Genomic DNA, 72,089 nt, shown 5'->3' with positions numbered 1-72,089 from the left:
CATTGGTCCTAGCTGACTTAATCTCTTCATACATATCCCATAACTTGGCCAATGCCTTCTCCATCGAGTCTGGCCATTCAAAATCAATCCATTGAACTACTCCATAGTTTATGCCTTCCTGTAAAATAAACAATAAAACAATAAAGAATTATCTAAGTGAGTAGGATGAAGACCACTGTTAAGTGCCATACTCCATAGTATTTTCAAGACCATCAAACCAACAGGTTCAGAGTTCTAATATGTGCCGCAAACGTATCACGCAACAAACAAATAAACAATGACCATTGTTAAACAAGTCATTAAGCACTGACCATAATAAACAATGACTACCATCCACTGATGACAACACACCCCAACACAGTGGATAAAACAAGTTAAACAAAGACTAAGCACTTAACCAAGCTTAACAACTTGATAAACAAAGAAGTAATCACTGACCACAATAAACAATGTGTACCATCTGATGACAAGGCATGTCAGAACTAGCTAAACAAAGACCAAACTAAACAAAGCTTAACAACTAGATAAACAAAACATTAAGTAATGAACACCTTCCTCTACACAAGATCATACCTTCTTAGCGCATCCAAGAAACCTCCTGCCGGTGTGCATCCCTTCAAATGCAACAAAGCACTCGGCCGGCTCGCCGTGTTCGCACAAAACATTCACATCTGCGTCAGTGCCATTGAAATTCGGATCGTGCATCATAGCTGGAAGATGCGGGAGCAATCAAAGAGAAACCTAGGTTCAGATCAAGTTCATTCATAAAATCCCCAATTCACTAACCCTAACCCTAACCCTAGCTCTAGCAAACTGACCTTGATGATGCCATCGCAGGAGGAGGAGATGTTCATGACTGAATCCTCACTGGTCTCGTCGCTCCACGACACCATGGCCACGGGGGAGCAGCAGAACGGCGGCCAGCGGTGTGGCGGCGTCGGGGGAGAAGAACAGAGTGAGGTGAGGAGAGGAGAGGGTGAGGCGGAGGAGAGAGCTGGATCGAGCCGGTTACTATCGGCGGAGCAGGAGCGGCCGTCACGCCATTACATGGTGTCAGCTCGCGGCCATGACGCCACGTCGACAAGACAGGCCCCCACCTGTCATAATAGTGCTTAAACTGCCCGAACATAAGGTTTGGTGGTTTTTGCAAAAGATTAGAAAGAAAATCAGTGTTTTCTGCAGCAAAAACGTAGAAGAGTGTTTTCTGCAAACCTAGGCTGAAATGTGGTGGTTTTCTGCAATTCACTGCGGGCAAGCGGGCCTTCTGTTCCTCAACTCTTGCAGGAATAGCATTTTTCCCTCGTCTCCCTGTGGTCCATATACACCGGTGAGCCACCACATGTTCCAATCCTTGGTGCAAACATGTCCCGAGATGGAGTGCATGTCCAAAGCCACATTGTCCACCTCCACCATTGTGGTATCCCAAGCTAGTAGGATTCCACCACGAGTATCCAATGCCGGTAAGTAGGCAAAACCATCAAAAGATGGTCCAATACATTGCATGACATCGAATTGATCAATTACATGTAGCTTAGTCTCTTGCAAACACACCAAGTTGACTTTGATGGTTTGCACAAACTCCCTAACCGCCTTCCTTTTAGTCGGGTTATTAAGACCCCGCACGTACCAGCAAATCATCTCCGGGTTGTGATCCATGGATAAGGTTGGACACTACCACTCCTCCTGCCAAGTGGGCAGCACTTAGCGAGTAAGCACCACCATCGTGTTGGCCCTCTCCAACTCATGCCTCATTGGCAGTGCCTTCCTAAAGATTGCCGCAAAGACCCAGATGTGCTGCTCACGGAGAGGCGAGTGAAACATGTCCCTGAGGTCTTTGACCGTCTCGTCGTCCACTTGGAGGTCTTCCGCGATGAGTATAATTTTTACTAAATGACCCCTGGGCTGCCTTATTTTGTCCACTGCCCCCCCCCCCCCAAAACTTATTTTCTCACCTGGCCCCCCACATTCATGCCGGACCGCAAGGCGCCACACTTGCACGTCGCCGCGCCGCCCGCCGAGGTGCCATTGACCGATGATGACCACCGGCCGCCAGCGTGGCAGATGTCAAACGCGCCTGGCCCGAAGGCGCGACCAGGCTGGATGGGCCGGACTTGTGAGCATGACCATGTTATCGCTGGCTCAGACTATCTGATATGTCCGATTACCGGTAGGTGTAGCTGCATCCGGCTAACACATCGGATAGTCTAAGGTGCTCCCACGACACGCTCGGCCATTCGGCGCGGTACAGAGGCAGATAATCCGGCATGTTAGGTGGGCCATAGGTGCATGCTGTGGCGCCTAGTAAGTAGGCGTTTATGCCTAAATTTAAAAATACCTTGGTAGGCGCTTAAAAAGCCACACACTTCGGCCCTTCATTAATGTTTGACTGCTGTGTGGGTCCGCTGTGCTGTGGCATTGGAAGCGTCCTATTTAGCCACCCAACCTCCGGTGAAACCATCTGCCATTTCTCCCCCGCCGCCGTCGGCCTTCCTCTTCCCAGCTGTCGCTCGTCCTTATCTTCGCCGGCGTCGGCCCCGACACCTGCATGCGCCTCCGCCATGCAGGATTTGTTCTCGATGGCTGATAAGCCAAAGAAGCCGATGGTTGATCAGTACGTGGAAGAACTAGAGCGGCAAGTTCGTGCGAAGATCGCTGGAAAGAAGCCTGTTCAGGGAGGATCCAGCAATCCTTCATCTCATGTAAGTCATCCAGTGGCAACGTTTGTACCGTTGGTTGATTTAAAAATTATAGGATATATCGTTTGTGAGTGGTTACAAAATTTTATTTATGCATGTAGCATTACTGATTGAATCCTAGGTTTGTGGCACAGTCTAGATTGAATCCTAGGTTTGTGGCACGGTCTAGATTGAATCCTAGGTTTTTGGGACAGTCTAGATTGGTATAAAACGTCCGGATCCGTAAATACTTAATTTAGTATTAGGGTTTTCTAATGCGCACAAGGCATCCTAAATCTGTGATTATTGTTTGGATTTGATACATCCCAATTGCAGTTTGGTTCAGTTCTGTATATCTGCGAAAGCATTATGGTTCAATTTTGTATATCTGCCAAAGCACTATGGTTCATGTGTTATTTGATTTATTATTCCCACAAGCAGTTAGCATATTCATCTATTCGTTTGGATAGCATACATGGGTTATCCACACTGTTTTGCATATCGTTCTGTAGGTTTCTTATTGACCAATTTTATGGCACATCCAGTTTTGAATTGTATTAGTTAATTGGTCCTTAGATTGGTCATTCAGCAAACGGCACTCGTGCCATGGCGAATTTTGTTGTAGTTGCCGACAAGGTCCCGGAGGATAATACTGTCCATGCTCTACGCACGCACATCTTTGTGAAGCGCCAAGCAAGAATGGCAGGTGAACTGGCACGCGAGCAAACTCTAGCAGTTCGTTCGCTCGCCGGCCTTCCTCCCAGAGAGGAGGATTTGGAGGATGCCGAGGATGACTCCAACAGCTCTGGCAGTGAGCAGATAATGCTCGACCCATATTGCATTTTCGACCAGTATGGCGGCAGAGAAAATGGCAAGTTGAAGAAGCGAAAGCGAAAGCGGAAGAAAGGGAAGCGAAAGGGGAAGGCCTTCTCTGAATTTCCTATGATAGCCATGACTTAGCTATTACAATGTTGCAAATTCTTTGTTTATGTAGATGAATTATGTACTCTATTTTATCATTTTGTTGGCATCTTTTTGTATGGTGGTTTATTGACTTAGTTAATGCAATTCAGGCACTGCAGTCAACCAGTGGACCGTCCTGCTTACCACCGGCTGTGGATGTTGAACTAAGGCTTCTTGCTGTAAAAAGAGCAATATGTTATGTTTTATGGTGTTGTTGTATCTCATTCAACCCCCTACCCTGAAGCAACTTTGACGCTTATCTAAACTTGCTAAATGCAGTCTATAGTGCCAGCAGTTAGTACAGTCTCAGCGCCTGCATGTGGTTCTGTATCCTCTACTGACATAGCCTCTAAGGTATGTTCATCTTGTTTTTAGAATGACACCTTTCATTTACGGAAGGATATAAGATGTACGCCGTTGTCATTGATAGGGGAAGTCGGCGTCTGAACTGAAAAAGCATTATGCTAGAATCGGTCACTTCCACTATGAAAAGAGGCCAAACTGTTTTCTCAGAATCATGCAGGACAAGCGGTGCGAAACCCATTTGGTATTACCCGACGGTGCGGCCTCTCTTTTAAAGACCAGCATTCTGAGCTTGCCCAGGTTTATCAATCTAGAGACTAGCACGGGCTGTGGTTGGTGAAGGAAATATGCCCTAGAAGCAATAATAAAGTTATTATTTTATTTCCTTATATCAAGATAAATGTTTATTATTCATGCTAGAATTGTATTAACCGGAAACTTGATACATGTGTGAATACATAGACAAAACAAAGTGTCCCTAGTATGCCTCTACTAGACTAGCTCGTTAATCAAAGATGGTTAAGTTTCCTGACCATAGACATGTGTTGTCATTTGATGAACGGGATCGCATCATTAGAGAATGATGTGATGGACAAGACCCATCTGTTAGCTTAGCATTATGATCGTTAAGTTTTATTACTATTGCTTTCTTCATGACTTATACATGTTCCTCTGACTATGAGATTATGCAACTCCTATAGTGGTTTCATGATAAGTGTGACTACGCCCGGTCCTTGTTGAAGGTTAAAACAACAAACTTGATGAAAAATCGTTGTGGTTTTGATGCGTAGGTAAGAGCGGTTCTTGCTAAGCCCGTAGCAGCCACGTAAAACTTGCAACAACAAAGTAGAGGACGTCTAACTTGTTTTTGCAGGGCATGTTGTGATGTGATGTGATATGGTCAAGACGTGATTATATAAATTGTTGTATGAGATGATCATATTTTTGTAACACAATTATCGGCAACTGGCAGGAGCCATATGGTTGTCGCTTTATTGTATGCAATGCAATCACCATGTAATTGCTTTACTTTATCACTAAGCGGTAGCGATAGTCGTGGAAGCAATAGTTGGCGAGACGACAACGATGCTATGATGGAGATCAAGGTGTCAAGCCGGTGATGATGGTGATCATGACGGTGCTTTGGAGATGGAGATCAAAGGCACAAGATGATGATGGCCATATCATATCACTTATATTGATTGCATGTGATGTTTATCCTTTATGCATCTTATTTTGCTTAGTACGGAGGTAGCATTATAAGATGATCTCTCACTAAAATTCAAGGTATAAGTGTTCTCCCTGAGTATGCACCGTTGCGACAGTTCTTCGTGCTAAGACACCACGTGATGATCGGGTGTGATAAGCTCTACGTTCACATACAACGGGTGCAAGCCAGTTTTGCACACGCAGAATACTCGGGTTAAACTTGATGAGCCTAGCATATGCGGATATGGCCTCGGAACACTGAGACCAAAAGGTCGAGCGTGAATCATATAGTAGATATGATCAACATAATGATGTTCACCATTGAAAACTACTCCATCTCACGTGATGATCGGACATGGTTTAGTTGATATGGATCACGTGATCACTTAGATGATTAGAGGGATGTCTATCTAAGTGGGAGTTCTTAAGTAATATGATTAATTGAACTTTAATTTATCATGAACTTAGTCCTGATAGTATTTGCATAACTATGTTGTAGATCAATAGCTCGCGTTGTAGCTCCCCGTTTATTTTTGATATGTTCCTAGATAAAAAGTATGTTGAAAGATGATAGTAGCAATGATGCAGACTAGGTCCGTGATCTGAGGATTATCCTCATTGCTACACAGAAGAATTATTTCCTTGATGCACCGCTAGGTGACAGACCTATTCCAGGAGCAGATGCAGATGTTATGAACGTTTGGCAAGCTCAGTATGATAACTACTTGATAGTTTAGTGTGCCATGCTTTACGGATTAGAACCGGGACTTCAAAAATGTTTTGAACACCACAGAGCATATAAGATGTTCCAAGAGCTGAAATTGGTATTTCAGACTCATACCCGAGTCAAGAGGTATGAGACCTCTGACAAGTACTTTGCCTACAAGATGGAGGAGAATAGCTCAACCAGTGAGCATGTGCTCAGATTGTTTGAGTACTACAATTGCTTGAATCAAGTGGGAGTTAATATTCAGATAAACTAGTGATTGACAGAGTTCTCTAGTCACTATCACCAAGTTACTGGAACTTTGTGATGAACTATAATATGCAAGGGATGACGAAAATGATTCCCGAGCTCTTCGTGATGCTGAAATCGACGAAGGTAGAAATCAAGAAAAGCATCAAATGTTGATGGTTGACAAGACCACTAGTTTCAAGTAAAAGGGCAAGGGAAAGAAAGGGAACTTCAAGAAGAATGGCAAGCAAGTTGTCACTCCCATGAAGAAGCCCAAAGCTAGACCCAAGCCTGAAACTAAGTGCTTCTACTACGAAGGAAATGGTCACTGGAAGCGGAATTGCCCCAAATACTTGGCGGATAAGAAGGATGGCAAAGTGAACAAAAGTATATATGATATACATGTTATTGATGTGTACTTTGCTAGTGTTCATAGTAGCCCCTGAGTATTTGATACTAGTTCAGTTGCTATGATGAGTAACTCGAAACAGGAGTTACAAAATGAACAAAGATTAGTTGAGGGCAAGGTGACGATGTGTGTTGGAAGTGATTCCAAGGTTGATAAGATCACCATCGCACACTCCCTTTACCTTCGGGATTAGTGTTGAACCTAAAATAAATGTTTTTTTGGTGTTTGCGTTGAGCATAATATGATTGGATCATGTTTATTGCAATACGGTTATTCATTTAAGTCAAGGAATAATTGTTATTCTGTTTACATGAATAAAACCTTCTGTGGTCATACACCCAAGGTGAATGGTTTATTGAATCTCGATCGTAGTGATACACATATTCATAATATTGATGCCAAAAGATGCAAAGTTGATAATGATAGTGCAACATATTTGTGGCACTACCGTTTAGGTCATATTGGTGTAAAGCGCATGAAGAAACTCCATGCTATTGGACTTTTGGAATCACTTGATTATGAATCACTTGATGCTTGCGAACCATGCCTCATGGGCAAGATGACTAAGACTCCTTTCTCCGGAACAATGGAGCGAGCAACTGAATTATTGGAAATAATACATACTGATGTATGTGATCCGATGAATGTTGAGGCTCGCGGCGGTATCGTTATTTTCTGACCTTCACAGACGATTTGAGCAGATACGGGTATATCTACTTGATGAAACATAAGTCTGAAACATTTGAAAAATTCAATGAATTTCAGAGTGAAGTGGAAAATCATCGTAACAAGAAAATAAAGTTTCTACGATCTGATCGCAGACGAATATTTGAGTTACGAGTTTGGCCTTCATTTGAAAGAATGTGGAATAGTTTCGCAACTCACGCCACCTGGAACACCACAGTGTAATGGTGTCCGAACGTCATAACCGTACTTTATTAGATATGGTGCAATCTATGATGTCTCTTACCGAATTACCACTATCGTTTTGGGGTTATGCATTAGAGACAGTTGCATTCACGTTAAATAGGGCACCGTCTAAAAATCCATTGAGACGACACCGTATAAACTGTGGTTTAACAAGAAACCTAAGATGTCGTTTCTTAAAGTTTGGGGTTGCGATGCTTATGTGAAAAAGTTTCAACCTGATAAGCTCAAACCCAAATTGGAGAAGTGCGTCTTCATAGGATACCCAAAAGAAACTGTTGGGTACACCTTCTATCACAGATCCGAAGGCAAGATATTCGTTCCTAAGAATGGGTCCTTTCTAGAGAAGGAGTTACTCTCGAAAGAAGTGAGTGGGAGGAAAGTAGAACTTGATGAGGTAATTGTACCTGCTCCCTTATTGGAAAGTAGTTCATCACAGAAATCAGTTCTAGTGATTCCTACACCAATTAGTGAGGAAGCTAATGATGATGATCATGAAACTTCTGATCAAGTTACTACCGAACCTCGTAGGTCAACCAGAGTAAGATCCACACCAGAGTGGTACGGTAATCCTGTTCTGAAGGTCATGTTACTTGACCATGATGAATCTACGAACTATGAGGAAGCGATGATGAGCCCAGATTCCGCGAAATGGCTTGAGGCCATGAAATCTGAGAAGGGATCCATGTATGAGAACAAAGTGTGGACTTTGGTTGACTTACCTGATGATCAGCAAGCCATAGAGAATAAATGGATCTTCAAGAAGAAGACTGACGCTGACGGTAATGTTACTGTCTACAAAGCTCAACTTGTTGCGAAAGGTTTTCGACAAGTTCAAGGAGTTGACTACGATGAGACCTTCTCACAAGTACCGATGCTTAAGTCCGTCCGAATCATGTTAGCAATTGCCGCATTTTATGATTATGAAATTTGGCAAATGGATGTCAAAACTGCATTCCTTAATGGATATCTCAAAGAAGAGTTGTATATGATGCAACCAGAAGGTTTTGTCGATCCAAAAGGTGCTAACAAAGTGTGCAAGCTCCAGCGATCCATCTATGGACTGGTGCAAGCATCTCGCAGTTGGAATATACGATTTGATGAGTTGATCAAAGCATATATAGTTTTATACAGACTTGCGGTGAAGCCTGTATTTACAAGAAAGTGAGTGGGAGCACTACAACATTTCTGATAAGTATATGTGAATGACATATTGTTGATCGGAAATAATGTAGAATTTTCTAGAAAGCATAAAGGATTGTTTGAAAGGAGTTTTTCAAAGAAAGACCTCGGTGAAGCTGCTTACATATTGAGCATCAAGATCTATAGAGATAGATCAAGACGCTTGATAAATTTTTTCAATGAGTACATACCTTGACAAGTTTTTGAAGAAGTTCAAAATGGAACAGTCAAAGAAGGAGTTCTTGCCTGTGTTGAAAGGTGTGAAGTTGAGTAAAGACTCGAAACCCGACCACGGCAGAAAATAGAAAGAGAATGAAAATTCATTCCCTATGCCTCGATCATAGGTTCTATAAAGTATGCTATGATGTGTACCAGACCTATTGTGTACCTCACCATGAGTTTGACAAGAGGGTACAATAGTGATCCAGGAGTGGATCACTGAACAACGGTCAAAATTATCCTTAGTGGAATAAGGAAATGTTTCTCGGTTATGGAGGTGATAAAGAGTTCGTCGTAAAGAGTTACGCTGATGCAAGCTTTTACACCGATCCGGATGACTCTGAGTCTCAATCTGGATACATATTGAAAGTGGGAGCAATTAGCTAGAGTAGCGCCATGCAGAGCATTGTAGACATAAAAAATTTGCAAAATACATACGGCTCTGAATGTGACAGACCCATTGACTAACCTTCTCTCACAAGCAAAACATGATCACACCTTAGTACTCTTTGGGTGATTATCACATAGCTATGTGAACTAGATTATTGACTCTAGTAAAACCCTTTGGGTATTAGTCACATGGCGATGTGCACTAATCACATGGTAATGTGAACTATTGGTGTTAAATCACATGGCGATGTGAACTAGATTATTGACTCTAGTGCAAGTGGGAGACTGAAGGAAATATGCCCTAGAGGAAATAATAAAGTTGTTATTTATATTTCCTTATACCATGATAAATGTTTATTATTCATGCTAGAATTGTATTAACCGAAAACTTAGTACATGTGTGAATACATAGACAAACAGAGTGTCCCTAGTACGCCTCTACTTGACTAGCTCGTTAATCAAAGATGGTTAAGTTTCCTAGCCATAGACATGTGTTGTCATTTGATGAACGGGATCACATCATTAGAGAATGATGTGATGGACAAGACCCATCCGTTAGCTTAGCATTATGATCGTTGAGTTTTATTGCTATTGCTTTCTTCATGACTTATACATGTTCCTCTGACTATGAGATTATGCAACTCCCGAATACTGGCGGAACACCTTGTGTGCTATCGAACATCACAATGCAACTAGGTGATTATAAAGATGCTCTATAGGTGTCTCCGATGGTGTTTGTTGAGATGGCATAGATCGCGATTAGGACTTGTCACTCCAATTGTCGCAGAGGTATCTCTGGGCCCTCTCGGTAATGCACATCACTATAAGCCTTGCAAGCAATGTGACTAATGTGTTAGTTACGGGATGATGCATTAAGAACGAGTAAAGAGACTTGCCGGTAACGAGATTGAACTAGGTATGATGACACCAACGATCGAATCTCGGGCAAGTAACATACCGATGACAAAGGGAACAACGTATGTTGTTATGCGGTTTGACCGATAAAGATCTTTGTAGAATATGTAGGAACCAATCTGAGCATCTAGGTTCCGCTATTGGTTATTGACCAAAAGTGAGTCTCGGTCATGTCTACATAGTTCTTGAACCCGTAGGGTCCGCACGCTTAACGTTCGATGACGATCGGTATTATGAGTTTATGTGTATTGATGTACTGAAGGTAGTTCAGAGTCCCGGATGTGATCACGGACATGACGAGGAGTCTCGAAATGGTCGAGACATGAAGATTGATATATTGGAAGGTTATGTTTGGACACCGGAATGGTTTCTGATGAGTTCGGGCATTTACCGGAGTACTGGGGGGTTACCGGAACCCCCCGGGGGCTTAATGGGCCTACATGGGCTTTAGTGGAAGAGAGAGGAGGCGGCCAAGAGGTGGGGCGCCCCCCCCCCCAAGCCCAATCTGAATTGGGAGGGGGTCCGGCCCCCCTTTCCTTCCTCTCCCTCTTCCCTTCCTTCCCCCTCCTAGTAGGACTAGGAAAGGGGGGAACCTACTCCTAGTAGGAGTAGGATTCCCCCCTTGGGGCGCGTCCTAGGAGGCCGGCCGGCCCCCTCCTCCACTCCTTTGTATACGGGGGAGGGGGGCACCCCATAGACACACAAGTTGATTGTTTAGCCATGTGCGGTGCCCCCCTCCACATATTTCCACCTCGGTCATATCGTTGTAGTGCTTAGGCGAAGCCCTGTGTCGGTAACTTCATCATCACCGTCATCACGCCATCGTGCTGACGAAACTCTCCCTCAGCCTCAGCTGGATCAAGAGTTCGAGGGACGCCACCGAGCTGAACGTGTGCAGATTGTGGAGGTGTCGTCCGTTCGGTACTTGATCGGTTGGATCGCGAAGACGTTCGACTACATCAACCGCGTTACTTAATGCTTCCGCTTTCGGTCTACGAGGGTACGTGGACACACTCTCCCCGCTCGTTGCTATGCTTCTCCTAGATAGATCTTGTGTGATCGTAGTAAAAAATTTAAATACTACGTTCCCCAATAGTGGCATCCGAGCCAGGTCCATGCGTAGATGTTATATGCACGAGTAGAACACAAAGAGTTGTGGGCAATAATAGTCATACTGCTTACCAACATGTCATACTTTGATTCGGCGGTATTGTTGGATGAAGCGGCCCAGACCGACATTACATGACCACGTTCATGAGACTGGTTCTACCGCCGTGCTTCGCACACAGGTGGCTAGTGGGTGTCTGCTTCTCCAACTTTAGTTGAATCAAGTGTGACTACGCTCGGTCCTTGTTGAAGGTTAAAACGGCACACTTGACGAAAAATCGTTGTGGTTTTGATGCGTAGGTAAGAACGGTTCCTGCTAGAAGCCCGTAGCAGCCACGTAAAACTTGCAACAGCAAAGTAGAGGACGTCTAACTTGTTTTTGCAGGGCTTGCTGTGATGTGATATGGTCAAGACGTGATGAGATATAAATTGTTGTATGAGATGATCATGTTTTGTTAAAGTTATCGGCAGCTGGCAGGAGCCTTATGGTTGTCTGTTTATTGCATAAGATGCAAGCGCCATATAATTGCTTTACTTTATCGCTATGTGATAGCAATAGTTGCAAAAGCAATAGTTGGCGACACGACCATGTGACGACACGTTGATAAAGATCAAGATGATGGAGATCATGGTGTCATGCCGGTGACGATTGAGATCATGACGGTACTTTGGAGATCGAGATCAAAGGCACAAGATGATGATGGCCATATCATGTCACATATTTTTGATTGCATGTGATGTTTAACTTTTATGCATCTTATTTTGCTTAGTACGACGGTAGCATTATGAGATGATCCCTTACTAAAATTTCAAGGTGCAAGTGTTCTCCCTAAGTATGCACAGTTGCGACAGTTCTTCGTGCTGAGACACCACATGATGATCGGGTGTGATAAGCTCTACGTTCACATACAATGGTGCAAGCCAGTTTTGCACACGCAGAATACTCGGGTTAAACTTGACGAGCCTAGCATATGCAGATATGGCCTCGGAACACTGAAACCGAAAGGTCGAGCATGAATCATATAGCAGATATGATCAACATAGTGACGTTCACCATTGAAAACTACTCCATCTCACGTGATGATCGGATATGGTTTAGTAGATGTGGATCACGTGATCACTTAGATGATTATAGGGATGTCTATCTAAGTGGGAGTTCTTAAGTAATATGATTAATTGAACTTCAATTTATCATGAACTTAGTCCTGATAGTATTTGCATAACTATGTTGTAGATAAATAGCTCGCGATGTAGCGCCCCGTTTATTTTGGATATGTTCCTAGAGAAAAACTATGTTGAAAGATGATAGTAGCAATGATGCGGACTAGGTCCATGATCTGAGGATTATCATCATTGCTGCACAGAAGAATTATGTCCTTGATGCACCGCTAGGTGACAGACCTATTGCAGGAGCATATGCAAACGTTATGAACGTTTGGCAAGCTCGGTATGATAACTACTTGATAGTTTAGTGCGCCATGCTTTACGGCTTAGAACCGGGACTTCAAAAAACGTTTTGAACGCCACGGAGCATATAAGATGTTCCAAGAGCTGAAATTGGTATTTCAGACTCATGCCCGAGTCAAGAGGTATGAGACCTCTGACAAGTACTTTGCCTACAAGATGGAGGAGAATAGCTCAACCAGTGAGCATGTGCTCAGATTGTCTGAGTACTACAATCGCTTGAATCAAGTGGGAGTTAATCTTCCAGATAAAATAGTGATTGACATAGTTCTCTAGTCACTATCACCAAGTTACTGGAACTTCGTGATGAACTATAATATGCAAGGGATGACGAAAACGATTCTCGAGCTCTTCGTGGTGATGAAATCGATGAAGGTAGAAATCAAGAAAAGAATCAAATGTTGATGGTTGACAAGACCACTAGTTTCAAGTAAAAGGGCAAGGGAAAGAAAGGGAACTTCAAGAAGAATGGCAAGCAAGTTGTCACTCCCATGAAGAAGCCCAAAGCTAGACCCAAGCCTAAAACTAAATGCTTCTACTACGAAGGAAATGGTCACTGGAAGCGGAATTTCCCCAAATACTTGGCGGATAAGAAGGATGGCAAAGTGAACAAAAGTATATATGATATACATGTTATTGATGTGTACTTTGCTAGTGTTCATAGTAGCCCCTGGGTATTTGATACTAGTTCAGCTGCTATGATGAGTAACTCGAAACATGAGTTACAAAATGAACAAAGACTAGTTGAGGGCAAGGTGACGATGTGCGTTGGAAGTGATTCCAAGGTTGATAAGATCACCATCACACACTCCCTTTACCTTCGGGATTAGTGTTGAACCTAAAATAAATGTTATTTGGTGTTTGCGTTCAGCATAATATGATTGGATCATGTTTATTGCAAAACGTTATTCATTTAAGTCAAAGAATAATTGTTATTCTATTTACATGAATAAAAGCTTCTGTGGTCATACACCCAAGGTGAATGGTTTATTGAATCTCGATCGTAGTGATACACATATTCATAATATTGACGCCAAAAGATGCAAAGTTGATAATGATAGTGCACCATATTTGTGGCACGGCCGTTTAGGTCATATTGGTGTAAAGCGCATGAAGAAACTCCATGCTGATGGACTTTTAGAATCACTTGATGCTTGCGAACCATGCCTCATGGGCAAGATGACTAAGACTCCGTTCTTCGGAACAATTGAGCGAGCAACTGACTTATTGGAAATAATACATACTGATGTATGCGATCCGATGAGTGTTGAGGCTCGCGGCGGGTATCGTTATTTTCTGACCTTCACAGATGATTTGAGTAGATATGGGTATATCTACTTGATGAAACATAAGTCTGAAACATTTGAAAAGTTCAAAGAATTTCAGAGTGAAGTGGAAAATCATCGTAAACAAGAAAATAAAGTTTCTGCGATCTGATCCCGGAGACGAATATTTGAGTTACGAGTTTGGCCTTCATTTGAAACAATGTGGAATAGTTCCGCAACTCACGCCACCTGGAACACCACAGAGTAATGGTGTGTCCGAACGTCATAACCGTACTTTATTAGATATGGTGCAATCTATGATGTCTCTTACCGAATTACCACTATCGTTTTGGGGTTATGCATTAGATACAGCTGCATTCACGTTAAATAGGGCACCGTCTAAAAATCCGTTGAGACGACACCGTATGAACTGTGGTTTAGCAAGAAACCTAAGTTGTCGTTTCTTAAAGTTTGGGGTTGCGATGCTTATGTGAAAAAAAAAGTTTCAACCTGATAAGCTCAAACCCAAATTGGAGAAGTGCGTCTTCATAGGATACCCAAAAGAAACTGTTGGGTACACCTTCTATCACAAATCTGAAGGCAAGATATCCGTTGCTAAGAATGGTTCCTTTCTAGATAAGGAGTTTCTCTCAAAAGAAGTGAGTGGGAGGAAAGTAGAACTTGATGAGGTAATTGTACCTGCTCCCTTATTGGAAAGTAGTTCATCACAGAAATCAGTTCCAGTGATTCCTACACCAATTAGTGAGGAAGCTAATGATGATGATCATGAAACTTCTAATCAAGTTACTACCGAACCTCGTAGGTCAACCAGAGTAAGATCCGCACCAGAGTGGTACGGTAATCCTATTCTGGAAGTCATGTTACTAGACCATGATGAACCTACGAACTATGAGGAAGCGATGATGAGCCCAGATTCCGACAGATGGCTTGAAGCCATGAAATCTGAGATAGAATCCATGTATGAGAACAAAGTGTGGACTTTGGTGGACTTGCCCGATGATCGGCAAGCCATTGAGAATAAATGGATCTTCAAGAGGAAGACGGATGCTGATAGTAGTGTTACTATCTACAAAGCTCGACTTGTCGAAAAGGGTTTTTGACAAGCTCATGATGTTGACTACGATGAGATTTTCTCACTCGTATCAATGCTTAAAGTCTGTCTGAATCATGTTAGCAATTGTCACATTTTTGAAATCTGACAAATGGATATCAAAACCGCATTCCTTAATGGATTTATTAAAGAAGAGTTGTATATGATACAACCAGAAGGTTTTGTCAATCCTAAAGGTGCTAACAAAATGGGCAAGCTCCAGCGATCCATCTATGGAGTGGTGCAAGCATCTCGGAGTTGGAATATACGCTTTGATAAGTTGATCAAAGCATATAGTTTTATACAGACTTGCGGTGAAGCCTGTATTTACAAGAAAGTGAGTGGGAGCACTACAGCCTTTCTGATAAGTATATGTGAATGACATATTGTTGATCGGAAATGATGTAGAATTTTCTGGAAAGCATAAAGGAGTGTTTGAAAGGAGTTTTTCAAAGAAAGACCTCGGTGAAGCTGCTTACATATTAAGCATCAAGATCTATAGAGATAGAACAAGACGCTTGATAAGTTTTTTCAATGAGTACATACCTTGACAAGATTTTGAAGTAGTTAAAAATGGAACAATCAAAGAAGGAGTTTTCCTGTGTTGCAAGGTGTGAAATTGAGTAAGGACTCAAAACCCGACCACGATAGAAAATAGAAAGAGAATGAAAAATTCATTCCCTATGCCTCAGTCATAGGTTCTATGAAGTATGCTATGTTGTGTACCAAATCTATTGTGAACCTCACCATGAGTTTGGCAAGAGGGTACAATAGTGATCCAGGAGTGGATCACTGGACAACGGTCAAAATTATCCTTAGTGGAATAAGGAAATATTTTTCGGTTATGGAGGTGATAAAGAGTTCGTCGTAGAGAGTTACGTCGATGCACGCTTTGACACCGATCTGGATGACTCTAAGTCTCGATCTGGATACATATTGAAAGTGGGAGCATTTAGCTAGAGTAGCTCCGTGCAGAGCATTGTAGACATAGAAATTTGCAAAATACATACGGATCTGAATGTGGCAGATCCATTGATTAAACCTCTCTCACAAGCAAAACATGATCACACCTTAGTACTCTTTGGGTGTTAACCACATGGCGATGTGAACTAGATTGTTGAATCTAGTAAACCCTTTGGGGATTGGTCACATGGCTATGTGAACTATAGAGTGTTAAATCACATGACGATGTGAACTACTGGTGTTAAATCACATGGCGATGTGAACTAGATTATTGACTCTAGTGCAAGTGGGAGACTGAAGGAAATATGCCCTAGAGGCAATAATAAAGTTATTATTTTATTTCCTTATATCACGATAAATGTTTATTATTCATGCTAGAATTGTATTAACCGGAACTTGATACATGTGTGAATACATAGACAAAACAAAGTGTCCCTAGTATGCCTCTACTTGACTAGCTCGTTAATCAAAGATGGTTAAGTTTCCTGACCATAGACATGTGTTGTCATTTGATGAACGGGATCACATCATTAGAGAATGATGTGATGGACAAGACCCATCGGTTAGCTTAGCATTATGATCGTTAAGTTTTATTGCTATTGCTTTCTTCATGACTTATACATGTTCCTCTGACTATGAGATTATGCAACTCCCGTTTATCGGAGGAACACCTTGTGTGCTATCAAACGTCACAACGTAACTGGGTGATTATAAAGATGCTCTACAGGTGTCTCCGAAGGTGTTTGTTGGGTTGGCATAGATCGAGATTAGGATTTGTCACTCCGTGTATCGGAAAGGTATCTCTGGGCCCTCTCGGTAATGCACATCACTATAAGCCTTGCAAGCAATGTGACTAATGTGTTAGTTACGGGATGATGCATTACGGAACGAGTAAAGAGACTTGTCGGTAACGATATTGAACTAGGTATGATGATACCGACGATCGAATCTCGGGCAAGTAACATACCGATGACAAAGGGAACAACGTATGTTGTTATGCGGTTTGACCGATAAAGATCTTCGTAGAATATGTAGGAACCAATATGAGCATCCAGGTTCCGCTATTGGTTATTGACCGGAAGTGAGTCTCGGTCATATCTACATAGTTCTGGAACCCATTGGGTCCGCACGCTTAATGTTCGATGACGATCGGTATTATGAGTTTATGTGTTTTGATATACCGAAGGTAGTTCAGAGTCCTGGATGTGATCACGGACATGACGAGGAGTCTCGAAATGGTCGAGACACGAAGATTCATATATTGGAAAGTTATGTTTGGACACGGGAATGGTTTCGGATGAGTTCGGGCATTTACCAGAGTACCGGGGGGTTACCGGAACCCCCCCGGGGGCTTAATGGGCCTACATGGGCTTTAGTGGAAGAGAGAGGAGGCGGCCAAGAGGTGGGGCGCGCCCCCAAGCCCAATCCGAATTGGGAGGGGGCCGGCCCCCTTTCCTTCCTCTCCCTCTTCCCTTCCTTCCCCCTCCTAGTAGGACTAGGAAAGGGGGGAACCTACTCCTAGTAGGAGTAGGATTCCCCCTTTGGGGCGCGCCCTAGGAGGCCGGCCGGCCCCCTCCTCCACTCCTTTATATACGGGGGAGGGGGGCACCCCATAGACAAACAAGTTGATTGTTTAGCCGTGTGCGGTGCCCCCTTCACATATTTCCACCTCGGTCATATCGTTGTAGTGCTTAGGCGAAGCCGTGCATCGATAACTTCATCATCACCATCATCACGCCATCGTGCTGACGAAACTCTCCCTCGGCCTCAGCTAGATCAAGAGTTCGAGGGACGTCATCGAGCTGAACGTGTGCAGATCGCGGAGGTGTCGTGCGTTCGGTACTTGATCGGTTGGATCGCGAACACGTTCGACTACATCAACCGTGTTACTTAACGCTTCCGCTTTCGGTCTATGAGGGTACATGGACACACTCTCCCCGCTCGTTGCTATGCTTCTCCTGGATAGATCTTGCGTGATCGTATAAAAATTTTGAAATACTACGTTCCCCAACAGTTGGCGTGTTCAGTTGAAGCAAGGAGAAGATGGAATGCTGGAGTTGGGTGCGTTGTGGTGTGCCTTTCCCAAGTTCCATGGACTGAGGGTTGGATGCGTGGCTGAATTTGAGGTTGTAAACCCTGATCTCATGAAGGTGAACATCTACAACCAGGCAGGAATTGAGGTGGCATACACGCTGTGTGGCGATGTGAATTTCTTTACGTCGGATAAGTGAGCCTTCGTCATGTTAACTTAGGCTGGTAGTACTTGTGTCGTGCTCGCGATAAGGTTTGCCTTGTCAATGCGTAGAACAAGATGATTTTAGTTGTGTGTCTTTCGTGAACTCCTTATGGTTCATTTAAGGTGTCTGTCTGCAGAAACTAAGTAATGTGACTGCTTATGGTTGATTTAAGGTCTGTTTCTACAGAATTTAAGCTTAATCGTGTGGTTGTGCCCTGTAATAATTATTTTCCTACTCATCTTATTACTGAAAGGAGGGCTGGCCAGCCCGTGCCCTATGTCATCCATGTTGAATCGGCCCTTGTGTAAAAAAAATAGTGAATTTGTCATGGTGTCAATTGTTATCTGAATCTTTCATGTGCCCACTGAAGTTGAAAGGTAATTGGATTTTTTTGGGTAACCTAAAATTGTCCTGGTGTCAATTGATACTAAATGTTTCGGGCTGGCCCAAATTGTCTGGGTGTCAATTTGTCTTGGTGTTGAGATAACTGGATTTGCACTTGTGGGAATTGTTAACGGAATGTTGTACGCGCCTACTCGGTTGGCGCTTTAGGAGGTGCACGGTAATATTGGACAGGTCCGTGGCTATGAGCCGTCTAATCAGTTGGCGTGTCATCCTTATCTGCTGGTCTGGCTGGGTAGGCGTGCTGCCATGCCTTTGTGCCAGGCGCTACAAGTACAGTAAAATAAAAGCCGGATGACCAGGGCCAACTTTTTCACCATGCAGAGCGTGCATGTTTCCGATACCCGCCTCTTAATTTGTCATTTTAATGGGCGCTTTGGAAAGTTGGACGGGCCAACTACTCTCCATAGTCCTGACTATGTGGGCCACACTGCCCTTCTCTCATTATTTATGCGGTTCCGCTCTCCACTCTCCACTCATCCGAAACCCCTTTCTCATCATCACTCTCCTCCTCTCCACCGCTCCCACACCCACCTCCGTCCCGTCGGCCATGGACTCGGCAAAGATCAAAGAAGAAGAAGATTTGGGGAGTTCTATCAGAAGCTTCTGGGATGGGTAGTACGCACGGAGTGAGAGATTGGCGGCGGAGATAGCCGGCGGCAGTCGGCAGCGAGATGTTCAGTCCAGTAGCACCAATGTGCCTCGTACTATAAGTAATCCGCCCCGTCATTGTTGGTACAACTGATTTGCATGCTAGGTTTTCTCAAATCTTCCGTCATTGCCGTATTCAAATAGGTAGATTTAAGGTGGCTGTTCCAATCTAGGCTGATTTGCATGCGAGGTTTTTTATGCAGTTGTTCCTTTCAAAACCGCATGGAATTGGTCACAGTAGATTAATTTTAAAGCTACGCTTAATCCTCATCAACAATTGATACGGATCTTCTTACCTTTGGAACGGAACCTTTAGATTCGCCCCCAAGCACATAGAACCGCCAAATTCTTAGCCACTGCACTCTGATGTACTATTTGAAATGAGGCATAATCCCCAATAAGGAACTACCGTAACCACAGAAATGCATGATTACGATATTATAATGGGGATTTCTAATAGCCAGTCACTGCCTAAAGATTCGATCATAATGTACTAAGTTGTATGGTTTGTACTCTAACTAGTCCCATGTTCTTGCGGATTGCTAAATGAATACAGGAGGTTAAAATGGAAATGGAAGAACCAAACCATGTGTTGGCAGCACCGCGCGTTTCAACGCTGGCGAAGACGACTGTACAGGGATCGTTGCTAGCAGCTGAATGTGAGAAGAAAAGACAGAGAGATGTTTTGGCAGGTTGTACCAAGCAAGCAAGTGCCGCTACGCCCGCTGTTGTAAGTAGCTCGCACCGCGTTAAGTACAGATGCAGCTTATTTGTCGCTTCAACCTACATTCAAAGCTTAATTTCCTCCTTGAAGGATTCATCTCTCCATGGACTTGCACGTTCTCCTGCTGCTCATGTTGCTCCTGCTGCAGTGCTTCATCATTCTGCTTCAGCTCGTCCTGCTTCACCAGAACTCCCAGAACGACCTCACAACAAGCTGCTGAAGAACCTATATTCAGACAAGACAGTGATTGTGGATATTCTCGGGGCACGCAAGAGTGAGTACAGGGGTAGGGCCTTCCCCTGAAAACTTGGCATGTTCCTGATGTTCATACTCCTAGCCGTTTTACGGTTCAGATAGATTTAGATCAGAATCTTCAATTGTTCGTGTTGCCGAAAGGAGTCGAGAAATTCTTCAAGGGCATAGTCCATCGGTGCATAAATTTGCGCACAAGCCATCATTGCCACTGGAACGTACATTTGAGCCGCTATGAGGAGAAACTAGTCTTCAATGATGTCAAAGCTGGTTGGCGGAAGTTTGCAGATCACCATGATCTCAGGAATGGTGACATCCTCACCTTCACCGTGGTTGATGCGAACAAGCTAGATGTGAAGATCTACAGCACAGCGGACTCGATGCAGAAGAATATGGAGTATCGTGAGCACAAATAGTTTGCTATCTCGCCTCGTACATGGTGAAGTGAAGTTTACTGTCAGCAGTGATAAAATGGTCTTTTGCGTTCACCACCTGCAGTGATTCAGTGATCTTTAGAACTATGTTTGTTTGTTACCATACCTTTAGGTTTTATCATGAACTATGTTGGTCTGCTACCTTACCTTTTGTTTGTATCATGAGCCTGTCCCTAAATCTATTTAAGAGTCTAACTATATGTTCTCATCTTTGGTCAAATCTTTAAGCCTACATCTTGTTTCATACTACCTGCTAATCATTTTCCATAGCACAACCTGTTCCTTCAAACATGCTTAGTTAGAAAGAAGGCATGACAATTTTGCACGGACGAAAATATTTTGGTGTTCAACTTTGCCCATCACACACGCTAGCTGTGTAGGCAGTATAGCACCATCCCGTCCCATCGGCATCTGTTAGTGCCTACCTTTTTGGCGCTACACACACAGAGGCGTGTGTTGCCTGCCATGTCACGCCTACCTGTTTGGCGCAACATACACCATCGCTACAGTGCAGACCGAGCGTCCTGCAGTATACCGGCTTGTATGTCACGCCTACCTGTTTGGAGGTACATACATGCAGTATACAAGGCTCGAAAAAACCTGGATGTTCTGATTTACGTAAGGGATTTTTACATATGTGCCCCTGGTTCCTTAGTTTTACTCATTCATCCCCGCGCTCTTAACTTTTGCTCAATTTTCCCCACTCCGTTGCCAGAAACGCTCATAACTGCGCACAACGGACGTTGCCGTCGGGTCAAAGGCTTGACCGTTAACTCTGACTAGTGGGGCCACGCTAGACGGTGTCGTCCGTTTGACCTGACAAGTGGGGCCGCGTTGGGTGGTGTCGCTGTTCGACCGTTGGGCCATGGTTTCGTTGGGCCATCCCTTGCATTAAACGTCTGCACGCGCCGCCAAGACAAAAGCCTGCTATGCATGCACCCAGCAAAGCCTGCCTGCATGCATCGATCGAGCCTGCATGCACCGATGCCACGATCCCACGATGCGCCGACCGAGCCTGCATGCGTCGATGTGTCTGCCATGATGCACTGACCGAGCAGCTTTCTTGCACGCCAGCCGCCACGGATGCAGCGACGGTCACTGCCGCTGGTTCCTCTCTTCTAGCTAGGTGGCTACATATTTGTGGCTTGTGTAAAAAAAAAGAGCCACTCCCTTGCTTAGCTCTACTCATTCATCCCTACTAACAAAGCTTGCTTGCATGCACTAGGTGGTTACTAACATGGGAACCCTACTAACAAGCCGAGCTCTCTAAGAAAACAATCAACAAATATGTAGTCCCAATATGTAGATAGGGCCAACAAGCCCATAGCACGATCACATAGTTCAAACTAGGAAGAACTTAATAATATAATAGATAGAAAACTTAAGCCAACAAGCCCATGGCAACTCCAACATAGTTCAATTACAACTTAACATAACATGGACTAAAAAATGATAGAGGGTTTAGAACCCTAGCCGCCGCCTTCTCCACCTCGCTCCTCCTCCGGGCGCCCTTTTCACTGCTCCTCCGGGGCGTTGTCGATGGGGTACGGAAGAGTGTGCATGCGCGTCGCGGTGGGGAAGATGTTGGTGTACTCCGTGAACCTGTTGTGGGTGGTGAAAGCGATGAACTCAGAGCCACACCAAAACACCCGGCCGAGGAGGTAGAAGGCATCAAATGTGTTGGTGAAGTGGGCAAGGAGAGGAACCACCACCCGGTTTTGGATGACCTCCTCGACGCGGAACATCGTTGGAGATCCCCTCGGGAGGTGGTGGTAGCCGGACGCGAGGAAGAACTCGGTGAAGTTCCTTGCGGTCCTCAGCCTTGATATCGCCCACACATGTAGTGTGCGATCAGCGTACATGCCGGTATGGTAGAGCCTCTTCGGCACGGTGGGTGGGAAGCGGTAGGTTGTTCTGGTGTACTGCATGGCTGAGGGATGTGTAGAAGAAGGAGAAGGGGTCGAAGAGCAAGAAGGGCAGATGGATGAGGGATGGCAGAGGCAGAGGGTGGAGATGGCAGAGGCAGAGTGTGGCTTAAATAGCCGTAGTGCTATGTGTTATTTGGCCGTGGCAATAATGGGGTCAAATGTGAAGTTAGTACTGAAGGAAATATGCCCTAAAGGCAATAATAAAGTTGTTATTTATATTTCCTTATATCATGATAAATGTTTATTATTCATGCTAGAATTGTATTAACCGGAAACTTAGTACATGTGTGAATACATAGACAAACAGAGTGTCCCTAGTATGCCTCTACTAGACTAGCTCGTTAATCAAAGATGGTTAAGTTTCCTAGCCATAGACATGTGTTGTCATTTGATGAACGGGATCACATCATTAGAGAATGATGTGATGGACAAGACCCATCCATTAGCTTAGCACTATGATCGTTTAGTTTATTGCTATTGCTTTCTTCATGACTTATACATGTTCCTATGACTATGAGATTATGCAACTCCCGAATACCGGAGGAACACTTAGTGTGCTATCAAACGTCACAACGTAACTGGGTGATTATAAAGATGCTCTACAGGTGTCTCCGATGGTGTTTGTTGAGTTGGCATAGATCAAGATTAATTCAGAAAAAAATATGAAGAAAAATATTAAAGCTTATTTTTCAAAAGAAAATGTAAAAATATGAAGATTAATTCAAAAAAAGTGAGACTCCAAATCTACACTATATAGATTGAATAGGTGTTAATAAAAAACATTTGGCCCATTTAGAGTAGGTCCAAAAAAACTTGATTACAAATGGGTTGTTTACCCTAGCCTGGGAGCTAATTTGGAGCACATTTCTCAAATTCAAATTTCTTTGACCTCCTCTAAATCACCTCAAATTTTGCACACATGATCTCCCACACAAACATAGATAGTTTGCCAAGGTTTTAATTTTTTTTGCATTTTCTTGAATTTACACAAACATACATAGATAATTTGCTGGTGGGAAAAAGCATGCATTTGATTTGATTAATAAACATGAGACCAATAACATGTGTGATCAGTGATGCAACAATGAAACAACATGTGTGATCAGTGAAGCAACACTGAAACAACATGTCTGATCAGTGAAGCAACACTAAAACAACATGTTTGATCATTGCAGCACCTAAACTCATAGTTCACAACATCTAAACAGAACTAACCATACACCACAGGCAAATATAAGGACAGACAAATATAGATAGAATAATACGTTACTAGCATCACCATAGATTAAGTTCACACCATAAACAACCACATTAAGTTTACCATAAGTAACCGGACCCCAAGTACCCAAAAGATTAAGATTCAGTTCACAGCATCACATCATCACATCACTTCACGCCGGAGTCAGGGCCTTCGCGAGCGCAACATGTTGCCCCCTGATCATGTAGTCCTCCCTACGGATCGCTACATCCTCTGCATGAGACAGAAGGTGATCGAAGCGGCAATCCTTGGGCTTTGGCTTGGTGGTGCAGTAGGGGCAGTGCCACTTCTTGAACTTGCGGTTGTAGAAGGAAGCAACTCCCTTAGCCTTGATCTTCTCCACCTCCTTGGCTGTGAAGGACGCGACGTTGCCCTTGTACACATCATCTCCAGAATCATACTGCACACATGAATGAATTGCATTAATACATTATAGATTCATATACACCATGTCAAAGGAACTAAATGAACAAGGGATAGTCTTACCTCATATTCAGAATCGTCACTAAACGTCCCCTCGTACGGGTCATCGTCGGCCAGCTTCCTCCCCCCCCCCCCAACCATCATCCTCCTGAATATACAATTACATCCATCACTAGTAGCCAATTGAAAATTTAGATATGAACACATGACACATTGATCATAGGGCTAATATACTCCCAATATCAGAACTGTTTTAGAAGTGGGGTTTTTTTATTTCTGTGCCCCTTAGCTCTATGCATTCAAAAACCACATCCATCACTAGTATATCAATGTATTAGATTTGTACACACATTGATCAAAAGCTCCAATATGACATTCAAATAACACATTGATCATTGGTCATGCACACACATTGGAGAACAGAGCTAATATAACTACATATTGTGGACGAATTTATATACTAATGATAACCCACAAGTATAGGGGATCGCAACGGTTTTCGAGGGTAGAGTATTCACCTCAAATTTATTGATTCGACACAACGGGAGCCAAAGAATATTCTCAAGTATTAGCAGTTGAGTTGTCAATTCAACCACACTGAAAGACTTAATATCTGCAGCAAAGTATTTAGTAGCAAAGTAGTATGGAAGTAACGGTAACGGTGGCAAAAGTAACAGTAGCAGTTTTTGTAGCAATCGTAACAGTGGCAACAGAAAAGTAACTAAGCAAATATCAATATGTGAAAAGGTCGTATGCAATGGATCAACGATGGATAATTATGTCGGATGCGATTCCTCATGCAACAGTTATAACATATGGTGACACAGAACTAGCTCCAGTTCATCAATGTAATGTAGGCATGTATTCTGAATATAGTCATACATGCTTATGGAAAAGAACTTGCATGACATCTTTTGTCCTACCCTCTCGTGGCAGCGGGGTCCTATTGGAAACTAAGGGATATTAATGCCTCCTTTTAATAGAGTACTGGACCAAAGCATTAACACTTAGTGAATACATGAACTCCTCAAACTACGGTCATCACCGGGAGTGGTCCCGATTATTGTCACTTCGGGGTTGCCGGATCATAACACATAGTAGGTGACTATTGACTTGCAAGATAGGATCAAGAACTCACATATATTCATGAAAACATAATAGGTTCAGATCTGAAATCATGGCACTTGGGCCCTAGTGACAAGCATTAAGCATAGCAAAGTCATAACAACATCAATCTTAGAACATAATCGATATCAGGGATCAAACCCTAACAAAACTAACTCGATTACATGGTAAATCTCATCCAACCCATCACCGTCTAGCAAGCCTACGATGTAATTACTCATGCACGGCGGTGAGCATCATGAAATTGGGGATGGAGGATGGTTGATGATGACGATGGCGATGGATTCCCCTCTCCGGAGCCCCGAACGGACTCCAGATCAGCCCTCCCGAGGAAGATTAGGGCTTGGCGGCGGCTCCGTATCATAAAACGTGATGAATCCTTCTCTATGATTTTTTTCTCCCCGAAAGTGAATATATGGAGTCGGGGTTGAGGTCGGTGGAGTCCCAGGGGGCCCACGAGGCAGGGGGCGCGGGCGCGCCCTGCACCCTCGTGGACAGGGTGTGGGCCCCCTGATGTTGATTCTTTCGCCAGTATTTTTATTTATTCCAAAAATATTCTCCATGAAGTTTCAGGTCATTCCGAGAACTTTTATTTCTGCACAAAAATAACACCATGGCAGTTTTGCTGAAAATAGCATCAGTCTGGGTTAGTTCCATTCAAATCATGCAAGTTAGAGTCCAAAACAAGGGCAAAAGTGTTTGGAAAAGTAGATACGTTTGAGACGTATCAACTCCCCCAAGCTTAAACCTTTGCTTGTCCTCAAGCAATTCAGTTGACAAACTGAAAGTGATAAAGAAAAACTTTTACAAACTCTGTTTGATCTTGTTGTTGAAAATATGTAAAGCCAGCATTCAAGTTTTCAGCAAAGATTATGAACTAACCATATTCACAATAACATTTAGGTCTCATGTTTACTCATATCAATGGCATAACCAACTAGTGAGCAATAATAATAAATCTCGGATGACAACACTTTCTCAAAACAACCATAACATGATATAACAAGATGGTATCTCGCTAGCCCTTTCTGAGACTGCAAAACATAAATGCAGAGCACCCCTGAAGATCAAGGACTGACTAGACATTGTAATTCATGGTAAAAGAGATCCAGTCACAGTCATACTCAATGTAAATTAATAGCAATGCATGCGAATGACAGCAGTGCTCTCCAACTAGTGCTTTTTAATAAGAGAATGATGACTCAACATAAAAGTAAATAGATAGGCCCTTCGCAGAGGGAAGCAGGGATTTGCAGAGGTGCTAGAGCTCGAGTTTTGAAATAGAGATAAATAATATTTTGGGTGGCATAGTTTCATTGTCAACATAACAACCAAGAGATCTCGATATCTTCCATGCTACACACATTATAGGCGGTTCCCAAACAGAATGGTAAAGTTTATACTCCCCCACCACCAACAAACATCAATCCATGGCTTGTCCAAAACAACGGGTGCCTCCAACTAACAACAATCCTGGGGGAGTTTGGTTTGCAATTATTTTGATTTGAGCATGGGACTGGGCATCTAGGTTACCAGCCATTTTCTCGTGAGTGATGAGCGGAGTCCACTCATCGTGAGAATAACCCACCTAGCATGGAAGATATAGACAACCCTAGTTGATACATGAGCTATTCGAGCATACAAAACAGAACTTCATTTGAAGGTTTAGAGTTTGGCACATACAAATTTACTTGGGACGGCAGGTAAATACCGCATATAGGAAGGTATGGTGGACTCATATGGAATAACTTTGGGGTTTATGGAAGTGGATGCACAAGCAGTATTCCCGCTTAGTACAAGTGAAGGCTAGAAAGAGACTGGGAAGCGACCAACTAGAGAGCGACAACAGTCATGAACATGCATTAAGATTAATCAACAATGAGTGCAAGCATGAGTAGGATATAAATCACCATGAACATAAATATCGTGGAGGTTATGTTGATTTTGTTTCAACTACATGCGTGAACATGTGCCAAGTCAAGCCACTCGAATCGTTCAAAGGAGGATACCACCCTATCATACCACATCACAACCATTTTAATAGCATGTCGGCACGCAAGGTAAACCATTATAAACTCCTAGCAAATTAAGCATGGCATGAGCAACTATAATCTCTAATTGTCATTGCAAACATGTTTCATTCATAATAGGCTGAATCAGGAACGATGAACTAAACATAGTTATAAAAACAAGATAGGTCGAGTTCATACCAGCTTCTCTCATCTCAATCAGTCCATCATATATCGTCATTATTGCCTTTCACTCGCACGACCGAACGGTGTGGATAATAATAATAGTGCACGTGCATTGGACTAAGCTGGAATCTGCAAGCATTTAATACAAGGGAGAAGACAAGGTAATATGGGCTCTTGGTTAAATCAACAATAATGCATATGAGAGCCACTCAACATTTTCATCAAGGTCTTCTCCTCTCGACCCCCAAAGAAAAGAAAAGAAATAAAACTATTTACACAGGAAAGCTCCCAACAAGCAAAAGAAGAACAAGAAATCTTTTTGGGTTTTCTTTTAATTATTACTACTACAGGCATGGAAAGTAAACTAGCTAAAAGCTACAACTAATTTTTTTGGGTTTTTCTTAAGGTTTTTCAGACACACAAGAAGAAGGCTTAGAAAAGAAAATAAACTAGCATGGATAGTACAATGAAAAAGTATGAGCACCGACAACTGCCATGAGTGTGTGAACATGAATGTAGTGTCGGTGAGAAATATGTACTCCCCCAAGCTTAGGCTTTTGGCCTAAGTTGGTCCATGGCCACTGCTCGCCTGGTGGATATCCAAAGTCGTAGCTGGGGTCGTACTAAGATGCAGCAGCTACTACTTGAATAGTAGCAGCTTGGAGGCGAGCTGCCTCCGTCCTCCTCTCGTACTCGTTCGCCTCCTCCCTGGTTATAACATATCTCCTTTTTGCCTGAAAGTTAAAGAAAGTAGGAGCAGGGAGGGCAACATGGATAGTGCGCTGTCTGTCAAAGATTAGTCGGTACTGGAGGAACTGTTCATTCCTCTCAAGAAACTGATGGCGAACCATAGCACTATAATCTAGATAAGCAGGAGGTAACTCCATATCATTTCCATGTATGGGTACACCAAGATAATTAGCTACACGAATTGCATAAATTCCACCCAAAAAATCTCCACTTATACCGTTAAGATGCAACCTTCGTGCCACAATGGCCCCCAAGTTATATTGTTTATTGCCTAATACCGCACTCTTGAGGACACAAAGATCTAGAACGCACATGTGACCAGCCTCATCTTTACCGTTAATGCATCTACCTATAAAGAGAGAGAAATAGTGTATGGAAGGGAAATGAATGCTCACTATGGTAGCTTGTGTGATTTCTCTATATTCCCCCACAGTGATACTAGCAAGAAAGTCTTTATATTCAGATTTGCGAGGTTCACTAACATTGACCCACTGCGGGAGTTTACAAGCAGTATTAAAATCTTCTAAGTTCATGGTATATGATTTATCATAAAGATCAAATAAAACCGTGTGAGAATTGCGCGAGGATGTAAATTTAAACCTCCTCACAAAGGAATCAATTAGGTAGCGGTGCTGTAGGCACTTATCTGACACGAAGTCCTCAAGATCAGCATTACGCACATACGCGTCAAATTCATCCTTGATGCCTGCCTAGGCCATAAACTCCTCTGACGGCCATTCACAAGGCCGCACTTGAGCTTCCCTTGGTGGTTCATCGTCCGGCTCACGTATCGCGAGCCTTGGTCCTTGCTTCCTTGAGGAACCACCTTGGTACATTTTCCTATGCATTTTTCTTTCTCCAAAATTTTAGTGACTCAAAATAGAAGTGAACCAAACTCAACAAGATTGATAGCAACTACTCCCACAAGTGTCTAGAGGCTATATCATGCATTAAAACTACTTTGGACCATATAAATTTGAAATGCAAGCTCAAGAATAGGGTCACCTTAGCAGCAAAAATTTGCAATAAATAAAGCACTAGAACAAAAACTAATTGGACCATTGGAGGAGTCGCATACCGAAGAACAATCTCCCCCAAACAGTTTTGTGAATGGAGCTTTGAGCAAAGAGATCGAAAATGGCAGCAAGATGAGCTAGAACACGGGTTTGAGCTATGGGAGGATTTTTTCTGGAGGAAGACGAAGTGAGTGGGTGCTGGAATAAGTGGAGGGGGTCCACGTGGGGCCCATGAGGCAGGGGGGTGGGCACGCTCTGTGCCCTCGTGGCCAAATGGTGGGCCTCCCTGGTGTGTTCTCAGTGCCAGAAATTCTTAAATATTCTACAAAAAATCATATTTCATTTTCAGGACGTTTGGAGAACTTTTATTTTTGGGGTATTTTTATTGCAAGGATAATTCAGAAAACAGACAGAAAATACTATTTTTTTCTTTATTTAATCTAAATAACAGAAAGTAAAAGGAGGGTACAGAGAGTTGTGCTTTCTAACTTCATCCATCTCGTGCTCATCAAAAGGAATCCACTAACAAGGTTGATCAAGTCTTGTTAACAAACTCTTTCCGAATAGCATGAAACCGGAGAATTTTCGAATAACACTAGGTTACCTCAAAGGGGATATGTATGTCCCCAAAAATAAGAATAACATATTTCTTCTTGACAGTAGGAAGAGAAAATTCAAAACCTCCAATAGTAATCGTTGAAAATTTTCCAATAGAATTGATATTGTGGACTTGAGGTTGTTTCCTCGTAAAGTGTACCATATGCTCATTACCATTAACATGAAAAGTGGCATTGCCTTTGTTGCAATCAATAACAGCCCCTGCAGTATTCAAAAAGGGTCTACCAAGGATAATAGACATACTATCGTCCTCGGGAATATCAAGAATAACAAAGTCCGTTAAAATAGTAACGTTTGCAACCACAACAAGCACATCCTCACAAATACCTACAGGTATAGCAGTTGATTTATCGGCCATTTGCAAAGATATTTCAGTAGGCGTCAACTTATTCAAATCAAGTCTACGATATAAAGAGAGAGGCATAACACTAATACCGGCTTCAAGATCACATAAAACAGTTTTAACATAGTTTATTTTAATGGAGCATGGTATAGTTGGTACTCCTGGATCTCCTAGTTTCTTAGGTATTCCACCTTTAAAAGTATAATTGGCAAGCATGGTGGAGATTTCAGCTTCCGGTATCTTTCTCTTATTTGTTACAATATCTTTCATATACTTAGCATAAGGATTCATTTTAAGCATATTAGTCAAATGCATACGCAAAAGATAGGTCTAATCATTTCAGCAAAGCGCTCAAAATCCTCATCATCCTTTATCTTGGATGGTTTAGGAGGAAATGGCATGGGTTTCTGAACCAATGGTTCTCTTTCTTTACCGTGCTTCCTAGCAATGAAGTCTCTCTTATCATAACGTTGATTCTTTGATTGTGGGTTATCAAGATCAACAGTAGGTTCAATCTCTACATCATTGTTATTGCTACGTTGAGCATCAACATGAACATCATCATTAACATTATCACTAGGTTCATGTTCCTTACCATATTGTGTTTTAGCATCAGAAATAGAAATGTCATTGGGATTCTTAGGTGTGTCAACAACAGGTTCACTAGAAGCATGCAAAGTCCTATCATTTTTATTTTTCTTATTCTTAGAAGGACTAGGTGTGTCAACATTAGTTTTCTGAGAATCTTGCTCAACTCTCTTAGGGTGGCCCTCAGGATACAAAGGTTCCTGAGTCATTCTACCCCCTCTAGTCATAACTCTAACAACATTATCATTATTCTTATTATTTAATTCATTGAGCAAATCATCTTGAGCTTTAAGCACTTGCTCTACCTGAGTGGTAACCATAGAAGCATGTTTACTAATAAGTTTAAGGTCACCTTTAACTCTAGACATATAATCACTCAAGTGTTCAACCATATAAGCATTATGTTTCAATTGTCTACCAACATAAGCATTGAAGTTTTCTTGTTTAACAATAAAATTATCAAACTCATCCAAACATTGGCTAGCAGACTTATTACGAGGAATATCACCTTCATCAAATCTATAGAGAGAATTTACCTTTACTACCTGTGTCGGGTTATTAAGACCATATATTTCTTCAATAGGTGGTAAATTCTTAACATCTTCAGCTTTAATACCCTTTTCTTTCATAGATTTCTTTGCCTCTTGCATATCTTCAGGACTGAGAAATAGAATACCCCTTTTCTTCGGAGTTGGCTTAGGAGTTGGTTGCAATCATTATCATTACTCAATATATTATTCAATAGCAATTCAGCTTGCTCAACAGTTCTTTCCCTCAAAACACAACCAGCACAACTATCCAGGTGGTCTCTGGAAGCATCGGTTAGTCCATTATAAAAGATATCAAGTATTTCATTTTTTTGAGAGGATGATCAGGCAAAGCATTAAGTAATCGGAGAAGCCTCCCCCAAGCTTGTGGGAGACTCTCCTCTTTAATTTGCACAAAATTATATATTTCCCTTAAGGCAGCTTGTTTCTTATGAGCGGGGAAATATTTAGCAGAGAAGTAATAAATCATATCCTGGGGACTACGCACACAACCAGGAGTAAGAGAATTAAACCATGTTTTAGCATCAACCTTTAATGAGAACGCAAATAACTTAAGGATATAGTAGTAACGAATTTTTTCCTCATGAGTGAACAGGGTGGCTATATCATTCAATTTAGTAAGATGTGCCACAACAGTTTCAGATTCATAGCCATAAAAAGGATCAGATTCAACCAAAGTAATTAACTCAGGATCGATAGAGAAATCATAATCCTTATCAGAAATACAGATAGGTGAAGTGGCAAAAGCAGGGTCATATTTAGTTCTAGCATTCAAAGACTTTTCTTTCAGCTTAGCTAACAGTTTCTTAAGATCATATCTATCTTTGCAAGCAGAAAGGTCTCTAGCAGTTTCTTCATCCATAACATAACCCTCAGGCACATCAGGCAATTCATATCTAGGGGGAGAATCTTCATCATCACTTTCATCAATATTATCTGTTTCAATATTTTCATTCTCTCTAACCCTAGCGAGTTGTTCATCAAGAAATTCACGTAATGGCACAGTATTATCAATCATAGAAGTAGTTTCATCATAAGCATCATACATAGCAGAAGTGGCATCATCAATAACATGCGACATATCAGAATCAATAACAGGTGTAGGTGTCGCAAATTTACTCATAACAGAAGGTGAATCAAGTGCAGAGCTAGATGGCAGATTTTTACCTCCCCTCGTAGTTGAGGGAAAAATCTTTGTTCTTTCATCTTTCAAGTTCCTCATAGTGATCAACAGATATAAATCCCAAGTGACTCAAAGAATAGAGCTATGCTCCCCGGCAACAGCGCCAGAAAATAGTCTTGATAACCCACAAGTATAGGGGATCGCAACAGTTTTCGAGGGTAGACTATTCAACCCAAATTTATTGATTCGGCACAAGGGGAGCCAAAGAATATTCTCAAGTATTAGCAGTTGAGTTGTCAATTCAACCACACCTGAAAGACTTAATATCTGCAGCAAAGTAGTATGGAAGTAACGGTAATGGTGGCAAAAGTAACAGTAGCAGTTCTTGTAGCAACCGTAACAGTGGCAACGAAAAACTAACTAAGCAAAGATCAATATGTGAAAAGCTCGTAGGCAATGGAACAATGATGGATAATTATGTCGAATGCGATTCCTCATGCAATAGTTATAACATAGGGTGACACAGAACTAGCTCCAGTTCATCAATGTAATGTAGGCATGTACTCCGAATATAGTCATACGTGCTTATGGAAAAGAACTTGCATGACATCTTTTGTCCTACCCTCCCGTGGTAGCGGGGTCCTATTGGAAACTAAGGGATATTAAGGCCTCCTTTTAATAGAGTACCGTACCAAAGCATTAATACTTAGTAAATACATGAACTCCTCAAACTACGGTCATCACCGGGAGTGGTCTCGATTATTGTCACTTCGGGGTTGCCGGATCATAACACATAGTAGGTGACTATTGACTTGCAAGATAGGATCAAGAACTCACATATATTCATGAAAACATAATAGGTTCAGATCTGAAATCATGGTACTCGGGCCCTAGTGACAAGCATTAAGCATAGCAAAGTCATAGCAACATCAATCTCAGAACATAATGGATACTAGGGATCAAACCCTAACAAAACTAACTCGATTACATGGTAAATCTCATCCAACCCATCACCGTCCAGCAAGCCTACGATGGAATTACTCACGCACGACGGTGAGCGTCATGAAATTGGTGACGGAGGATGGTTGATGATGACGATGGCGACGGATTCTCCTCTCCGGAGCCCCGAACGGACTCCAGATCAGCCCTCCCGGGGAAGATTAGGGCTTGGCGGCGGCTCTGTATCGTAAAATGCGATGAATCCTTCTCTATGATTTTTTCTCCCCGAAAGTGAATATATGGAGTCGCGGTTGAGGTCGGTGGAGTCCCAGGGGGCCCACGAGGCAGGGGTGCGCGCCCCGCACCCTTGTGGACAGGGTGTGGGCCTCCTGATGCTGATTCTTTCGCCAGTATTTTTTATTTATTCCAAAAATATTCTCCGTGAAGTTTCAGTTCATTCCGAGAACTTTTATTTCTGCACAAAAACAACACCATGGCAATTCTACTGAAAACAACGTCAGTCCGGGTCCATTCAAAACATGCAAGTTAGAGTCCAAAACAAGGGCAAAAGTGTTTGGAAAAGGAGATACGTTGGAGACGTATCAACTAATGTATCAAATAACTTCTTAATCAATGGATTCCATTTGGGCATATGACATTCAAAACCCCAATCTGAGTAGCATTCAAAAACAACTAATAGGGACCCAATCTCCCAATCTAATAAGCATACATGTATGTAGCATTAAAAACCCCAATCTGTGAGCATTAAAAACAAATCTAATAAGCATACATCTGTGTAGCATTGAAGCACATCTAATAAACAGATCTATCTAGCATTTTTGCAACGAATTTTTGTGACAAACCCTAGTACAAAAACCCCCATCCCCCCAATACAGAAACCCCCGGCCCATGCGTCAAACCAACTACTCTAACCATCTGAACTACGGTATGAATCCACAATCTAACCAATCCAACTAACTCTACAAGCTAATATCCTAAAGCAAAGCAAGTGCAAATACCTCCTGCTCCTCGCCAGGCTGCGCATGGGGGGTATCGGGATTGACTGCGCCGCTCGACGCCGTCACCTTCTGCAGTGCTGAGGCGGAGCCCGCCACCTACTTCTCCACATCTGCAGCGATTGCGAGTTTCCCCGCACCACCGTGGACACCACCGACATCCGCGGTCACCGCGCCCTGCAGCTCGACCACATCTCTGGCCGCTGCGCCGGCGTCACCACGGGCTTCGGCCATCTCCGGGTGAAGGCGATGAAGGTGAGGAAGAGATGCGGTGGGGGAGAGGAAGACGATGCGGCAGGGAGGGGATTTGGGGGAAAATGGTAGGGGCAATGGAGGTGGTTGCCCCTCTTTATACGATGGGACATTTCAGGCATATCCCATGGACACGTGCTACCCCACGACTGCGGTCCGTTGCATGCGCCCATGTATACGAATACATGTGCGGTCAGCATACGAAACAACTATACGGGTAACGGTCAAAGGTGTACTCGGCCCTACGCGGCCCCACTCGTCAGAGTTAACGGTCAAAGGCATTGACCCGACGGCAACGTCCATTGTAACCTGTTCTGAGGGTTTTGGGCAAGGGAGTGGGGAAAAATGAGCAAAAGTTAACAGAGTGGGGAAGAATGAGTAGAGCTAAGGAACCAGGGGCACAGAAATAAAAAACCCTTTACGTAAAATGCAATGATTCCCCTAAATTTGTACTCCCATGCATATTTGAGATTACTCAAAAAATCGGTTATGTTTGTAGAACAAATTGAGTTAACATGGATAGCAGTTCAAATTAGTAAACTGCAACGATCCACCTCAATTTGAACTCCACAAAAACTTCAGTGAGCTAAAAAAATAAGTTTACTTTACAAAAGAAAGTCAGTAAGGTCACAAATTAAGAAAACTGGAAAATGTGTGGTTCAGTTAACGTTTCACAGGATAACAAATTCAGTTAGGTTTGAACAATTCAGTAAGACACTTGGAGAAATTCAGTAACGTTACAACACTTGGAGAAATTCAGTTAAGGACAGACTTTATTTTAGACACCCGTGCATACTTCAGTTAACTGACTAATTCAGTCAACTTGGAGAGCATATTAAAATCAGTTATGTTACAACACGTGGAGAAATTCAGTTAAGGTTGGACAGGATCATAAATTCAGTTAAGGATAGAGTTTATTTTAGACACCCGTACATACTTCAGTTAACTGACAAATTCATTCAACGTTGGACAGCATAATAAATTCGGTTATGTCACACCACTTTCTAAAATTCAGTTAAGGTTGGACAGGATAACAAATTCAGTTAACGATACAGTTTATTTTAGAAACGTGTGCATACTTCAGTTAACTCACAAATTCAGTTAACGTTGTACAGGATAATAAATTCAGTTGTGTTAGAACACCCGGAGAATTTCAGTTAGCTGAAAAGTACAGTTAACTTTGGACAGCACGACAAATTTATCGCAGAGAGAACATTTGGTGTGTTTACGATTGCAAATTAGTGGTTCGGAACTGAAGAAACATGCATAAGAGAACTACGTACAGAAAAGAAACGAATTACGACCAAAAGCTTACTAGGACTACGGTGCTGAGGTCGGACAGGTAGCACTAACAGAAAAGATATCAAGGAGTGTTGGACGAGCTCATCGATGCCTTCGGCGCGTGTACGTCTTCATCGTAACCGGCATTATCGCATCCACGTTGGGGCCGCTGGAGTCTCGGACACCGGGAGTGCACGCCGATATACGGTGCTTAGCGTTGAACTCGGCCTCGTCTGCTACGTGCGCAGCCTCTTGGACGCACACGACGCAGTTCCAGACCCTCCTCCTGGTGACGGCAGAGCTCGACGATGCATGCTGACAGGCGCCTGACCTCATCGGCCAGGTGTCTCAGCTGATCGTCTTGTGCCTGGATCATCTCTGCCTCTAGCATCGCCCGGTCCCTCATGGAAGCAAGAACTGACGCCGCTTCGTGCACGGATAGGCAATACTTGACGCGGCGGTACCTCCTTTTTGTCCTGGGTCTCCTTGGAGTAGGGGCTGCCAAGGTGTCTGTGGGAGGGGATGTAGTTTCTGCGGTGCATTGAGATTCGTCGGAGGAGGTGGGAGGAGTTCAAGACGGTGCTGGCTGAGGCAAGTGTACCGGCTGGCTTTCGCGGACGTGCTTTCGGGGACGTGCCATACGGATATGGTAGGAATCAACTGAGAGGAGGATGCCATGGACAGTGGGGAGATGTGGGCTGGAGGTAGGGGAAACGCATAAATATACCCACCGTACTCGCCTTTTGATTTGGTGTGTCAAGGTCATGGAAATGTCAGCCTTTTTCCGAGACGTTGGATGGTCTAACATAACAGCAGGCACCCTTGACACCTCCACCCGCTTTCGTCCCCCCCCCCCCCCCCCCCCCCCACCCCGTATTCCTAGGCGACATGGTGCTTATGGATGCAGTGAATGAGGCTACTACCGCGGCTGATTTGATTTTGTAAGTATTCCACCCACGCAGATCTGCTTTCTTGTGGACGTTGTTAGATGGAATAACTTACTTCAAATGTTGTATCATTGGATGTACTGATGAGGATTGTTGTCCCGTGTGGCTTTTTTGAACCTGGAAACGCTGTGGTCGTTGCTGCCGGCCGGGTTCAGGTTCGATCCCTCAGACCGTGAAATCATGTAGCATCTCCAGGCCATGTGTGATGACGACGGCGTCGGATCTCACCCTCTTATTCATCACTTCATCCCCACCTTGAATGAGGGCGTATGCTCGACCCATCCCGACAAGCTCCCAGGTGATGCGGTCCTCCTTCACGGGCATGTCAATTCTGCCGATGAGATGAGCTGCCTTTGATTGTAAATTTACCAAGTTTGAGAATGGACGGTGTGAGCAAACATTTCTTCTACCGTCCCTCCAATGCGTACATCAAGGGATCGAGGAAGCGTCGGATGATACAGAGTGAGTGCCTGGAAGGAACTACGTGGCACAAGACTGGCAGAAGTTTGGGGATTAAGGTCAACGGCCGGTACGCAGGCTGGAAGAAGGTGTTGGTGCTTCATACCAGGTACGGCGACACCAGGTACAACACCAACTGGGTCATGCACCAATACCACCTCGGAGAGCAACCCGAAGAGAAGACGGGAGTGCTGGACGCCTGCAAGATCTTCTACAAGACGGAGAAAAGGACAAAGTCAAGGACAGTGCGTTAGGCTCTAAGGGAGTGTGCTTGCTTATGCTCTGGACCTTTTGTGATGTTACATGTTGTACGAACGAAGGTTTTCGGTTTGCTTAACATTAGTGTGGCGCGATCTTTTGGTATGGTCTGTAGTACGAACGAAGTAACGTCTTCATGCATGATTGAATGGATGGGTTTAGGGTACTCAATTTGCTGCTTGTGTCCTGATGTATCAATTTATGGTTGTGCAGCATGTCTTGTGCAATTTACTCATTAGCAGTAAGCTTATGTATTTGAGCGGGTCACGTCACACAGTTTGGCATGCTTCAAAACCGCGGATGTTCTGGGTGGGAGGGTTTAAGCAGCTGCGGATGTAGGATTTACTACGCCACACCTTTTGGCGGGTTTAGATACCGATGATGTTCTTGCTCGCAAGGGTTGGAGTGGCTGGGAGCCACTGCCCGCAGAGCCTGCTCCCGGTCCAGGGGAGCCAGCTCGTCGAATGACACGAATGGAATGCGGTGATGAAGTCCGCACAGGATTCGACCGCCAACGGCAACGGCATCACGAACCCCCTCCTTGTCCAGCGCCTCACCCACCGCCGCACGGGGACGGTTCACCTCCTTGGGGAGATAACTGAAGAAGGAGACCAGGTCAGGAAGCCGGAGCTCATGGAAGTCGATGGGGTGACCGAACGGGTTTAGCTCGACGGCCGGCATGGTCGCGGTCGCACGACGATATGTGCCGTGAAGCCTCACCACCTGCGTGGTGACATGATCCAGCAAGCGGTCCAGGCGACCCTGGAGATCCTCACGATCGGAGCGCTCGCGCACCAGCGCAGCTGCCGCTTCCTGCAACAACGTCGACAACACCACAAGCATCTTAGTCTTTGACTCCTGACGCTCATGAAGCTCCGTCAGCTGACGCTCATGACGGAGGAGCAAGTCACTCTTCTCCTCTCGGAGCTGACGGAGCTCCACATCCTTGGCAAGGAGCTGCGCATCCTTGGCCACGAGCTCCTCTCTGAGGCGCCTCACCTCTGACACCGTGATATCATGGGCACCCATGGAAACCGGTACAAGGAATGGGGGGCAAGCAAGAGGAGGGGGCGGAAAGGATGAAGATGGAGGAGGTGGCGGAAAGGATGAAGGGAACGGATGAAGATGGAGGTCTGCAGCAGCGAAGATCGATCTAAATCTTTTGTTTTCCCCAATCCATGCCCTTTCACATCAGCGGGTTTCCCAGACCGACCGCCCTAAAGACGCAGCGGTGATATTTTCATTTTACATGGCAGTCAAAAGCGACAAACGCATGGGCGGTATAACGACGGAACACGCCTGACGCCTAGGCGTCTCACCTGTGGTTGGATACACGCAACACAAAAACACGTGACCACCGTTACCATGTGCACGCCATATTGATAGGCGTTTCTCCAATTGTGGTTACACGACGTACTTGACAGGCGCGTCTCCATGCAAGTGTTTGACGTCTGCCTGCAAGTGAGAGAAGCGGCGACGCCTTCGGGCCAGGCGCGTTTGACGTCTGCCATGCTAGCGGCCGATGGCCGTCGTCGGTCAACGGCGCCTCGGCGACGTGCAAGTGTGACACCTTGAGGTCCGGCGCGAATGGGGGTGGTGGTGTCAGACGACGAAATAAGTTTTTTTTGGGAGGGGGGGGGGGGGTTCAATGGGCAATATAAGGCGGCCCAGAGGTCATTTAGTAAAAGTTATACCCGCAACGATACCCAACGCTTGGAGGAGAACATTCTCAGCTGGCGTGGCCTTCGAAGGGTTTTGCGCCGAGCGCTTGGCCGCCCGCGCTTTGGGGTGAACGGCTCGGCCTCCGGACGTAGCTTGGTCGCCTGTACCTGGGGGGGGGTGTCAATGGGCAATATAAGGCGGCCCAGAGGTCATTTAGTAAAAGTTATACCCGCGACGATACCCAACACTTGGAGGAGAACATTCTCAGCTGGCGTGGCCTTCGAAGGGTTTTGCGCCGAGCGCTTGGCCGCCCACGCTTTGGGGTGAACGGCTCGGCCTCCGAACGTAGCTTGGTCGCCTATACCTGGGGTGGGGGGTGGGGGGGGGTCAATGGGCAATATAAGGCGGCCCAGAGGTCATTTAGTAAAAGTTATACCCGCGACGATACCCAACGCTTGGGGAGAGAACATTCTCAGCTGGCGTGGCCTTCAAAGGGTTTTGCGTCGAGCACTTGGCCGCCCGCGCTTTGGGGTGAACGGCTCGGCCTCCGGACGTAGCTGGGTCGCCTGTACCTCGCGTGTGCCAGAGTGCATGCGTTCTCGGCTCAAATCTGAATGTAATCCACCCCTAGAGTAATCGTGGCCATTACTCTTGTTCTAAAAAAAAATCATTAAAAAGAAGAGCTAGCCCCGAAGTTGATAAAAAAAAAGGTTTCTGGGTCTCAAGAGACTAATGGCACAACCACGTGCCGCTTACTTTCCCACTCAGAAGATGAGCTTCATGTACAATGTATGATTTCGTAACTACAGGATACTGGCATCTAATACATACAGATAAATTCTATTGGGAGAGGAAGTTGCTCGCCCTAACTTGTAAGAACACCGCACGAGATTATGTTACACTCGCATGCACTAGCTATGCAACTAGCAGTCCAGCACCACGGTATCCGAGCTCATCTCGAAAATCAAAAGGAGAAACTACTGTGGTATTAGTTACCACGTATCCATTTTGCAGTTAGAAGAATTATCTGCTTGTGGACCTTGATCAGCTCAGGCATCCTGTAGAATCCTAACTCCTCAATCTAAAGCTGTATGTACAGAAGAGCAACAAACTGTTCTCTTTTACATTTACTGCCGGTGACCTGCAGAGTTCAAAATAGAAACATCAATATTCCTGGAAAAAAAATACGGTAGGCATGCAATTTGTAAAACCAGAGAAAAAACATAACAGTAGGCCAACTACAATTTAAAAATAGTCTTCTTCCTTGAAGCATGGACAGGTCAAAGTAAGTAGCATCCTACCCTAAAAATATCCTGAAGAACACAGAAAGTGCACTAGAATGTTTAATTATTAGCCAATGCATGCAACTGGAAACCTAGAAAGGTATGCAGGCTAACTAAAACAAAATCTAATCCCTCCATTCCTAAATATAAGGCTTTTTAGATATTTCAATATGGACTACATACGGAGCAAAATGAGTGAATCTACACTCTAAAATATGTCTATATACATCTGTATGTAATCCGTATTGAAATCTCTAAAAAGGCTTATATTTAGAAACGGAGGGAGTATTCCTCTTCCATCAATCCTATGATAAGTAAAAACCTAGTAGCGTGTCTAACTACAGTGAATATTGTAGGTACAATGAGAAGCATAAATGACTAGGTACAGTAAAATACCCCCATTGACGAGCATCACAACAATCTCCTCCCCTGGAAAGATCCCGAAGGGCAGATTGACTACGCAATTTGAGCATTCTGCAAGCTTGGAGATGAGAACAAACAAAATGGTCCAAGGCATCAGCACAAAGACATTAAGGATGGAGTGATAAAAAAAGGTATAAACAAGAAAACAATGACATGACAAGCGGCATTGACTGTGGCCACTGACTCACCTTTGTTCAGAACTTGCAGCAAGGAGCGCTGCTTAATCACACACCACTAACCTACAGAAGATTTTACTTTGTTTCGTTGTATGCCGCCTTTGCGAAGTAATGGGTTTTCTATTGAAAATACAATCAAGCTGCCATCCTTGGTTCCAGCCAAAAAGCACTCCTCGGGAGTCACAGCTAAAGAAGTTATTGTCTTCCCAGATCCATCATACCTCCAAACAACTCCGAGAGAATCCATAGACCGCAGAACAATTTGTCCATGATCACCAGCACATACCATAAACTCTCCACAACAACTTAGTTCCATGCAATTCAGGCGGCCATTGGATTCTGATGAAGCGATATGTTTTCCATTTATGGAATACATATGCAAGGAGAGATCACTGTCAGAATAAAATACTATCCTACCATGCTGTGATGCCACCAGCTTTGACAGGCCAGCACCTGATGGATGTCGAATGGATCGAACATAAGTCCCCTCACGCAACGTATGAAATATACAAGTTCCATCCTTTGATCCACTGATAACAATATCAAGTTCCTTACTAACAAATAAGCATGTGATAATATCATCATGACCACACAAGATGTGAGAAGGGTTTTCGATGATAACATGGTCCTTAGTTGATAGGTCATTACTTGCATTCTTTGATCTTTTGTCATTTGATCTTCCTCGGAATGCATGCCAAATCATAATAGTCGTGTCATAACTTCCAGTTGCAATTACACTTCCATCAGATGAAACTGCACAAAAAGTGTGCTCCCAAGATGTTAAGGCAAAATTGAATGGAAGAAAGCATCTATGAGGTCTGCTTAGTTGCTAGCACTAACTGATCTCTCCCTCAGGTCAAGATGGCTCAGAACTCAAGTAATACTCCCTCCGTCCCAAAATAAGTGTAGCTGATTTAGTAAAAAGTTGTATTAAATCAACGACACTTATTCTGGGACGTAGGGAGTATTTGATAGAATTACACCATGTTTGACCAAATTAATTAAGACTACAACTAATCAAATTAATTAATGGAAGCAAGCAAGTTAGATTCCATTATACTCCCTCAGTTCCTAAATATAAGTCTTTTTAGAGATTTCAATATGAACTACATACGGATGTATATAGACAGAGTTTAAAGTGTAGATTCACTCATTTTGCTCCGTATGTAGTCCACATTGGAATCTGTAAAAGACTTATATTTAGGAACGGAGGGAGTATATTATTGCAGTTTATTCAACTATAATTGCTTAATGCTGGATCTTAAAGAGTAAATGTAATACCATACACATCAGAAAGGATTAACTACCTGCAACACAGCTGACAACATCTTTATGCTGTCGGATGCTCTGCACAATTCTTCCATCACTAAGGGAAATAATCTGGAAACTGTTCTCCCAATTACCACATAAAATTAAATAATTGTCACCATGAATTTGGACAGCTGCCAGGCATTGTCTTCCGAACTCAACATTTTCAGCCAAGGAAGTGGCAACTTTTCGGGGAGAAATAACATCAGAACCAATTCCAAAGAAAGGCTCCTACAAGAAAAGAACATACATAATAAATAAAAGTACATACACTTATGGACTAATAATTTTACCCTATTAGATATAGTTTTCATCAGGAAGAGACCAGTGATCCAGAAAATGTGAAGTTTCCACCAGACTGTAATTGCGTTGTTAGCCAAAGTTTTACTGACAGTATGAGCTCCTCGCCCATCAAGACAATGTTTGAATCCAACAAGCCAATGAACAATACAGATGATGAAGAGCTGATTGCACTAGGAACAACAGAAGTCACTGTTATCGACTGTGGAGCAAAATATAGTGGGTGCGCAATTGGTATAGGAGGTCCTCTTCTTGGGTGTTTCTTCCGAAAAATTTGAATGGGTGTCTGTCCAAAATTTGCAATCTGGTCTTCGATAGCAGACTTCTGCAACATATCATCCATGTTTTCCAAATCAACAGCACCCTCATATGTCAAATAGTAGAATATATTTGCTGCCTGCTCCAGATAATTGGTATTTGATTAGTAAAGTCAAATTGTGTGATCTACTAACTCAAGTATGCTGCAAAAGGGTGATAAATCATGTACCTCAACGGCAGGCTTGCCACGCTGCTTATAACCAAATATGAGGTCAATCCAGTGATGAAGATTAGAGCTTACATATTCACTTTCAAGGGCCTCACGATTGATATGAATGAATTCTTCTGGTGAACCCTGCACAAGACATATTTCCTTTGATCATGAATTCTTCTGCCCTCGTGTGCACTAAATATTTTGTACCTTTAACCAATAATAACTCTTCCAAACATTTAGATTGGTAACTCTTTCAAATATTTAGATTGGTCATATGAGTACATTCGCACAAAGTTAATCTAAAAAACTGCAGAAATTATCAATCATTACCTTTGCCCATGGAGGGAGACCTACATGGCCTAAAGGTTCACCGTCCTGCTTTACCCCAAAGTGATATGAATTCAAATTTTCAAGAAACTCAGGCATGTAAAAGAATTCAGGTGTAAGCTCCTTGACATCACTTGTATTTGATAGGCAGTTCCTATATGTGCTTTCAATGCTCTGAAAGAGACGGTCTGCATGGTCAAATTTACCACCCTGCATAAATAAACATATAAAGTAATGTAGTATTAGCTAATTAGCTATAGTACTATTTGCTGTTCAGTGAAAAGATATGCCATGAAAGAATATATACACATCCTAAACAAATTCACTTATTTAGTACTCCCTCCGCTGTTCAGTGAAAAGATATGCCATGAAAGAATATATACACATCCTAAACAAATTCACTTATTTAGGACTCCCTCCGATCCAAAATAAGTGTCACAGGTTTGAACAAAGGTTAGTTCAACCTTGTATAAAACTGCAGCACTTATTATGGATCGCAGGGAGTAAGAGACTAATATTCAAGCTAGTACAGAATTACTCAGATAAAGTACCTGAAGATTGCGGTGCAGAGCAGTAAAAGGCTCGAGCCTTAGAAGGTAGTAAAGAACAATTCCCATGCTAGAGTAGTGCGATCCATAATAAAAGCTGCAGGAGGAAAATACACAATTTTGATGCAATGAGCGTCTAGAGAAAACTTGGGACACAAGAAAAGTTTAGGAATGCAATTCAAAAATATTTAGGTCAAACCTTGGTATATCAGGATCACAGAAATTAAGATATCTATCTTCGAAAACCTGCACATTGTTTATTATTTATCAGAGATGATAACTGGGAGAGACAGTACGCCATACCCCATAGCTACGGGAAATACCTTAAAGCGTTTTGCATCCAATGCACCAACTGGCTTTGACAGGTCCCTGAAAGTAGATGACTTGTTGAAATCAAGTTTTTCTGATGAATAGTCAGCCAATATCCAAGGAAATATAGGGTATTGAGTTAAATCGTTGTAAGATCGTCCAGAAAGAGTATTCAGAATCATTAGATACTCAAAGTTGCTGATCTCCCTTTTTCTCCAACTCTCCCTGGCACTCTCAGCCATTTCAAGGGCAACTTTTCTGTCAACAAACGAAATTACACTATTTTTGTCTTTTGTACTTCCTTTGGGGAACAAAGCATCATTCCTCAAGGAAACTAAAAGAGACCCAACATTTTTAGCATCATTTTGGGAGGAAAAATTAAGAAATATAGGTGCATTTGCATCATCAAAAAATATCTCCGTTGCAGTATATTGTAGTAGGTAACGTGTCCAGTAAACTGCTCTTATCTGTCAACAAAGAAAAGTGGAGTCAGATTTTTGACACACATGCACGAATGCAGACACAATGAGAGAGGGCGGGGAAGGGGGGGGAGGAGGGAGGGACAACATACCCTGGTTATTTTCCACCTTCTATGGTGTTTTATCTTGCTAGACTGACTTTTCATCAGAGCATCACCAGATCCAGCCTCATTGCCTCGTCCTACATCAGAATTACCCTTCAGCTTTTCCACACTTCCCAGCTCACTCTTGGCATCTGATTCTTTATTATCTTGAAACTTGTTGAAAACAGATGAGCCCCCTGTGCCTTCGACCAAAAACTCAAAAGAAAAATGCAGGGCATTTCGAGTGATAGTAAATTGTCCAGCTAGTTTTCTTTTTGGTGTAACAAGAACACAGTGAACAGAAGATAGCACCTGGGAATTGGAAAGGAAAACCAAGGGTCTGAGGATACAACAATAAATCCGCCAAAATGTTAAACGCATATAATGAAGCCTGTTTACCTCAGCATAATCATTATCTCCACCAGTAGATGATTGTTCTTTCCTATTTTGCACACTACTAGTAGGATAATCTGAAGAGTCTGCAGAATTTGCAGCATCACTTGACACCTGATTCTCTGATGGTTTATTTTGGGAAGGCTCACTTGTATCATTGTTATCCTCGCATGATTCAGAACCAACATCCCCTGTGATTCCACGCACTCCTTTCAGAAGGAAGCGCTTCATTTTTTCTGGAATCTTGGCACTAACGAAAGGATCAACAGACGGGGCGGTATTTTCATTAGTAGATTTGGTGGACAGTGGTTGACAAATGCGTTCATCAAACTTATAATTACGCTTCAGCTTCATTCGCCGCCGCCATTTATCCTCTGTCTTGTCATGTTTCCAGTATGTCACCAAATTATTTGGAAAGGGACTAGCAGACCATGGTCCTCTTTCGTCACTCAAAGCGCGGAAAATATGTATCCATTTATCCTGATATAAAACATGTCAGTTTTATATGCAATTCAAACTACTAAACATTGAAATATTTGGTAAAATTTACTGTGACCACAACTTACTGCAACAATTTGCTGATCCTCATCAAATGCAAGCTTGAAAGCTGCTTTCCTATTGTCATCCCCAGAAATTGCGGCAGTCTTTGCAAACTGTATATCATCTTCCAAGCTTTGGAGTTGTTCTATATCTTCAATCAAGCGCTCGTCAAGTTTAGAATTTAGGTCCTGGAGTTGCCTCAGGCGATCAGCCTTTGCGTCCTTCATGTATTTTACTTCATCAGAAGCCTGGCAAGTAACAAACTGTTTATTTCTTGCTGGTGGTGTTTGGAAAAAAAATCATAAGAGCATGGTAAAAAGAAAAAAAAAATGGGAGTGACAATGTAACGCATCTAATTTTTTCATGCCAAAGCACAATACTTTTGAATTAAACTAAAAATGAAGAGAGACAAACCGCAGCAAGAACACGATCCTTCTGTACAAGATTAAGAATGAAGCCGGACTCTTTATTGCTATTTGCTTCAGCAGAATCATCTTTGCCCAAGATGCTAGTGGCTAGCATGGACTTTCCATATATGACAGTCTCAAGAATCAAATGTGAAATAACATGGAAACGTGCACCATCATCAAGTTCCCCGTAGTGGGATCTAACCCTTAGTAAAGACCTGCAGCAAAAAGGAATTTACTAGAACAGCCACGATAATCAAGGGGATATTCCCATGGGTCTTAAGGGTGATAGCCATACCAAATTATGAAATGCAGGCTGTTTTTGCATTGATCTTCTTCGGAAATAAGATTAGGAAGCATTGTTATAAATTGCTGGACACACTTGGATGCATTTTCTAAGCCAGCTTTGCAGAGATACATAATTACAAGGTGGAAGATGATTCTTGGGAACCTTTCTCCTCGTAGCATCATGGCTTTGTCAGTAATTTTGTTCGTCTTTGCACTTAATGCCGTACCAATGCCTCCAGTTACAACTACAGCAGCCATTTCTGCAGCCGGGATATTTAGCGATTCTACCAACCCACGTGCCCTTTGCCCAATAGATGGAACAGAGGCACTTGAACCCTTTGGTGTCAATCTGCTTTGTCCCTTGCCATTCAAGTTCCAAACAAGAGTCCAGATTTTGTCATAAAAGCTCCACCAGTCATCGCTCAGTTTTTCACCATCAGTAAATATGTTGCTACTCCAAGGAAGACTGCAAAAGTGCAAAATGAACATATTTACAGATGGTAAATATAAATTTATCAGAAGTTCTACTCTTACATATCATCAAACAGAAGGTAAGCAAGTGAACAGAAATGGGAACAAGAGTTACTAGAGGAAGTTCGGTGTCAAATTACCGATACTGAATTGCCTAACTACCAGATACCACAAAAATGTAACTTGTAATGCAGCAGCAGTCACTAATCCTAAGGTATGCCACTTAACATTGTCATGAGGGAAGCAACTTGTTCCATTCCCATGGCCCAAGGATCAAATATATACAAATGCATGGGATAGAGTAGGAAATGTACATACAAAAAGGAAATATAAAATACAGAGCAGCAACCTTGTCAGCAGCCAGACATGTGGAGGAAAAAAAAGGTTTGGAAACCTTATTCTATCATACGAGGGAAGCAACTTGTTCTACTCCGTGGCCTTAGGCCCATAATATACAAATACATGTATAAGAAAGAGTAGGAAACGGACATACAACAGGAAATACAAAGAGTTCTACTATAACACAACTATATATCTCTAACAGGCATATAAGAAGAAATGTAATATCAGCAACTTAAGCAGCAAAATCCCAATCATGCTTTATTATAGCATGTTCCCCCAATGAACCAAACAGATCTTTGTTCTTCTCTAAGCTTGTCTCTGTGTCCTGCCTGTGTGTGGTGATTGTGAAACAATCTCTACTAAACTGAGTAAAATATAAATGATTAAATGAGCTGTAAAAAAAGAACCATGATGTGACACATCAGGCACTCACGACATCAGGATAAGGTTCTGCACAGGAATACATGATGGCCTCCAGTGTGCAATTCAGTACAAGTAGTGGATATTTTCAGCACCTTTTGATCTTTAACATGTGCAGCACATTACGTCATTACCTATTAGAGATATTTTTCCATATGGTTGCATTGCGAAAGCATATCTAATCTCATAAATTAGTTTTGATGATTAAACAATCCTATTGTATGAACATTTTCATTGTGATTAATGAAGGAGAAATAATCCCGGATTTGAGTAAAGTGTCTCAAGGCAAAGTTAAAAATAAAGACTGAGGGCATTTTTGTAGCAATGCGTGATCTTTGTCGTTAGGTTGAAGACCAGGTTGCTAAGCTTACTTTTAGTGTTGCCTAGTAGCTTGATACCTATCAAATACCACATTGCTCAATAAGGGTTACAATGCATTTATCATCCCTTGCTAATATATGTTGATTCCGTGGTTTGCATCTAAAGCTCTATACATTCATCGAGGCCATCTGTGGTTTTCTCCTCTTGATCTTATACTTGTGCGTTTACTTTTCTTAGAGAAATACTGATTGCTTGCTCACCCTAAGGATTGCATCTACATCCTGATTTGTGCAAAACCTTATTTCCTCAATTGGCTCAAAACCTGTTTTAGCCAAAGCCACCCCCCCCCCCTCCTCTACAATAGTCAGGATCCTATTGATGGTACACATCATGAGGTACGAGCTTTGTATGGTACTCCCTCCGTCCCATAATACGCGTTTATATTATGGGACGGAGGGAGTATATATTACCTTGCAGATTGGCTATTGCTCTCAGCATTTATAATTTCCACAAATGCAGAGCCAATGTCATCTTTCTGTGAGCCATCGGATGAAGAGGCACACATATCAGGTGGATGAAACTGTGAGAGAAAAGGGACAGAATGAGTGAACGACACACTATACAAAAAGAAAAGTGTAGCATGTTTTTCTGTTCTATAGGACATGTTGCTCAGAGGATACCAGGAGCTTAATTCCAATTTGATCAACAAGCAATTCATCACTCAGCTTCAAAAGGTACAAGATATTATCACGGCATGGCTGTGAAATGAATATGTCCTCATCAGGAGAAGTCTCGAGCAGGCTTCCAATGATATCTTCAAAAATGTCTCGCAGCAGACAGAAATTTGTTAACTGTCCCTGTGGATTAAGCAATACTCAAAGAGTTACTAGGGCATGGAAAAGGCTACTAGATTGCTGTAACACAAACAAACGAGTTAGCATTCCAACCTCCTCAATTTTTAAGAGAAGAAAATTTGTTGTGTCCTCCAGCTGATGCCAGCCACCTTTCACGTAGCACAAAAAATAAGAAAGGACTAATGAATACATGTTCCTCACAAGAATTAGCTCATTGGTCTCCAAACTGGCATAATTAGCTTTCGAAATTGGTCTGTAGTCCCTGAAGACATCAAGCTTCACAGATGTCTCAAGCCAAGAGCTCCAACCATACTCCTGATGAAATTGATTTATGAATTATGATAACATAGAAGTAATTTATATAGGCCTAGAAATACAGCAAGTGGTAATTACCATGATGGCTTCAACATTTGAGGGGTTTGAATCAAGCAAATCAAGAAGATCACTCAAGATCTTTGCACGTGCTGAAGCATCTTGGCAAGAGTGCATATATTTAAAAATGCAGACCAAAATCTGAGGAACATAAAAAGGAGCCAAGCTCACTACTGACGTACTGCTTCTATCATTTAGCTCATTAGATTGGGACCGTTTCTGTAAGACCTGAACAAAAAATATAACGAACAAATCAGATCATTTGTTTACAGAAGTTTAACATCAGAGGATAAACAGCATAGTATCACCATATTCAATGTGAAGTTTGACAAAATTTACCTGCTTAGGGCTGGCTCCACCAAGAAGAACATCAAAAAAAGTAGCACATAAATGATCTGAAAGTGGAAATTTGAAAAGTCTCTCAGATATTGAATAGAAAAACAGTTGGGGTGTTGCTGCGATTCCTTTCCGTATATTTTCGGACATAGATCTAGGTCGTCCTACAGGAAGGCCAAAAAGTTTTGGTCCTTTTTTCTCAGATGGAACTCCAACCAGAAGCTTTCCAAGAAGTTGAAGACCCAGTAGACGAATTGGTTCGAATTCCCTGAACAGCAGGTGATGTTATAAATACACATCCTCAATAATACTGATTGAGAAGTTAAAAGAAACACGGATTGCCAAGTGTAATACAGAATCAGAACAGTCATCTTCCACACTACATAATGCCCATGATTTACACATATAAACAAGGAATGTCAGGAAATGAGGCAAAACTATGGTAGCATAGACCTATCATTCTCAGAAGAATTAGTCCGGAAAAAATGGGCACAGAACCTATTTCAAAGATCAAAATGCAATATGCACAAAAAATAGCATTATCACTGACTAAACGGGTGGCTAAAGCTCAAGCTCCCTGTCAAAGTGGAATTTGATCCATAGTAACTTTACACTCGGAGACTACGGGGCTGTTTGGATGCCGCCAGGGCTAGCCCTGCCAATTTGCGGGTGCGCCAAAAAATTGGCGAAGGAATCGGGCGCCTGCTTCTCGCCAAAATGTTCGCGTGAAATGAACTGAGGAACCAAAGCGAACGTGGGCACGCCAATTTATCGGTGGCCAACCAAACAAGCAACTAACCCCTCAGTCAACGCCTATTTTTTGGCACGGCAGCTCGGGGCTCTAATCCAAACAGCCCCTATCAGTCTATCACTCAGTAAAGTGCACAAAACACAAGCACTGCATGACTTGGGTCCAAAATATGACTCATAAATAACTAGATGTGCATTACCTCTTAAGAAGATTGATGAAAATGTAACAACCTCCAACAGAATTTACTTGCTCCAGAAAAGATGATAGAAGTGAATTCTGTGAAAGAGCACGGATAATCATGTAAAGTACATCCTCGATACATGCAACATCTTGACTTTTCTCGAAAAAGGACACAAGAGCTCTTATATCATGTGAAGAGACCTTCAGCCTACAACAGAAGTTAGTTGAATTGTTAGCATATGAATCCAAGGAATATATCTTTTAGACTTGAGTATATGGCAGCATTGAATGATAATAAAACAATGATAGCAGAACAAAGAAAAATATGGAAGTACGGATTGAGAAAAAAACACAACATTGCATCTCTGAATGTAAAGTTGAAAGTGCTTACTTTAAGCTCATTTCTGCCAGACTCAAGAGGAGAAGACGAATCTTGCGAATTTCTTCTATATGTGGTCTCTCTCCAATCACTTGTTCAGTAATCAAATGCAGCAAAGGCTTAGAAGACCTAGCATCTAACTTTTCTGAATAAAACTGGCGTACAATATCAATGATCCTAGGGAGTCCACATAACATTGGTAACAATTTCCCGTCAGTTTCAAAATACTGTATCAGAAACAGATAAAGTTCTCTTTGTACTTCATAACTTGAATATGCCCAGATATGCGGGTTCAGATATATTTGTTGAAGAGCATCTTTCAATAGAATTTCTGACATACCTGAAAGAACAGATATGTTAGTGATATACATAGTTTCAAGCAGGCAGAAAAATGTGGCCGACTGTGTGGGGAGAGAGACAAAGAGAGAGACAGAGAGAGAGAGAGAGAGACGTCACCACTGTTTGTCAAAATATTAAACAAGTGCTTCAGTGCTGAAAGAGTCTTGAAATTTAGCAGCTGTGGTGAAACAGATTGAAACAAGAAGCCCAAAATAGAGAATCCAGAAAGAAGATGCATCTGTTGCTGATTTGCTACATTTCCATCCAGAACAGATGCAACAAGCTCAATGACTTGACCTGCCAACTGATCACCAGTGGGAGATTCTCCACTATGAGTGATGGCATCATCAAAATGTATCAGAAGAGGAAACAACACAGAGACACCTCCAACGCAATAAATTATGTCCTGCAGCAAGCGCCTCGAGCATAACTTTGTACCACCCATGATGGTTGCCTCAAGCTTGCTCTTGTCAAGACTATCAAGTACAGAAGACACATTGAACAAAGTCCTATTATTGCTAGCCTAGGAGGAAAAAAAGAACAAAATATTCAATTCTCTGGTTCCAGCAATTGATCAAGAAAATATAACATGTTGTTTGGAGGCCAGTTCGTACCTGTGCGTTCAAGCCAAAAATCATCTTCGATGAAATACCATCCCTTGCATCCAAAATTCCCTTGTAAAGTGAGTCATTATTCATAAGCAAGTTTTGATCACCAAGGAAAGAGTACATGTAACTTGGTCCAAGATTGTATATGCCTCTTATTTGTTCGGCAGAGAGAGCATCAGAAAATGCATAAACTGGGCCCATTTGACCAGTAAAAGCAAAAGTGCCCTCAAAACCAAGAGAAGTTGGTTCTTCACCAATGGGCATTAATTCTGTTCCAAGACTGCAGCGAGTCATCACTTCATTGACTTTTGCATACCTGAGAACAGAAAAAAAAAGTGGTATAAAACATCTTAACTAATATACTGCAAATCAAAACAACAGACAAAAAATCCTTGATCTCTTAACCATATATGAGCTCACAGGATCCAATTGCTATCTTTTGCAGTTAGGGCATGTAGATGTCAGTTTTCTATTCGAAGTTTTAGCAAATTTGCACCTGTTAAGGAGTATTAGTATTGGTCTATGAGTCCTTATTAGGCTATGTCTCTTTCCTTGTACCCCAAGTCTTAGAGCAACTCCAACACGCTCCGTTTGTGTCGGCCCCCGCTCGGTGTCCGCCCTCTTTTTTATTTGGGTCAGCAGTGCGCCCAACGCGCCGACCCATATTTGCCGGCATGGCCGGCTGGCCTCCATTTTCAATGAACACTTTGCATATTTCACAAGCAAATATATAGTTTCACAAGGAAGCATAGTTTTCACAACCAAATATAAAGCATAATTTTACAAGCCCGAATATAAATTAAATTGTTCTCACATAGTTTTACAAGCCAAATAAAAAGGATACATCTATTGGTTGCCAACATGAGCCCACATATGCTCGACCAAATCATTTTGCAGCTGCATGTGAGTTTCCCAATCACGCATTTCATGATGAAATTGGGTGAACCGTTCAAACGTTGCCGCTCCTCCATGCTCAGGCACAACATTCTCACCTTGAAACTGAAACCCTTGATCGTATACGTTCCGGACGCTCATCTTCTACGATCATATTGTGCATGATCACACAAGCAGTCGTCACCTCCCACAGCTTCTTTGTGCTCCAAGTCCTAGCAGGATACCGAACGATGCCCCATCAAGATTGCAAAACACCAAAGGCACGCTCGACGTCCTTCCTAGCACTCTCTTGCTCTTGGGCGAATCTTTTCCTCTTCTATCCGACAGGGTTGGGGATTGTCTTCACAATAGTGGTCCACTGAGGATAGATACCGTCACCTAGGTAGTATCCTTTGTCGTAGTTGTGGCCATTGATAGTAACATTCACCGGTGGGCTGTTGCCTTCGGCAAGCCTTGCGAACACCGGCGAGCGTTGAAGCACGTTGATATCATTGTGTGATCCGGCCATGCCGAAGAAAGAGTGCCAGATCCAAAGATCTTGTGATGCCACGGCCTCAAGTATGACAGTGCAAGCCCTGACATGGCCCTTGCCAAGCAGAAGGGCGGTTCTTCCACTCCCGGTGCATGCAGTCTATGCTGCCAAGCATCCCTGGGAAGCCCCTGCTGGCATTCATCGCCAACAAGCGGGCTGTATCTTGAGGAGTCGGCTCTCTCAAGTACTCAGGGCCAAACACAACAATCACAGCCTTGCAGAACTTGTACATGGAGTCTAGGCATGTAGACTCGCTCATACGGACGTACTCGTCAATGAGATCACCGGGCACTCTGTATGCAGGCATCCGAACAGCTGCAGTGCATTTCTGATAAGAGGAGAAGCCAATCTTTCCAAGGGCATCCTCTTTGCACTCGAAATAGTCATCATATCCGACCACCCCCTCTCTAATACGGTTGAAAAGATGCCTACCCATACGGAAACGGCGCCGGAATTTCTGATGTTTGAACAGCGGTTTCGTTGTGTCAAAGTAGTCCTTCCAAAGAAGGAAATGCCCGCTCTCTCGGTTGCGACTCAACGCCGGAAGGTGCCCCGAAATGGAGCCACGAAACAACGGCCGCTGGCTATTGAGGTGGTGATGGACCAACACGGCAGCCAAGATCTCCTCATCATCGGACGAGGAATCGTTGGAGTCGCAAAGGAAATTATGAAAAAAGAACTAGTCGGCGGAGTCCATTTTGTACCTTGGCAAACTGTCGAAAAGCTTGCGGGCATCAACGAAGGAGCCGGCCGGCGAAGGGAGTCACGCCGCCCTCGGACCAGCTAGCTGCCCTGGCGGCGTCTGACGGGCGTGCCATTGTCAGGACGAAGGAGCTGGCGGGGCGGCGAGGCGGCTTCTTGGTCGCGGCTGTGTCGGCGAGGTGGGGGTGGGAAGCTTTCGGAGCCCCGACGGCGATGGCGGCGACGTGGGAGGTGGCGGCGGTGGAGGGGGGTGGGGGGATGTTGCGGCACCAACAGCTGGCAGAGGCACTGGAAAATGGACGGCAGCGGCGTCGACGAAGGAGGCAGGTGAGTGTTTGTTGTTGGAATGGGAGAGGATGGCCAATGTGCCACCGGCTAGCGGGCCAGGGGAAGGAGTAGGCGGGCACCGCACGCGTTCGTCTCATGTCCGCGCCGACACAAATGAGGCTCAAAAATGGGCCAGGAATGGGTCGGCATGCGGACGTAAAGCGGACGCGCGTCCGTTTGGGTCAGCGCGTTGAGCCGACTTTTCTGTCTGCACCGACCCAAACAGACGTGCGCGGACGAAATGGGTCGCCGCGTTGGAGTTGCTCTTACGTACTAATATATATACGCCCCTTGGCTATGCAATAGAGATAAGTTGCATCCATGACATGGCATCATGAGCCCAGGTTTAGGGATTTCTTCCCTGAACGCCACAACTCGTCCTCCTCAATCAATTTTTTTTCGGCCCCCCGCCTCGTTCCATCCCTGCATCGACTAGGGCCCAATTGGATCGGGCCGACACTATCTCCTCCACACCTGCAGATCCCCGCATGGCGGCACCGTTCAGATCGCCACTCCCGCCGGCCTGCTCTCCGCCGCCCATCTCCAGCAGCCCCGTCTGCCCTCCGCCTCCAGGCTGGCTGGCTCTCGCATTGCAGGGCTGCTAGCCTGCTTCCCCGCATGCAGCTCTCCTCTGCTAGCGCGCATGCCTGGCTGTTTGCTGCTTACATGCTGCTGTCCTCCTTGTGCTGCTGCTTGTATGCTACTGTCCTCCTTGTGCTGCTCTCCTACATCTGTTGATCTGCTTCTACCTTAAGTGCCCATACGGGTGTTCCTTCTTCGCAGATTAGATTTTCCAAGTAAAAAAAAGGGAAGGGGGGGGGGGGGGGAGGGGGGTACAATATCATCTAGCATCTCTTCTTTCCCTTGATGTTTGGTGATTCTCGACGATGTTCTTTGTCGACTCCGTCTCGCACATACACCTTTCATCGGCGTTGTGCTCTTCCACTAGTTGCTCTTCTTTTCTGCTTCTCGCCGGCATCTCACCTGCACGGTCTCCTCCGCAACCTCTTCTGACTACATGGCTTTTGCATCTTCGTCTAGTGTATGCTTTCTAGCTTCTAGCTCTATGTTTTCCGCTGTGTCCACCAAGTCCGTTGCTCTTCTTCGTGTTTCTCATGTCATGCGAGTCCACCATATCTTTATCCGTCAGCCTCTTTCTGAACCTTGTCCTTTCTATAGGATTTTTGTGGCCTCTTTTGCATTGTCAATCTACGTCCATTCTCATGCTGCCGAGCTTCTTTTGCCGCCAGTTTTCTTGGGCTATGATTTTGTGTGCAATGCTTCATCCTCTTGATGTGCCAACTTCTTTTGACAACCCAACTTCACTTGATCTCTTGTATCTTCTACTGATGCGGTGTCTTCCTCTAATGCGCCATCTTCTCTTTATCTCCTTTGGCTTGACTCAACAGGTTTTGAAGAATCTTCATGCTACACTCTCAAGACGCGGATTCTGGGTTATCATTTATTTTCTAGTGTTACACTTCTTCAAATGCAATGCTATTGCATACACATTGCATTTGAGGGGGGTGTTAAGGAGTATTAGTATTGGTCTAGGAGTCCTTATTAGGTATACACACACACACACACACACACACACACATGTAAGAACTAATAGTGATAAAAACCATGGACAAAGAAAAGAAATTTCAAATATTAAACACGAAAATACTAGGGACTATTTGAAATCCTTAGATATTATTACAGAAACAGAACAGGCTCAATCAAATGGTGTGCTAACTCACCTGCATTTCTCAGTTGATACTAAATCGCCATCTACATAGCATCTCAGCTGGCTTCCTCCAGAAAAAGCTCTCCCTACTGTATGAGTAACAGAAAGGAATTTCCATTGCTTCGTTGGGAGGCTTAAAGGCAACAAAACACACTGATTCTTTTGACTGACAGACTGCATAAGGTAGATAGGGTGATTAAATTTGACATTAATACTAAAATCAAACTTTGTTATTCGACAACTGAAGTCAAATAACGAGCTCATGCCATGTGGATTTATATGTATAACTAAGTAACATATAGAGTTCTTATCAGCAAAATGGCCGAGTTTTTAAAACCATCTTGGTAATGGCTACTAAACAACTGTCCACAAACTCAACAAACGCACAGATAGCACCATAAACTTGTTTCAGTCATTTTAGTCCAAAAAACAATTTGGTGACGCAACATGTGTGCGAGTGGAGGACCTCGACCGAGGGGGAGTTTCAGCAAGGGAGTTTTCTGCAAATTTCTCAGACCGACTGCGCCTTCCACCTCAACACCATATCGCCGTCAGGTGGAGCCAGGACTCGAAGACGTTGTGCGCTACTTGCATGTGTCTCCCTTGCGGCAGGAGGCCAGGTCCCGGCGGAAGTACAAGCAGGAGACGCAGGTGTAGGAGCACCGTCACGCATTCTCGCTGGGGTGCGCGCAATTGGTCCAATTGCGCGTCATCTTCCCCACCAAACCATTTTTGGACTAAACTGCATCACTTAAACGAATTTATGGTGATATGTGTGCGTCTCTGGAGTTCATGGACTGAAGTACTCATTTCCTCAAAGTTTACGGAACAATGGTGTATTTCACTCAAATAGAAACATGGATTAAATCATACTTCTGTTAGAGTGGATTAATCTATGGTGAAACCAGCATTACATGATCAAAGATTAGTCAGTGAAATGGAGACAAATCTTCTTTTGAGGAAACAAAGAAATTTATTGAAATATATGTAAAACCAAACTAGGATTTTCATGAAAAAAACGTAAGTCAGCCACTATGTTGGATTTCACGCAATTATGTAGCCAACTTAGCGATCGAATAACCAACTTCAGAAAGTAATTTTGTCTTGAATAAATATTTCCCAATTTTACTGACCAAAGAATTTATTTGACAGGATATAATTTAACCAATGAAAAAGAAATACAAGACTAATTTACCAAAAGTTCTTGGAAAAGATGAAGGCAGCAACCACCATTACCTCATAGACTAGAGTATTTTTCCCAAGCATAGCTAAACATCCTTTTCCATTTTCCGTGAAAAAGGAGAAAAGGCCCATCATACCATTCTCAGGGAAGCTTTCCACTCTAAGCCAACAGCAGAAAGATAAACCTTTACTGTAAGGCCATTGAACAGGTGATTTTACTTCAATACCCTGTTGAGGGGAAGAAATTCACCACATAAATATTACTTGATTAAAACAAAGTAACTGTTCGGCAGCTTTTATTCAGAACCATGAAGAGAACAATATGGCATTGCTTCAAAATATAAACTTGTATACCATAATGGCAACTGAGGCAAATATACTTAAAATGATCATTAAAGTTTTGTCAGGAAACAGATTATAGAAAACAATTAAAGTACTGAAATGAAAATAACTCACAGAATCATGACCACTGAACTCAAAGAAAGCTTCAGGTCCCTTTTCCTTGAGCATATGACTAAGACTTGTCAAAAGCAATGAGCTATGCTTCTGCTTGACACTAATTTTCTCACCACGCAAGAGAGCAAACATTTTCCGGATATCTTTCCCGGAAATACTATGTCCTCCAATAATCTGAATTAACTCTGCAATTTTTATAACTGTGTCCTCCCATTCCTCAACAGAAAACCAGTCAAGAAGAAAGCTAAGTAATCCTGCTTTGAAACAATAAGTTCTATTTGTAATGGACCCTTTGAGCAATTGCTGTAAGACCACAAGCCCATAATGTTGAAGCGAAGTACTGCTCTGCCAATCAGAAGCGCCATTGTTACATAAACATATGAATGCAAAACAACAGTGTGTGTGTGTGTGTGTGTGTGTGTGTGTGTGTGTGTGTGTGTGTGTGTATGAGAGAGAGAGGGGCGAACCTTTTGTAGAACATTTAAGAAAAGTATAATTACATCTTCATTCTGTGGAGAAAAAGAAAACATCAGGGTAAAGAATCAAGTTACAATGCAGGTACAATTGAGTGAAGCAACTGAATATACAAGGATCACATTGCTTCAAAGATCATGAAGATTGCATACCTTTATTGTTGTCTTTTCATTTATCTCAAAAGTCCCATCGACAAGCATACCAAGTAGGGCATCCAAGAGTTTCCGACTTGGCAGCCATTTACAGAAGTCCAATAGCAAGCTTTGCAGTGTTTGGTAGCCCACACCAACCAACATTCTAAAAGCAGCCTGGATAAGATAAATCAGGAAAAAAAAAAGAGCATTAAGCAAGTACTCCCTCCGTCCGGAAATACTTGTCATCAAGATCAATAAAAGGGGATGTATCTAGATGTATTTTAGTTCTAGATACATCTCTTTTTATCTATTTTGATGACAAGTATTTCCGGACGGAGGGAGTAAGTTACATGAACCAGAGTAACTCCGCTCGTTGATTATGGCAACTTTTATTCTAATTGATGTTTCCAATTAATCCTTACAAAGAATGAAAGAAAAAAAATTGTGTGACCATTGAGAAATAGGAGAATTTTTTTATTGCTGGATAACCTGGTTTCACCAGAAATCAGCTGGTTCCACAACAAAGTAAACCTTTATAATTTTGGATGAATACCTTGTAACAAGAGGACAGCACAGGTGGCCATCCAGAAAAGACCAAAAACTATTATTGGCCCCATATAGCTCATACAGAGAACATGTGAAGCGAACTAAAGCAGTATATGATTACCTTGGATTCATCATTTTCAGCAAGTAATGAGGTCAACGTCTGAAGGACATTAAGGACCAATTGCTCCCCAACTGCTTCATCAAAAGTTCCATTCAATAAAGAGACTATATGCAGGAAGCACTCCCCATTGCGAAACAGATTTTGGTAATACTAGCAAAAGATATTAGGGATTCATCAGGCATGGAGTGCTACTAAAATTGGGAAGAAACAAGCCAATAATATGCAATTACTGTTCCCATCTATAAAAAAAACATACCGCGCGATCTATCAAAATGATCTCTCTCAAGGTAACTAATAAATCAATCGACATTTCTGCAAAGTTCTTTTCATGCTCTTTTGCACGAGTGAAGGTCTCTAAATATTTGGAGCATAGTTGCAACTTTGCTGTATGATCTTGTGCTGATGATGGAGGCAACTGATTGTAAGAAAGAACAACGAACAAGGGAGGAGAAAGTTAATTCTAGAAGTAATATCAAGTGTGATAAAAACGAGAGAATAGTAAACATGGTTATACCCTATATAAGGCAAGAACTTGCTCCAGTACATGTTTCCGGAGGTTCTCTTCTTGGAATAAATCAAATAGGCACCCAATACAATTGGCATTATGTAAAATTATCATCCTTCCAAGGTCAGATATTGTGACATATTCCTTGAAAAGGTTGAAAGCCAATTCGACACATGTAAGAGCATTCTTAATTCTCTCATCTAGAGAATCCATCTGAACATTGTTTGATTGAGAACCATTTCCCCTGAAGTCATCGCTTGGATGTGCCTTCCTTAGTTCTTGTGCTTGAAGGCATGCAACCTTCAGGACTCTGGTAAGCACGTCCAATGACTTGAAAGAAACTAGAGTTTGCTCAGTGGCAAGTTTCAGGATAACATGAAAGCTCTTAAGAATGGTAACAACCAATCCAGGACCATTAGTGCAGTGTTCCAGTGCACTTAACAATGCTGAGCATTCTGGCTACAAACAAAACAAAACTATTTTAAAGACATGAATGCAAAAAAACATGACAGTATTCAAAATTATGTAAAATGAGCAACATATTATGCGGGGAAGGAGAAATTTTGGATACCAGGTTATTTGTGTTTTCATTCAGTGTTGCAGCAAACTCCAAGAAGGAAATAGCTTCTGACTGAAGGATGTTGACATCAGGTAGATTACTTTTGTAGCCAGTTGATTCGGCAGCGTCAGTGAAATGATCAGTTTGTGTCTCAGTCTCACCAACAATCTGATGAATGCACTCCAGGGATGATCCGAAATAGAAAATTTTCTCTGAGAATATCAGATCCCACAAACCCTCCTCTCGAAAAGATTTGAGTAGAACTGGTGCTGAAATGAGAACTTTCTTAAATGTGCTGAGCATGTAATGTTGTAGGATATTTGATAAAATCCTGAATACACCAAAATAATTTATCAACAAAGGAAATTTACAGAACAGAACAATGCAGTTAAAATACATAGACAATTAGAAATTCAATCACCTGAAGGAACTAAGGAAACATGGTATTGCATACAGATACAGACAAAGGTGTTGACCATAAAGGAAAAAATTATAAACAGAACAATGAACAATTGCAAGAAGAATGAAAAAAGGAGCGACAATAGATACTACGAGACTAGCCGCGCTACGGAAAATTACTCATATGTTGGATAGTATCTAACAGATTTTTGGAAATGGCAATAATGCAATATGGTAGAATTAACTATGTAACAGAACTTTTTTCCTCTAAATCTTAGCTTGGACAGTATCTTATATGAAAGCCAATACATGGGAAGTTCATGGATGAACCCGGGTACATATGAACCCACTTCGGAAAACACATTTCTAAATGCTAAAAAAATCTGAAAAATGTTGCACGGATACGTCTCCATGTTCTATGTGTGTGCATAAAGTTTCACGAAAAAATAACTTTTTTTGTGGCCTGTGCAAAAAAGACAAAATTGTGTCGTGGAACGCTATTTAGAAGCACTGAAATTTGTCCTTTTTGCGGAGACAAAACAAGAAGACATTTTTTCACAAAACTTTGTGCCACAAACACACATTTGCGAACATGTATGCGTGAAATTTTCTTTTGAATTTTTCAACATTTTGAAACGTGCTTAAAGTGCATTTTTTGAAAAGTGGGTGCATATGCCCATGGGTGCAGGAGGTGCCCTCTTGCCAATACTCTTCATAGACTGGAAATTTTGAAACAGTGAGTGATAATTAACTAATCTAATTAACAAAGACATACACCAAATCAATGGGGAATAAGAACTTACCTTATATGGTTAGGCAATTCCGTTTCACTAGCACATGCTTTGATGCATGGGAAAACAGTTGAAAGAATCTTTATGATCCACCTTGCACATTGCTCCCAGTATGCCAACGAGATGGGTAGAGAAATTTTGGTAACAGTTGAACCAGGACAGTACCTGATCTCATTAGGAGGAAGAAGGAAAGAACAAAGTGCCTTGCTTAACTTTACAGAATACTCATTCCATTCGGTCGTATTAAGAATATCAACAGGACTTGGGAATGATTCTAATGTAGGTGAATTCCCGGTACTTTGTCTATCAAGTTTCCAGTTGGGCACCTCGGGATCAAGAAATTTCTGCTGATGAAACTCCTGAAACATAAATGCGGGCCAACAGATGCTGTTCGCAAATTTATGTATCCGTCCATTTTCACATAGGAACTGCAAATTGTTAACATTACCGAAACTGAATAAACAGTCAAGGATCCAAGAGAGACTGCAAACATTATATGTCATCTAAGTCGAAACAGAAAACAAAATTCTGACCAAAATGGTGAGCAACGACCTCATAGGTAAAGTTAGCACTATCAATCTATGCCGATGATCTAACTATAACTCGTTTGCTACATAAGAGGTCAGCATATGAAGTACCTATGTGTTATCATTGCTCCAGAAAGGCAGAATCTAGAAATAGAACAAAGTATTATAAGGAATGCAATGATCTATCTACAGGAAAAGTTATGCAACAGGATACACCGCTTCCCTCAGAATTTCCAAAGATAGTATCTGGAGCTGCAGAATGTCACTCCTGCAAAAGCATGTCATGTTAGAACACAAGAACGGAACTGAACGGCAAACACACAAAACACGATCAGATAAATGTATCTTTGCTATCGCAGATTGTTGTTAAAATGTGCCTTCAGTTTATAATGGTAAAACTGGTCCTATTGAACACTTGATAGCAGGTGCTCCTTACATTCCAAAATGTAAGTGGTCTAGTTTTGTCCTAAGTTAAACTTCTTTAAGTTTGACCAAGCCTATAGAAAAATATATCAACATCTACAAAACCAAGTTAGTTTCATTAGATCCATCATGAAATATATTTCCATACTGTATTAATTTGGTGTCATAGATGTCTAAGTTCTAAGTTTGACTTAGGACAAAACTAGAATCTCTTTGATTATGGAATTGAGGGAGTGGCTAAGAAGACACTAACATTACTATAAAGCTGTCTCCTCTAGTAGAAAGGGAGATGTAAGATATTGCTCTTCAATGGCAGTGCATGAAAGCTGGCAGCACTAGCTGTTGTAAAGTACAAGCTACAGAATATGTATCAATTTATTAATATTGAAGCTCGGTGGAACAGATGAAATAAATGGTCGCAGAACTAAATTCTATGGCACGGAACAAAGCAATATGCCACTGCTGAAACAGTGAAACACTTACCTTTCATCACTGGGGACAAAAGAATGCTTTGAGACTGAAAATTTGCTTGATGGTAGTCCCAGTCCATCCAATAGAACCTCCAGTCCTCCGATGCTTCTGAAATGATTCTGTGCACGAGTATTCTCAGATATTGTTGATCTCAGAGCATACAAAGTTATAAAGTGAAGTGACAAGTCAGTCCACTGATCTTTCAAATTTAGTCTTCGAATGACCCTTAAGAGTTCTGCAACAAACAATTTCAGATAAGTAACATAATAACGATGGAAAAGCATAGGTTACTTACTATAATATCAGAGGCTTCTGAAAGAGTTCATTAACAATGCATTCATGGATGTGCTACCAGCTGATATGTACTCCCTCCGTTCCTAAATATAAGTCTTTTTAGGGATTCCAATACAGACTACATATGGAGCAAAATGAGTGAATCTACACTCTAAAATATGTCTATATACATCTGTATGTAGTCCGCATTGAAATCTCTAAAAAGACTTATATTTAGAAACAGAGGGAGTACAAAACAACATATACACTACCTATGTACGGAAGAGTGCGGGGTTTTTTTTATATACCAAGCTCCAGTGAGTTCTTGTCTTAGAAAAGTCACAGTGTAGTTATTAATTTCAAAAAAGAAACTAATATCTACTCCCTCCGTTCGGAAATACTCGTCGGTAAAATGGATAAAAATGGATGTATCTAGAACTAAAATACGTCTAGATACATCCATTTCTCCAACAAGTATTTCCGGACAGAGGGGGTACATGTTAGAGTGCACTTTAAGTCTGCAAGATTTCACAGAGAAATATTTCTAAACTTGGGGCCCGCATAAAGACAAATATGATGATAAAAAAATACTCCCTCTGTATCAAAATATAAGATGTTTTTTTACACTATGACAGTGTCAAAAAGCGTCTTATATTTTGATACGGAGGGAGTAGCAAATAGTGACAGCGTATTCACAATTATAGATCATGTGTTCTTCCTGTGCAGTTCGCCAAAAAGAACATTTTTCGTTAAACGTTGCTTATTCTACATCTACTCATAAGAAAAGAAAAAAATCCAAAACTTGTAATTGTATTTTTATTGTTTGCAAAATAGAGAGCTCATTCAAGTTCAGGAGCTAAAAGGAAGTACAATGTATGGAAAAGCTAATCAACATGCACTGTTTTACCACAACTACAGATATATTTGCTAAAATGTGAACGCTTATGCTCTCTCTCTCCCTCTCCCTCTCCCTCTCCCTCTCCCTCTCCCTCTCTCTCTCTCTCAAAATAATAAATGACATTTCAGGTTTTGATACAGTCTCTGGCCCACAACGTTGACCATTATTTTCCATATGAATATATTAGTAAAATTTATAAAATTATGAGTGTATTTTTTCATAAAAAATGTAGTTATAGTATTTTCCCATGAGAAATTCAAATAGTATTTGACATATCGATGGTCAAAATAAGAGAAGTTTGACTGCATGCAGTCTATTCCGAATGAAGGTACTCCCTCCGATCCATATTACTTGTCGCTCAAACGGATGTATCTAGACATATTTTAGTGCTACATACATCCATTTGAGCGACAAGTAATATGGATCGGAGGGAGTAGTACTTTGTTTATCCCACATTCAGGGATGATCCACAAGTTGCTCACTTCCATCTACAGTTATACCAAAACATGTCTTGATTGCATCAATAATATCCACAGCCTAATATCAAGAGTGGAACCTACATGCCATCTAATCTTTGTTTTGATATTTCCTGCAGAATATTTCTCCAGAGCGGAAATTACGCATTGCACTTCAAGCTACTAGCAAACTCTTATAAGTAAAGTGGAGTTGTGGACCATGCTAGAACTGTAAGAGTTACGCAATGTAGAGACTAAGATTCCCTGTCCTAAGCAAGTAATGAAGCAAAATAAAAGATATAATCAAATGTATACAAAGTACAAACATTGAAAAACCAACTTTACCTACTAACCAATTGACTCCGCCAGCTTCCATAACTGAAACAATGGCTTTTTGCTGCCAATTTCTATCAGAAACAAATCTTCTTATAGCATTGGGAGTAACTGTGGCTAAGTTGTTTGATGGGGTATGATCAGTGCTATTGACAACCCGTGAAATTCTTGTTGCAGCTGGCTCCAAATCCATGAAGTTTGAAATTATCGTAACAATGTGTACAAGAATCTTTTGCATCATCCTCATATTTTCTACAGTTCTATTTGACAGTTGTTCATCTGTGGCAAGCAAACTTGTCAAGGTCTTGAGCTTTACAACTGCGGCTGAATATACAAAAGAAAGGCCAGTTAAATTAGATTCATTACAGAATTAACATATATATCACCGCTATCATAACCTATGCTACAAGGAGATTCATAACATGGAGAAAGGAGTAAAGAATCAACATGAATCTAGGATAATAAATACCCAACTAAAGAAAGAATCTACCTTTCAAAAGAGCAGTAACCTTTTGCACACCTCCATAATAACTAAATACTCTACAGTTATGCACTGAGCGAGTAACAATGGTGAAACACTCCAAAACAGGCAATACTTCAGTGCTTAATCCCAGGTCTGTGGATTGCTCTGAGAGATTAGCCGAGGATTCTGGACAGCTGCTGCCTGCGAATACAGGAAACAAGATCGATCCAATTATCACCGAATCACTGCAGTTGCTAAACCTAATAAACCACTATAATTAACAGTTGGCACGGTATAACAATTGGTCATTGTTAATCTGGTATGTAGAATGCAAGTGCTCATTTTAGTGTAGTACAATGAACTTCCACAATAAAAGAAGCTGAAAATGTTCAAGAGACAGTTCAGGGAATAAATAACTGACTCAGGAATTTACGCCACACAGCCTTTCGGTGTACTTAAATTGAACCTTACAATTTCTACCTGCTTGAGAGCATCTAGCGAACATTACAAATTTAGAACTGTGTTTAACATTATTTGATTAGTGAACTAACTGCTTCCTAAGTCATATATTATCTCAATTCCCAGGTCTAGCAATTGTTTTGCTCCTTTTTCACCAGTCTTGGTCTTAGATCATTCAGTGAGAATGACATACAACCATGTCCTTATAGTCATATGGCAGCTTGAGAAGGTGTCAGTAGTGAGTGGAAACTTGAAAAAACATTGTATGCTAAGGTATAAGAATGGTAAATAAAGGGGCCAAGAATCCGCAGTAAAGAAAGATATATTTTCTTCAGTGGGCCCACTTACTCTCAGTAACAAATGAAGTTAAATGAGAAATCTCCTGAACGAGAATAAGGATGACCTCAGAAGGATGCCCACCAGAACATCCTATAACTGTATCATCTGATACTGATCTCCGGTCAACTGATTGATCAATACGGTGTGGCTCCCAGTCTTTAAATGCTTGTATAAAATGCAGGACAAATATTTGCAGGGACTTCTTCTTTTCAGCCTATGAAATTGTTGACATGAGAAATGGACATTGTCATAAAATAAATAGGAAACGTGCTATAGAGAAATTATAGGGTTTAAATACTGTTATAAATCATAAGTACCTCCTCGGTATTATTATCTAGTTGGAAAAATACAAATGTGTGCTAAACTAATTTACATGATTTAGAATATAAATACGTTGATTCATTCATGAACTTGGACATCTCCTCTCTTTATACATTTATGTTTATGTGCAGCGGCGTGCGTGCAAGGGGCAATAATCAGTGCATAAGTGTGAAGCACTATTGGTTTAGAAGGGGTTATGTTCGTTAAAATATAGGAATGACCAGCATAAGGTATCCTAATTAGTTAGAAGTGTATATTTATGTTAAGAAGATAGTTCAGATTTGATCTTGTGTTTTGGTTGTCCTAGCTATCCTTTTCAGGTCACCGTCAGTATAGGCACGGCATTGCCAGCTATTTTTGAATAAACAAAGAATATGCATAAGTTCTCTATAGTCTCTCCATATACCCTTCTTTCAGTCTTAAAGCAACTCTACACGACAGTGAAGAGCCTTGCCAGCAGCAAGATGAGGACAATCTCTCAAGGCTCTGCCCTCAGAGACTTACCCAACCAAGTTCCATAATAATACAGGATTCTTATTGAGGATATTAGTCCAATTACTCACTCAGTAAATTCAACAAGAGATACTCAAGTATTAGGAAATATTTCATGTTGCACCAAAATCAGGAGATGTATGCTGACAACTTCAAGTTTGAGGCTACGGTCTGCATTTTCGCCAGGTTTTTTGCGCTACTAATCGAAGGAATGAGTGACACTATCTGCACTACGCGAGGTTTTTTGTGATATAACTGAAGGACCCAGTGACACTATCTTAGATATAGTAGTGAAAATTTCTGTAAAGGGGTGAGTACCTTGTCGATGGCATTCTCGTACCTCTGCCAGAGTGTGTTTAAGATTCCTTCCTCACCAGTGTCACTGGAACCATATAACACAGGATTAGGATAAAATGCCCACATTCGATCGCAAAACTAGCAATACTGCACCAGCTTCTGGTACATTTCATTAAGAAACAGTAATGGTGAATGAAAACGTGCGACAGAGTTTAGTTGTTTTTCTACATTGTAACATCACGGTACGTTATGAGCTTACAATTGGTGAAATTAGGTATAAGGAACCAGGGTAATCCATTCAACTACCCAATTGCCAATGATTTAGTGTGTCTCCAGCAAAATGCTGAGCAGACCTAGTGAAATGGAAAAGGATGAACAAATTAATCAATATTTTAAATCTCTAGGATCATAGTGTTACCGTTCTACTATCAGTTAACAAATTAACAGGTGTAGCTACTTCCAATTAGCTAAGCCATTACCCCCACCTGGAGGCTTCATCCAAACAAAAGCACGAACAACTTAACAGACTGAAGTAATAAACTAGAAAATCAAAAACCCATCCGTCACCATCCAACAGTAGCTCGAAATTAGGCAACGTAACTTGAGCATCCACCCACGCAGTTCACACGAGCAAGCCGCGTTTCCCCACCGCAAACGAGCCAATGGCAATTCGCGAGTGTTCGGGAGTAGGGCTGTGTACCTGAAGCGGACTCTGGGGGAGGGCGCGGCGGCGAACTTGTCGGCGGAGGGGGAGCCGGTGCCGCCCCCGCCTCCGCCGGGGCTACCTCCACCGGCACCGGCGCCGCCACCGCCGGAGGCCGGCGAGGAGGGCGACGACTTGCGGAGGAGATCAGCGACGCCCTTCACGATGTTCATCGCCCCCGATCGGACGCGGCTAGCAGCAGCAGCAGCAGCAGCAGTTCGAGCAGCGCATCACCTCCGCCTGCGCGCGCGCTCGCGGGGAAGACGACGAGCCCGCGGGATTCGCTCCGGATCCAACCCAGCCCGGCCCCGATCCCCGGGTAGTGACAGGAGTGGAGACGAGGTGGGGGGAGATCGCGTGAGGGGGATCGGAATTCGGGGAAATGTTTTGGTCTCTAGCGTGCGTGCGAAGCCTTTTTTGGTTTAGTCGGATCGAGGAGGAGTGCGAGAGGAGAGAGGGATCTGGATTAATTCTGGAAGGAAGCAACGGGGAGATGCGGGGGGGGGGGGGGGGGGGGGGGGGAGCTCATGGGGGCGATTGGATAAAAATGTGAATTTCTATAGGGCCTTTTCCGCAAAAGGGAGTGCTCAGTATGGTGAGCCAGAGTGGGCTTCCTTGCGTTCTGCGCTTTTGCATGGGTGACCCTGTGGATTCTTGGATTCGCTTCGTGAGAGTTGACCCTAGTTTGCTGATGTCGAGGTGGAGGACGTAGCTTGGAGCGACGAGTTTAGAGTTTTTTTAGTGGAAAAACTCCACCTATATATTAATTAATTAAAATTATTATAATCATTCGATATAGCAAACGTCATGCAAGGCGGAAAACTATTACGAAAACCCCTCAGACCACGCAATAAATCACCTTCCTCTAAGAACTTTGCATCTTGAACCAAAGGCATATGGCGAGCCGTATCATCTATATTCGTGTAAAAAAAATTGCACATGTGCTCGAGCTTGTCTTTAATCACAAGCTACAATCAACGGATATCCTAGTAGTAGGGATGAAGTTTGTGAGGACTCCATTGTGCCCATCTTCATGCATTCGCATAGAGACAATACTAATCATTCGTTGATATATGAAATGTGTTTGCATAACTTCCTTAGTGCCACCTAACATCCATCTTATCATGCTCACTCCACTCCTTTAAAGCAATGGTGAAGAGTATCAGCCACATAGCTATGGGGCACTCTTGACATGTTTGCTTTTGAATATCATGTGTGTGATTATGCGAGAGTAAAAGTTCTACAACTCTAATATGTGTCAAACAATTAACCACGAGCACGAGAAATCAGAAAATGGGTGAAAAACAATATTCAAGCACAAAGAAAGAAAGATCGCTAGTCTATCATAAAGGGTTTCTCGACATCTGAACTATATGAATCTATCTGTGAACCAAAATTTTCAATCCTTCAGCATTCCTTGAAGGATTGGGTTGGTGCAACAACAACATCATAAACATCCTTCCCGATAAAAAATTATTCTTCTAGCATTTCACAACAATTTATTCAGTCCTTCTTGCGATCAAGAAGAGCAAGTGTCAGAGAAAGAGATAACATAAGGAATTGATGATTGGGATCTTTAGAATGATAAATGAAAGTTTAAGTGTACAATGGAGAGGGCCATGGTCCACCTGTACCTATGGCGGGGGCAAAACGGTTATGTATAAGTTGCATTTTTTTCACTTACAAGATTTACATCGTCAACGTGTGTAGAAATAGGCGATGAATGCTCTAGTTGATATCACAATGAGCCCATGATCATTTTGGAACATATGCCGCAGCTATTTAAAACCATCTCTTCTTATCCGCAATAGTGAAATATTGCATATTTGGCACTGTCGCAATATGCAATTTGTGACTTTACACTGTCACGAAAGTGTGGAGGTTAGCATATAGAGTGGGCAAAGAAGACTCATATACGAAGAAGGCTGGCAGAGGGAAGAATCATATGATGACGTGGTGGTGCGGGGATGGACCACTAGTTCAGGTAGCGAAGGCCTTATGGGCCTAAATAATGTGTTAGAACATGAAAGTGCACTTAACAAATTGGAAGAGCCCAAAAATGATGATGTCAAGTGAAAATTTAAGAGGGTGCGAAGGGAGTTCGAGCGGAAGCGTGCTAGTTCGTTTTGCAGAGGCGTCCCTCGTCGAGAGCGGGAGATGGCAAGATAATTGAGCGGCCCGCTGTGTAAAGAAGAGTTGTTGGCTGGAGCATGATCTTAGGTGGATTGGTTATGTGTGGGAGATTGTAATACCAAGTTCTTTCATGCGCGAGCATTGACGCGACAAAGTCAAACATAATTATTTCGCAGGACAATTGCAGGTGGCAATATGTGTGAAAGTAAGCACGATGTGCATGCCAAAATGCGGGGTATCTATATGAGTTTGTACACTCATCAGAATGAGACTGACATGGACGCGGTGCTCCACCATGTACCTAGCAAGATTGTGACCAAGGTGAACAAGGCCCTGGCGAGGCTTTTACAACGTTAGAAGTAGAGCAAGACATGTCTGCTATGAGCTCGTCTAAGGCTCTAGGAGTCGATGGCTTCAACGTTGTTTTTTTACCAGTGTCACTAGGCACTGGTTGAGGACGATGTAACTATGACGGCACTTACAGTTTCTGCAAGGGGGATACATGTCAGATGTTGTGAACAAGACGGTAACTCTACTAATCCCGATGGCAAAGAACCGCGGTAATATAAGTCGATATAAACCAATTTCGATATGTAGTGTTATTTATAAGCTACGCTTGAAGGTCTTGGATAATTGATACGTCTCCAACGTATCTATAACTTTTGATTGTTCCATGCTATTATATTATCTATCTTGGATGTTTTATATGCTATTTTATATGATTTTTGGGACTAACCTATTAACCTAGAGCCCAGTGCCAGTGCCAGTTTCTGTTTTTTCCTTGTTTTTGAGTTTCGCAGAAAAGGAATATCAAATGGAGTCCAATTGACCTGAAACTTTATGACGATTGTTTTTTGGACCAAAAGAAGCCCACGGAGTACCGGAGATGCACCAGAGGAGTCCCGAGGCCACCACAAGGGTGGGGGGCACCCCCCTAGGGCGCGCCCCCGACCTTGTGGGCCCCTCGTGGACTCCCCTGACTTGTTCTCGACGCCAACACCTCTTATATATCCCCAAACCTCCAGAACAGAACCTAGATCGGGAGTTCCGCCGCCGCAAGCCTCTGTAGCCACCAAAACCCAATCGGGACCCTGTTCCGGCACCCTGCCGGAGGGGAAATCATCACCGATGGCCATCTTCATCATCCTGGTGGTCTCCATGACGAGGAGGGAGTAGTTCACCCTCGGGGCTGAGGGTATGTACCAGTAGCTATGTGTTTGATCTCTCTCTCTCTCTCTCTCTCTCTCTCGTGTTCTTGATTTGGCACGATCTTGATGTATCGCGAGCTTTGCTATTATAGTTGGATCTTATGATGTTTCTCCCCCTCTGCCTTCTTGTAATGGATTGAGTTTTCCCTTTGAAGTTATCTTATCAGATTGAGTCTTTAAGGATTTGAGAACACTTGATGTATGTCTTGCATGTGCTTATCTCTGATGACAATGGGATATTCACGTGATCTACTTGATGTATGTTTTGGTGATCAACTTGCGAGTTCTGTGACCTTGTGAACTTATGCATAGGGGTTGGCACATGTTTTCGTTTTGACTCCCCGGTAGAAACTTTAGGGCACTCTTTGAAGTTCTTTGTGTTGGTTTGAATAGATGAATATGAGATTGTGTGATGCATATCGTATAATCAAACTCGCGGATACTTGTGGTGACATTGGAGTATCTAGGTGACATTAGGGTTTTGGTTGATGTGTGTCTTAAGGTGTTATTTTAGTACGAACTCTATGGCTGTTTGTGACACTTATAGGAATAGACCAATAGATCGATCAGAAAAAATAACTTTGAAGTGGTTTCGTACCCTACAATAATCTCTTCGTTTATTCTCCGCTAATAGTGACTTTGGAGTGACTCTTTGTTGCGCGTTGAGGGATTGTTATATGATCTCATTATGTTATCATTGTTGAGAGAACTTGCACTAGTGAAAGTATGAGCCCTAGGCCTTGTTTCG

General features: G+C 42.5%; 3 protein-coding genes and 1 long non-coding RNA gene across 6 annotated transcripts in view; 2 read left to right on the top strand and 2 right to left on the bottom strand.

Moving 5' to 3' along the window:
• The window catches only part of LOC109770610 (uncharacterized), a 1,528-nt gene extending 635 nt beyond the window's left edge, over window positions 1–893 (bottom strand). The window contains exons 1-3 of the mRNA XM_020329326.3: window positions 815–893; window positions 574–710; window positions 1–118 (exon numbers count right to left, since the gene is read on the bottom strand). The exon at window positions 1–118 is cut by the window's left edge and continues 20 nt beyond it. Of these exons, the coding sequence (XP_020184915.3) occupies window positions 1–118; window positions 574–710; window positions 815–893 (334 nt within the window). The remainder of the gene's footprint in view (window positions 119–573; window positions 711–814) is intronic.
• An 18,219-nt stretch (window positions 894–19,112) lies between these two features.
• Window positions 19,113–20,989, top strand: LOC120966244 (uncharacterized). The gene is made up of 2 exons (XR_012187355.1): window positions 19,113–19,409; window positions 19,904–20,989. It is a non-coding gene; the product is annotated as an uncharacterized lncRNA (long non-coding RNA).
• A 16,498-nt stretch (window positions 20,990–37,487) lies between these two features.
• On the top strand, window positions 37,488–37,820 carry LOC109770608 (NAC domain-containing protein 75-like). The gene has a single exon (XM_045230350.1). The coding sequence runs from the start codon at window positions 37,488–37,490 to the stop codon at window positions 37,818–37,820; it is 333 nt and encodes a 110-aa protein (XP_045086285.1).
• Window positions 37,821–40,210: 2,390 nt separating this feature from the next.
• On the bottom strand, window positions 40,211–68,450 carry LOC109770607 (BEACH domain-containing protein B). Of its 3 annotated transcripts, none has more exons than XM_073501147.1 (41): window positions 67,998–68,450; window positions 67,319–67,382; window positions 66,197–66,401; window positions 65,417–65,590; window positions 64,939–65,250; window positions 62,980–63,202; window positions 62,288–62,341; window positions 61,559–61,999; window positions 60,369–60,687; window positions 59,807–60,256; window positions 59,549–59,707; window positions 59,293–59,442; window positions 58,644–58,799; window positions 58,485–58,526; window positions 58,018–58,362; window positions 57,616–57,789; window positions 56,393–56,553; window positions 52,202–52,511; window positions 51,705–52,110; window positions 51,261–51,588; window positions 50,889–51,077; window positions 49,942–50,206; window positions 49,624–49,830; window positions 49,324–49,545; window positions 49,057–49,233; window positions 48,847–48,956; window positions 46,833–47,288; window positions 46,542–46,752; window positions 46,154–46,375; window positions 45,594–46,067; window positions 45,204–45,506; window positions 44,647–45,099; window positions 44,523–44,569; window positions 44,327–44,420; window positions 43,779–43,985; window positions 43,464–43,589; window positions 43,002–43,373; window positions 42,676–42,907; window positions 41,381–42,121; window positions 41,166–41,243; window positions 40,211–40,627 (listed from the first exon to the last, which is right to left on the bottom strand). In XM_073501147.1, exons 1-39 carry the CDS (start codon window positions 68,171–68,173, stop codon window positions 41,427–41,429), a joined length of 9,711 nt encoding a protein of 3,236 aa, XP_073357248.1. In that variant the 5' UTR covers window positions 68,174–68,450; the 3' UTR covers window positions 40,211–40,627; window positions 41,166–41,243; window positions 41,381–41,426. The 3 variants fall into 3 exon arrangements, with proteins under 3 accessions (XP_073357248.1, XP_020184911.3, XP_073357249.1); XM_020329322.4 differs by having other exon boundaries at window positions 41,166–41,250; window positions 67,998–68,449; XM_073501148.1 differs by lacking the exons at window positions 61,559–61,999; window positions 62,288–62,341; window positions 62,980–63,202; ... (3 more) ...; window positions 67,319–67,382; window positions 67,998–68,450 and having other exon boundaries at window positions 41,166–41,250; window positions 59,807–60,252; window positions 60,369–60,625.
• Between the last annotated feature and the right edge of the window lie 3,639 nt (window positions 68,451–72,089).

This window comes from Aegilops tauschii, chromosome 6, assembly GCF_002575655.3.
Source record: "Aegilops tauschii subsp. strangulata cultivar AL8/78 chromosome 6, Aet v6.0, whole genome shotgun sequence".
Lineage (NCBI taxonomy): Eukaryota > Viridiplantae > Streptophyta > Magnoliopsida > Poales > Poaceae > Aegilops > Aegilops tauschii.
The sequence above is the reverse complement of the archived record's forward strand: the minus strand, read 5'-3'. Positions and strand labels throughout refer to the sequence as shown.

Coding starts and splice junctions, on each gene's coding strand:
- LOC109770607 (XM_073501147.1), bottom strand. CDS start 68,173: ATGAACATCGTGAAGGGCGTCGCTGATCTCCTCCGCAAGTCGTCGCCC. Junction 52,512..56,392: donor GTATCAACTGAGAAATGCAG/GTGAGTTAGCAC, acceptor TTCTGTTCTCAG/GTATGCAAAAGTCAATGAAG. Junction 45,100..45,203: donor GAAGGTGGAAAATAACCAGG/GTATGTTGTCCC, acceptor CTTTGTTGACAG/ATAAGAGCAGTTTACTGGAC.
- LOC109770608 (XM_045230350.1), top strand. CDS start 37,488: ATGGACGGTGTGAGCAAACATTTCTTCTACCGTCCCTCCAATGCGTAC.